At 36.9% G+C, this 72,089-nt stretch overlaps 1 protein-coding gene and 1 pseudogene across 1 annotated transcript; both read left to right on the forward strand.

The window, feature by feature from the left end:
• Positions 1 to 2,096: 2,096 nt before the first annotated feature.
• On the forward strand, positions 2,097 to 15,745 carry LOC122418328 (xyloside xylosyltransferase 1-like). The gene is made up of 3 exons (XM_043432474.1): positions 2,097 to 2,180; positions 15,116 to 15,202; positions 15,281 to 15,745. The coding sequence occupies exons 1-3, from the start codon at positions 2,121 to 2,123 to the stop codon at positions 15,743 to 15,745; spliced, it is 612 nt and encodes a 203-aa protein (XP_043288409.1). The 5' UTR covers positions 2,097 to 2,120.
• Positions 15,746 to 15,760: 15 nt separating this feature from the next.
• On the forward strand, positions 15,761 to 17,582 carry LOC122418329 (reticulocalbin-2-like; annotated as a pseudogene).
• The last annotated feature ends 54,507 nt before the right edge of the window (positions 17,583 to 72,089 follow it).

Raw genomic sequence — 72,089 nt, forward strand, 5'->3', positions numbered from 1 at the left:
ACCTCCGGAGGCTACCCATTTGGTTGCTTCGCTTAACAGATGACATTGGTTATGCAGCTAGATGGCACAGTCAAAACCTGTAATCTTAGATCAAGAGAAAATTTAGTGTTTTTGTTGGACACGGATCGAACATTTCAGCTCTCGCTTATGATGCATTTGGCCATGGCATTAACACGTTTCAAGATGACAGGTAAGTTTTAATAAGATAGTAAGATTAATCTTAAATCACTCCGATATTCTAACAACCCATATACTAAACAGAACAGTATTATTCAAACAGAACTTTTATTTAGTTTTTTCATTGTCCTAGCTTGAAAACAAATTACTCTTATTTTAGTAACAGTGGAAAACCACATTTATTATCGCACCGGTGATAGGCTCAAATTTATTCTTATAATAACATTACAATACACTAAAATCCACTTTTTTCAACCCAACTATGGCATCGTATCCATATGTTCAGTTTTTCAGAATTAGCAAATAAAAAATAAGAATTTTTCATTGAAATCAGATTAACCAAAAAAAACTGTATCTATATTGTTTGTATCATTTAAAAATTAGATGGAATTCAAGCCATTGTTATAAATAAGCAGTCATCCTAATATCATTTTGTTATCCAATGAATAATAATAAATTTCCTTATGCTCAAGCTGAAGAGTTTCTCTTTGACCGCCAAAAGCAACAGAGCATTAGTTCTTTTTTCGTGGAACCTGCAGTAGTGAAAAGCAATGAGGCTGCGGCATCAGAAGAACAAGCTCCAAACAAAGCAGAAAGAGCTGCATTGTCCGAGAAAGAAAATTCCTAATTGGATTGGAGATTTCAATGGAAACAGTTAGAAATGTTATTGGAGATTTCGTTCTCGAAGAGGTCCTCGTAGAAAAAGTAATTCAACATAATTTCATCAGCGACATTAAATGGCTAAAAAATATCTGGAAGCTAACACAGGTATATATTGAATTTAATCTTATTTCAGTAACAGTGGAAAACTGCATTTATTATTGTACTGTTTATAGTTTCAACTTTATTCATATTCATATAATACTATACACCACAATTCATCTTTTTCAACCCAATTATGGCGTCTTATCCATATTTTCAGTTCTCTTAAAATATTTTCAGAATTAGCAAAAAATAAAAAATAATTTTTCATTGAATATTTCTCAATATCAGGTTAACCAAAAGAAATTGTTTCGTTATTGTTTGTGTCATTCAATGATTTAAATAAAAATTAGATGGAATTCAAGCCATAGTTATAAATAATCATTCATTCTATATAATTTTGTTATCCAATTAACAATAATGAATTTCCTTATGCTCAAGCTGAAGAGTTTCTCTTTGACCGCCATAAGCAACAGAACATTAGTTCTATTTTCGTGGAACCTGCAGTAGTGAAAAGCAATGAGTCTGTGGAATCAAAAGAACAAGCTCCAAACAAAGCAGAAAGAGCTGCATTGTCCGAGAAAGGAAATTCCCAATTGAAGGTTTGCATGGAAACTGTTAGAAATTTTCTTGGAGATTCTATCCTCGAAGAGGTCCTCGTAGAAAAAGTAATTCAACATAATTTCATCAGCGACATTGATGGCTAAAAAATATTTGGACGCTAACACAGGTATATATTGAATTTAATCTTATTTCAGTAACAGTGGAAAACTACATTTGTTATCGCACCGGTGATAGTTTCAAATTTATTCTTATTCATATTATCATACACTAAAATCCACCTTTTTCAACACAACTATGGCATCGTATCCATATGTTCAGTTTTTCAGAATTAGCAAATAAAAAATAAGGATTTTTCATTGAAATCAGATTAATCAAAAAAAACTGTATCTATATTGTTTGTATCATTTAAAAATTAGATGGAATTCAAGCCATAGTTATAATTAAGCATTCATCCTAATATCATTTTGTTATCTCATTAATAATAATGAATTTCCTTACGCTCAAGCTGAAGAGTTTCTCTTTGACCGCCATAAGCAACAGAACATTAGTTCTATTTTCGTGGAACCTGCAGTAGTGAAAAACAATGAGGCTGCGGCATCAAAAGAACATGCTCCAAACAAAGTAGAAAGAGCTGCATTGTCCGAGAATGAAAATTCCCAATTGGATTGGAGATTTCAATGGAAACAGTTAGAAATGTTATGGGAGATTTCGTCCTCGAAGAGATCCTCGTAGAAAAAGTAATTCAACATTATTTCAGTAGTGAGGCTACATTGAATGACGTTTTAAACGAAACTCCTTCCTAAGGTACCACTGGTGCATACATTTTTTAAAACTTATTGTTAAAGGGATTAAATGTCATCTAGAGTCGCGGCAGCGACTCTGAGACAAGTACATTTATAACAACAACATGACATGACGAGTTGCTGCCAGAGACTCTTTACCGGAGCGATAGCGTTTCCAATTGTTTTCGAAAATTTTCAAAATTTGTTTCTTTAATAATTAATTAACTATAGTATTCCAGAGAATATTATAAGTTAACGTATTTTTTATTTTTTTTTTCTTTCGATCGCGACCTCTTCGAACTCTGTAGCTTAACGCGTTGAAGAGATATTAATTATTTATTTTTTAATAGCATCAAAAAATGGGTCGGATTTTCGCACACATTTTTGATGTTTATTTGTTTTTTTTTAGTGACAAATCTGGTGCCATAATACATTTTATATACCTATATATTTTTTTTCTGGTGCCATAATACAAGTATATACTTATATATATTTCGTGATATGACGTATGGTGTGTTGTTAAATGAATGAGGTTATAAAGATCGCGTTTGACAGTTCTCTGTAGTACAAGTATATATCTATATATTTCCGTGATGTAAAAGAAAGATCCCGAATGTAACAGTTTTCACCGACTATTCACCGACTATTTAAAAGCAGGACAATGTTTAGTGAAAATGGTGAAAAAAGTAAAGATGAAAAAAAGCGAAATAGAGGTCGAAATCCAAGATTGTGTTTTCAACAGTTAAAGTTTCATACGCAGAAGACTGCCAGTCAGAAGACCGAAATAAAATTTTGATTCCTTCCGGATAGAGATTTCTTGAGTTGGTCCGTATTCTAAATTTTTGGATCAACAAAAATTCTTGGATTCGCAAAGAAAATGAAGAAAGATAGAGTGCGGATGAGTATACTTGCAGGCTCCGGTGACAATGCTTTTATAATAATTTTTCAATATAATAATAATTTTCTGATTACAGAATCTTTTATCTCCAGTGCTAATGAAATGTGGAAGCGGTCTGTTGCTGTTCCTTTTCATTTTTGGTTATGAAGACTGTCGCAATGGTCCAAGTCCACGGGTTCCTAAAGTGTCAGAATTTGTTACGGACCAGCAAAAATTTTGTTGTCTGAGATAAAGGTATCAAAATTTGATCCTCAATCAGAATTTAAACCACAAGTTAATAGTAGAGATGAAGATGAAATTGCAATCAACAGCGTTAAAGTTTCATACTAGAAGACTGCCAGTCAGAAGACCGAGATAAAATTTTGGTTCCTTCCGGATAGAGATTTCTTGAGTTGGTCCGTATTCTAAATTTTTGGATCAACAAAAATTCTTGGATTCGCAAAGAAAATGAAGAAAGATAGAGTGCGGATGAGTATACTTGCAGGCTCCGGTGACAATGCTTTTATAATAATTTTTCAATATAATAGTAATTTTCTGATTACAGAATCTTTTATCTCCAGTGCTAATGAAATGTGGAAGCGGTCTGTTGCTGTTCCTTTTCATTTTTGGTTATGAAGACTGTCGCAATGGTCCAAGTCCACGGGTTCCTAAAGTGTCAGAATTTGTTACGGACCAGCAAAAATTTTGTTGTCTGAGATAAAGGTATCAAAATTTGATCCTCAATCAGAATTTAAACCACAAGTTAATAGTAGAGATGAAGATGAAATTGCAATCAACAGCGTTAAAGTTTCATACTAGAAGACTGCCAGTCAGAAGACCGAGATAAAATTTTGGTTCCTTTCGGATAGAGATTTCTTGAGGTTTGGATCAACGTTGATCTGCAAAGAAAATGAAGAAAGATCAAGTGCGGGTGAGTATACTTGCAGGCTCCGGTGACAATGCTTTTGAGTAAGTAGAATAATTTTTCAATATAATAGTAATTTTCTGATTACAGAATCTTTTATCTCCAGTGCTAATGAAATGTGGAAGCGGTCTGTTGCTGTTCCTTTTCATTTTTGGTTTTGAAGATTGTCGCAATGGTCCAAGCGTACAGGTTCCTAAAGTGTCAGAACTTGTTACGAACCAGCAAATCTGAGATAAAGGTATCAAAATTTGATCCTCAATCAGAATATAAACCACAAGCCCTATAAACTCGTTCAGTTTAATAGTATAGATGAAGATGAAATTGCAATAAATTTTTTTTTTTATTACAGTAGGAGCGGTGTTTCCTGATAAAACTCTTTTGATTCAAATGGACACGGTGTGATTTTTCCATGTCCTCAGTTTGGTTGGTCAACACGGTTTTACAGTCTCAAGCGTTCCATGAAAATATATGGCTCAAAGTCTTGATTGTCCAGATTTCGTGATCTCAAGTGATTGATATGGAGGTATTCCTTGAGCCAAGGGCTTAAAATGAGTGGATACTGGGAATGAGATTCTTGGGTCAGACTCGTTGGGAATATGTTAGAACTTTTCAGTTCTGGAAGGTGCGATACTACAGAGAATGAAATTTCGATTCAGGTATATTTATATGCATTTTTTTGTAGTTTTCTATCAAATTGAATGAGAAACGAAGTCATCATTATGTGATTAATTGTATTCTATTTCAGTTAAAAAAAAAAATATTTCTGGATTTTCGCTGTGAGAATTCCGTCCAAACTGCTTGGTCATTTTTCGTGTTGCTCTTGCCAAGACACAACCATTGATTCAAGTGTTTCTCAAGGTAAGTCAGTATCCAAATTTAACGCTACGAATTAGTCGGAGATGGAAATTATTGCAATCATGGTTTGAAACACTTATATATATATATATATTTACGTTTTTTGCAGTTTTCCTCGTTGTTGCTGATAAAAAGTTACGGACTTGTGGCTTGGTTCATCGTGTTTTTCAGAAACGAGTTTGCTTAATGTATTTTGGTAAAAAATATGGTCCATTTTAAAATTTGCTCTGACTCGTTAATTCAGGAGTCAATGGGGTTGGAGAAGAAATTTATGAGGGCGTTGATGGAATTCTTGATAATTTAGAAAATGGCGCTGAATTTGTAACCGCATAACAGACTATTCGAAAGTATTGATGATTTTTAATCGAACAAAGTAAAATTTAAGTTGGAAATAAAATATGCGCGCGCATGTTTGTTTGGCTGTATAGTACTTAAAACAACTTTAATGTATAATAAAATGATTTTTCAAAAAACTAATTCTGCGTAAGTTGGATTTTCAATATCGCGTTATCTGGAATTTTTATTAGCCGTAATCGGTCTTTCTCGTGTTACTACCTTAGACGGACTACATTTAATCAATTTCGATCCCCATTCTGTAGAAGCAGATGAGTTAGCTATAAGGGAATACAATCGTCTCAGACAGAAGTTTCGTACACATCTTGTCCTCATAAAGTTTGCCAAATAATGGGCTTCCAAAATTCCAGATTTTGTTTGGGCTATATCCAAAAATGTTATGGAGTGTCAATCAGCGGCAAGTGAATGGAAAAATATGAGCTCCTGGTCTATTAACGGATTAACTAATACGGATGGTGTTTCGTGTTATGCTAATTCTATTATACAATGTATTTTCAATTGCAAACCTCTTAGGGAAGAATTTTTCAGAACTTCGGAGGAGAAAGAAGATCCTATACCTCTTTTACTTCGGTCTTATGTGGAAAGAAATAAATCAGTGAGTTCATGCGTTGTAAGAGAATATGTAGGAGAATCGTTTATTAAAAAAAACAGCACGACGTTTCTGAATTTTTCATGGGAATCTGCAAAAAATCTGATTTACTTCGAAATGCTGTAGAACATAAATTGATTATTAAAGTTCGATGTAAAGCTTGTCAATATACGACCACAGATGAACAAGCAAATAATATACTAGTTGTGAGCTTTCCGCGTGTTAAAAAAGCTTTTACTTTACAGGAATTAATCGAACATAGTTTGTCTCAGGGGAATCCGATTGAAGGTCATCAGTGCAATGCTTGTGGCGGAATGGGAACACTCTTAACAAAAACTTCGCTATCAACTGTTCAAGGCGTTTTGATTCTTCAACTTTTAATATTATCTATAGATGAAAAAACTATGAAACCTTCAAAGATTGATTTTAGTATTAAAGGTATTCCATCCGCTGTAGTTACTGTTTGCGGGGAAAAATATAAAGTCAATAGTGCTATTTTCCATCATGATCGAACAGTATTTGAAGGGCATTATACGAACATGTTAAGATCTGGTACGTCATGGGTTTTTGCTGATGATGCTAAAGTCGAAAAAAGAAGTTGGCCGAGAAACGCCAAGAATAGTTATGTGTATTTCTTGGAACGAACAAAAAAATGAATTAACGATAATAGTTGTGTCGTAACATGTCCTGTGAATTTTTTTCAAGTTCACAGTGCACAAAAAGTAGTCAAATCAAACCGTGAAAACAGCATGAGTGCTGTAAAAAAATTGGAGACAAGTACATTTATGTTTTATGTAACCTCGACTGATGAGTGAAACCCGACGTGTTACTCGTGTAGTCCAAGAAATAAATGCTCGATGATTTATAAGAAGTTGTTCGATCTATTCTCTGGAAACTTGCTTCAATAATGAGCATTCATTACTAAAGGTTATAAAAAAAAACTATTTCAAACGTAATGAATAAAAAAAATGAATCTGTTAAATCTTGGTAATGTATGAAAAATATTTGGTTCAAAGGAACAAAAGGTTGTCAAATAAATGCAAAAGGGACGAGTACATCGGATGACGAATAAACAAAATTTTTAACATAATGGTATGTAAAAAAAATTACGAAACCAACTGTGTTTGAATAAAACAATTAAGAAAAGCTTTCACAAATCATGAAAAAACATTATATTAAAAAAAAATAAAAATCTGGAATTATTTTGTAAAGGAAAAAAAAATCAAATAGAACGTGAAAAATTCATTCTTACGGAAAGTATCCGGAACTTGAGAAAGTTCTAAAACTTGCTTCAAATAAGCAATTCATTACCAAAGGTTATAAAAAAACCATTTCGAACGTAATGAATAAAAAAAATGAATCTGCTAAATCCTGGTAATGTATGAAAAACGTTTGGTGTTCAAATGAACAAAACGTTGTCAAATAAATGCAAGTGACGAGTACATCGGATGGCGAATGAAAAAAATTAAAAACATAATGGTATGTAAAAAAAATTATGAAACCAACTGTAAATAATTTCAACAACACAATTAATAGAAGCTTTCACAAATCGTGAAAAAATATTATATTTAGAAGAAATACAAATCCGTAATTATATTGTAAAGGAAAAAAAAATTTAAATAGAACGTGAGAAATTCATTCCTACGGGAAGCATCCGGAACTTGAAAAAGTTCTAGTGAATCAAAAAGTTACCAAAAAATCGCATCAAAGGTAAAAGTCATTTGTTACTCTATGGTGACAGATACTTAGAAGAAAATCGATTCTTCTCAGACTTTCAGGATCCCTTGGTATTCACAATATTCGATGTCGATTTCGTGTCGGTACAAATTATGTTTAAATATGTGCTAAAAGTACTTGTCCGGCCCATCACTTTTCATTCAAATTGCTCATTCAAATAAAAATCAGGGCTCTTTTAGATCTGATGGATCATATGTATGCCTACAGAGGGAATTGAGAAAATTATCTCCAAGAGATTTTAACTTAATTGCATTCAATTTTTCTGTAATATACAAGAGATATTATTGTGTATTGATGAAAAAATACCCTTCGGACGATAAAAATTGTCAAGCTTCCAAATTAACTCTCCAGTTTATATTGAAATGACGGCAATTTTTACTTCACATTTCCTTCTTCAACCGAATTTTATTTGTTATAGCAACTAACCTATTCAATTACTGAAGATATTCTACTGATAATAAATCACATTTTAATAAATTTTCGAGAGGATTCGTCTGTATAATCTCGTTTTTTTTTTATTATGACATACACAATTGCACTTTGTTAAAATCAACATAAAAACATGAGTGAATTTTTGCGAAGAAATAGTTGCCGCCGAGCATATATGAGATGATGTTCGAATTCAGGTGGACGTGTAACGGCAGCGTTAATACTAGTTCCATAAAAATAATACAGTAATTAAGGTCTAGTTTGATTCTTAATTGAATGAGCAATTTGAATGAAAAGTGATGGGCCGGACAAGTACTTTTAGCACATATTTAAACATAATTTGTACCGACACGAAATCGACATCGAATATTGTGAATACCAAGGGATCCTGAAAGTCTGAGAAGAATCGATTTTCTTCTAAGTATCTGTCACCATAGAGTAACAAATGACTTTTACCTTTGATGCGATTTTTTGGTAACTTTTTGATTCACTAGAACTTTTTCAAGTTCCGGATGCTTCCCGTAGGAATGAATTTCTCACGTTCTATTTAAATTTTTTTTTCCTTTACAATATAATTACGGATTTGTATTTCTTCTAAATATAATATTTTTTCACGATTTGTGAAAGCTTCTCTTAATTGTGTTGTTGAAATTATTTACAGTTGGTTTCATAATTTTTTTTACATACCATTATGTTTTTAATTTTTTTCATTCGCCATCCGATGTACTCGTCACTTGCATTTATTTGACAACGTTTTGTTCATTTGAACACCAAACGTTTTTCATACATTACCAGGATTTAGCAGATTCATTTTTTTTATTCATTACGTTCGAAATGGTTTTTTTATAACCTTTGGTAATGAATTGCTTATTTGAAGCAAGTTTTAGAACTTTCTCAAGTTCCGGATACTTTCCGTAAGAATGAATTTTTCACGTTCTATTTGATTTTTTTTTCCTTTACAAAATAATTCCAGATTTTTATTTTTTTTTAATAGAATGTTTTTTCATGATTTGTGAAAGCTTTTCTTAATTGTTTTATTCAAACACGGTTTCGTAATTTTTTTTACATACCATTATGTTAAAAATTTTGTTTATTCGTCATCCGATGTACTCGTCCCTTTTGCATTTATTTGACAACCTTTTGTTCCTTTGAACCAAATATTTTTCATACATTACCAAGATTTAACAGATTCATTTTTTTTATTCATTACGTTTGAAATAGTTTTTTTTTATAACCTTTAGTAATGAATTGCTCATTATTGAAGCAAGTTTCCAGAGAATAGATCGAACAACTTCTTATAAATCATCGAGCATTTATTTCTTGGACTACACGAGTAACACGTCGGGTTTCACTCATCAGTCGAGGTTACATAAAACATAAATGTACTTGTCTCCAATTTTTTTACAGCACTCATGCTGTTTTCACGGTTTTTTGTTCTTTCTATCCATAACTTTGATTTTTTTTTGTTCAGAGTCGGACCATGGTTATAATAAAGAATATCTGGAAGCTTTAGCAGGTATATATTGTACCCGCGTCAAATAATTCCAAGACGTACGGTTCCTTGACGGATTCAATGACGAGTTACGCAAAAACGATAAGTTCAAAAACACCATTCGTATCGAAGCGTGACGAGACTGAAAGAGTATTTGGTACATTCTCGGATTTAACGGCTCATCTCTTGCAAAAATCAGATAATTCGAATGGGCTCGTGAGGATGAGTTTGTTCAGTAAAGGATTGCCATCACTAAAAACAAATTCCGTTATTCCGAAGTGGTCACGAGGTCGAGAAAACAGAAAATTTCATCCAACACCATCAACTTTCCGACTCGCGAATTCTCTCGAACCTCTAACAATGCCGGAAACAAGCGATACACCGATCGAAGAAAACGAGAAAGAAAATTTGAGCTCGGAACTTGAAAAAATGAGTGTTGATAGGAGCCTGATTGCAAATAATTGGACGATTGATTTGACGACTGCTTTGCGATCTAGCGAATTTAAATCAAACCAAAAATTTATAAAGAACAAAGAAAAAATATCAAAACATCGATCGGTACTCGAGAATTCCATTGCTTCAATTTCACCCACGATTGATCACCAACAATCAAGAGACTCGGTAGAGTCTCGGGACAAGTACATTGACAGCTCTGTCGTCTGCTGGCCTGAGGCTCTCGCCGAGACTATATTTTCTCTGAATAAAACGATTCGCCGTGGTGGGGGTAAAATTGGCATGCGATTTTCTTTAATTACGAAACTCATGAGTTCTGTACGGCTTTGAAAATTGAACTTTCAGCTAATTAAGAAGTTCTCTGTCGAATGAGCCCAAAATCAGCATGATCGGTGTCGTAATTGCTGAGAAAAAACTTTGCACGGGCTTAAGATTATGCAAAAGTTACTAACACATTCGGGATTCGACGTATCTGTATACGCGTACTCTGACCGCTACAAGCATAGGCTCCTTGGCCCCCATGATCACCAATTCCCGGTGAGAATATTCTTGTTCCAACCAGTGAGCAATGAAAAAAATCCTGGGCCAATTACATCAAAGTTTGAAATGGCATGCGCAAGCATATAGCATGTGCATTTCAGTTCTGACTACGAATGTACAATATATATGACGTCAACTTCAGAACGTAGCACACGGCGCAGCACAACTGGTAACAGCAGTCATAAATCAATCAATATACATATATATATGGGTACAAACCATGTGTCAGTTTTTGATCGTAAGAATGGAGTTTCGACATTGCGAAGTGCGTGCGGGATCAATAAAAAAATAATTTTCGTCATCTAAAGAAGTGCATATTACTATTTATTTAGTTATTTGTGATATATTAAACCGGTATCAAAGCGGCCGCGTAAATGTAGTCTGTGATGTGTGTGTGAAAAAGAATATAAAAAATGCGTGATGCATATATGTCAACGAAACTTTTCAAGATTTCATTATTTCGTTCGATTGGAAATAATTGTTAACTGATATAATCCTTCAATTAAACCAGAGTACGAAAAATATTGTCCAGTGCGAATATATCGTCAGTGGCGTGGTTATATGTCAAGGTTATATATACGAATAATTAGAACTAAAATACTCGCAACTGTAAGAATATTAGTAACTTCAATTGAATAAATGTTTTCTAATTTATATCTTGTGTTGTCATTATTTTTAAACATCCCCATAATTTGCTTGATATTCAGTTTGGCTCTGCCCTCTCCGATCCTTGTTTTCAACCCATCAGTTTGCAGCGGATCGATTCATATTATTAATTCGTTCGCTAATATGTGACCTATGATTTTCTACTCCTTCTTCATGATGATTGTGGTAACATGATTCGAGAGGTTTCTAACCATAATCTTGAATTGCACATTTTGTAAATCAGATTTTCAAAAAAATTTCTGGTCTTGGTATACTGGGTAGTTATTCTTTTCCCATTAGGTCTGTCGAGTGATAAATTTGGAAACTAACTACAAATATGGAATTATTTTAAAAAAAATTCATTCCGATAAGTCTACAGTTGCTCAGTTTTGGATGTGATCAAATATAATGCCTACCAACATCCCCAGAAACTTACAGAATTTCTGAATGCAATGTGCGCTATGTCATTTTAATGGGACATCATGACTTTTGACAACTTTTCATTATAATGCTGTAGATTCGGATCATTGAAATACAGCGAAAATCTGCAAACTATACAATTTATATACTGCGCCATTCATTTTACATTTTGACTCTAACCGTAACATATATATGAAGTAAAAAATTGATTATAAAAGTCTTCAGTTGCTCATTTATGGATAGATTTGAAATTGCTGTCTTCGAAGCTCATTGCGCAGATACATTGAACCGCAGCAGATACCTGCGAACTCTGAAATTTCTGTGGATAGATATATATGCTACGGATCATCCCTTATCTTTGATTATGGTAATATGTAATGGAACTTGGTTCAGCAAGTTTTAAGGTGTTTCTTTTCAAATAGTATTGAAAATGTATTACTGTGGTATGGAGCGAAAACCTTCAAACTTTCATATTTTTGTGGCGCAGCATGTGTGCCAATACTGCGGTATGGAGCGAATACCTGCAAACTTTCATATGTTTGTGTCGCAGCATGTGTGCCCATCATTTAAATTTTTTACTCCAACCGTAACATATAATCTCAAAAATTCATCCCAAAAGTCTTCAGCTTTACTAATTAACTTAATTTTCCTTTTTCTAAATTCTATGCTGAATTTCTGAATTTCTAAATTTATTTCTAAATTATCCTGAAATTAAATTGTTTACCTCCACAACCAATGCAGGTACCTTAAACGTCTTTGAATTCCGTTGCTCTGTTGAATTAAGTACGCTCAGTTTTTTTTGCTTCTTTGAGTTCTAACATAATAAATGTTTCCAGGTGCCTTTTTTCGGCAACTATCAAACTGTAGATAATTGGATCGCAGCGGCCACTTGCAAACATTGGAAATATATTTCGTCGGGGGTACGTTTTGGAAGACACGAAAATGTCTAGATTCAGAATGCAAAAGCGACATTTAAAAATGGCCAATTCTGTTGGATTTGTTGAGTCTTGAATTTGATCTATCTTTCCTCTTTTCCTTTCTTTTTTCTAACGTTATAAGCTGAAAATCACATCTCGGGCCGCAACACGCATTGCTCCATGCTCTTGAGTTCCCAATGGACAAAACATATTAGAAGACAAGGAGAAAAATCACCAAAGTCCAAGAACAAACCTCTATCGAAATAGTTCCAATACAATTTTGACGAAAAATAGGTCTATTTTCGTGGAAACCAAAGTTACAAGCCGAAAAACATATCTCGGCCTCCAACCTGCTTTCCATCGTGCTCTTGGGTTCCTAATTGACAAAACATATTAGAGTTAAAGGAAAAAGATTGCCAAAGTCCAAGAACAGACCTGTGAAGAAATATTTGCAGTACATTTTTGACGAAAAATAGGTCTTTTTTTTGTGGAAACTAACGATATAAGCTGAAAATCATATCGCAGCCTCCAACCCGCTTTCGACCGTGCTCTTTGATTCCTAATTGATAAAACACATTAGAGTACATGGAAAAAAATCCTCAAAGTCCAAGGACAGACCTGTGACGAAATATTTTCAGTACTATTTTGACGAAAAATAGGTCTTTTTTCGTGAAAACCAACGTTATAAGCCGAAAATCATAAATAATTCGTAGAAATTTAAACTAAAATCCTATAGTCAACTGAACATAAATAAGGAACTTTAGAGAAAAAATACGTGATATCAAACCATAAACTTCCCCTAGGAAAAAAAAGGTTGGGACAAGTACATTGATGGTCCCTCGTTTGCTAATAAATCCATCTATAAAAAAACTTTAAAAAAAATTTTCTTTAAAAATTGTCAAAAAAATTATTTAAAAAAAAAAAAATACAGTACAATTCGAAAAAAAATTCACAAATCTAGAAAAAACATTATGTTTAAAAAAAATATATTCTGTATCTATTTTTTAAAGTTCAAAAAAATCAAATAACAAGTAAAAAATAAAAAACTGAAAAATCGCGTTTGAAATCATTATGCAAACCGATGCCTCATTCTTCTTATTTGATTCGAACAGCTAAATCAATTGAAAAAAATTCCATCTAATTTACGTGCAGCATTAAAATTTATTATATCAATTCGAGGCCAAGTATTTTCTAATGAATTGAAAAAAGTTACCACTTGAGTTACGTACAGCACTAAAATTTATGATATCAATCAGTGGACAAGTATTTTATTAGTAACTCCAAATTTTGACATTATTAAAATGTTCTAAGAAGCTTTTAAATCCAAAAAAAAATCACATGAAAGCTAGTCATTCGTTACTCTATGGTGGCAAAGACTTATAAGAAAATCGATTTTTCTCAGACTTTCAGGATCCTTTGGTATTATTCACAAAATTCAACGTCGATTGGATCGATACAAATTATGTTTAAATATGTGTTAAAAGTACTTGTCCGGCCCATCACTTTCCGTTTAAATTGTTTATCCAAATAAAAATCAGGGCTTGTCTAGAACTGATGGTTCACAAGTCACAAGTATTCATGCAGAGGGAATTGAGAGAATTATCTTTACGTAATTTTTACTTAGTTGCACTAATTTAATAAAAAACGGAAACAAATTATTCCGCAATATACAAGGGATTTTATTCTGCATCGATAAATGAAACAAATTGTACATAATATATATGTTCATGCTTCCAAAATAACTCTCCAGTTTATATTCAATGATGTCAATTCTTACTTCCTACTTATTCTTCCAGCGAACGAATTCCATACGGACTAAGAACTAACCTCTACTATTATTAAAAGCATTAAACTAATAATGAATCGCATTTCAACAAATTTTTAACCAGATTCTGCCGTATAATTTCATTTTTTTATGATTGATTTTTTATTGAATGAATAGTGATGGGCCGGACAAGTACTTTTAACACATATTTAAACATAATTTGTATCGATCCAATCGACGTTGAATTTTGTGAATAATACCAAAGGATCCTGAAAGTCTGAGAAAAATCGATTTTCTTATAAGTCTTTGCCACCATAGAGTAACGAATGACTAGCTTTCATGTGATTTTTTTTGGATTTAAAAGCTTCTTAGAACATTTTAATAATGTCAAAATTTGGAGTTACTAATAAAATACTTGTCCACTGATTGATATCATAAATTTTAGTGCTGTACGTAACTCAAGTGGTAACTTTTTTCAATTCATTAGAAAATACTTGGCCTCGAATTGATATAATAAATTTTAATGCTGCACGTAAATTAGATGGAATTTTTTTCAATTGATTTAGCTGTTCGAATCAAATAAGAAGGATGAGGCATCGGTTTGCATAATGATTTCAAACGCGATTTATCGGTTTTTTATTTTTTACTTGTTATTTGATTTTTTTGAACTTTAAAAAATAGATACAGAATATTTTTTTTTTAAACATAATGTTTTTTCTAGATTTGTGAATTTTTTTTCGAATTGTACTGTATTTTTTTTTTATAAAATAATTTTTTTGACAATTTTTAAAGAAAATTTTTTTTATTATAATGTATGGTGCATGTTTACTAAAGGCACAATCAATTCTCCAATGAGACGGAAGTTTCGTATATTTACTGATTCTGTTTTAAGACTGGATTCGAAACCGATAACGAAAGTCGATCCATCGCTGAAGTTGTCATTCAAGGAGTTATGCCCTCAACACAAAAATTCATGAAGGTAACCAAGGACCGTTAACTGAAGTTTCCTTTACACCGATTATAACTGCATAATGTAAATGTTCTCAATTCACTGCAGGTGCACGATGTACACAAATTAGCGAAACAACTGGAATACATTGTACTGGCGATGTCGCCACATTTTAGTAGTAAGCCAGGAACTTATTATTCTGATGCTTTGTTCTTTTTGTCACTGGGATTGCATCAAATTGCTCCGGAAAAACAAAAATTAGTAGTAATGCTGGACGCAGATACAAAATTCAGGAGCGACGTCAGAGATCTCTTTGAGGAATTCAAACATTTTGGTCCACAAGCGCTCTTTGGATTAGCACCGGAAGTAACACCTGTATATCGACATGTTCTTTGCTCATACAGAAATCAAAATCCAAAAACCATTTTTGGAGAGCCTATTTCTCTGGTTGGTTATCCAGGCTACAATAGCGGAGTGGTGCTTTTTCAATTGGAGAAATCAAGAAAGTCCCCTGAGTGGGATCAAATAATCAGTGAAGATATGGTTAATCACACGACTGTGAAAGAAATATAGTTTCAAGGTAAGTTGATGAGTAAAAACTTGTAGATATTTAACTTGATGAAAATGATCTTAAATTTAATTTTTACAATCACGTTCACTAACACTAAGTCTCAGCACAAGAAATCATTCTTCTGACGCATTTCTATAGAATTCAGGAAAATCGTTTATTTGGAAATTGAAATATAAATATATTATTTATTTATTCTTATAAATTGATTAAAAGTTGAAACTAATGTAATTGTGGTAGTGTCTTGAAAAAAAAAAAAATAACAAAGTGGTATTACTTGTCATGCAGATGGAAGAGTGAGGTAATATTATTCTAGTTTTCAACCACATTGATATTCAGTCTATTCAATTTTGCTGAATTCACAGGGCCACTTGTGCGATCAAGACTTTTACACCCTTCTCGGAATGGAGCGAGTTTATTGAAGAATTCAAGCGGAGCTTCATTTATTCGTTCGCATTATCACAAAGTCGACAGTAGTAAATGAGAGAACCGAGGACGGTGCGTTTAGCCCTAGGGACAGCGAACACTACGTTGACGGAGAGCATCATCAAGAATTCGATCACGAAGCTATTCTCGGTAAGCTTTTGTGATCTCGCAGTAACAAAAAATTCATCAATGACGGTCACAAAATTTCAACAACCTCAGGTAGTGTCAAGGAGGCGAAAGAATTCGACAAACTTCCGATCGAGGAATCTAAAAAAGATTGGAAATATTACTCAAAAAAATGGATTTAAATCGGGATAACTACATTGAAAGAAATGAACTGAAAGCATGGATTTTACGGTCTTTCAGGTAATTTTTTTTTAAATGCATCTCATTCACCGTAACATAGGAAATATTTCAGGGAGTTAGCTCAAAGAATATTCAAGGTACTACTAATTTTGTTGTATATTAAATGAGCAAATGATTTTTCCTGATATTTCAGGAATGAGAAATTCTATAATTTTTACTGATAAACGTATTTTTGGCTTTCATTCATAAAAATAATTCATGGTAATAGTAGCTTCGTAAAGGATTCTTAAATTTTTATGATTGTCATCGATTGTTACAACTCGCAACCGTATGCTTTCAACAGAGGAATCCCAGGATCGTTTGGAAGATGCAGACACAGATGAGGATGGTAAAGTTAGCTGGGAGGAAATAGTTCAAGATAATTACGGTTCAGATGCAGAGGATCTTGTTGCGGAGGACAGATTCATCGCCGATGACGAAGCCACATTCAATCTGGCCGATCTTAACAACGACGGACTTTTGAACAAAGAAGAGTTCAAAGCTTACACTCATCCCGAAGAGACTCCAAGAACGTATCCTCTTCTATTGCAACAAGCTCTTGAAGAAAAAGATACGGACAAGGATGGAAGCATAAGCTTCCAGGTGTTTTTAGGAAATAGAGCTAAAAATGAGGATAAAGAATGGTTCATTGTTGAAAAGGACAAATTCGATCATGAGCATAACAAAAATGAGGATGGCAAGCTCGACTTCTCGGAAGTGCTGGCTTGGCTCGTGCCCAGTAACGAGTAAGTCTGATTCACCCCTAAGTCAGATTTTTTTCAATCACTCAATGTGAAAATACAAAATTGTCAAATTTTTTATAACTACCAGAAAAATGTTGAGTTTATATTCGTATTAGTCTGAAAGCACATTTAATATCATAGTAAATTTTCTCCAGTGATTTGGCAACCGATGAAGTGGATCATTTGTTTGCGGCCTCGGACGACGATCACGACAACAGATTATCGTTCGAAAAAGTACTTGAGCATCATGACACGTTCGGTGGGAAGTGAGGCGACCGATTACGGCGATTATCTGCAGAGCATTGATCGTTTCACAGACGAGCTTTGAAACTCGGTTATTCAACAGATCATTAAAAAAATTACAAAATAGCGTAATGTACTGCGAAGAAGATGTCTCAGATCTTTTTTTTATATTTTTAAACGGTTGTCTATTGGCATTTCTTTATTATCTTTTCTTAATCTTATACGTTAGCTAATGTTTTAATTTCACAAAACAAAAAAAACATCGAGCTTTATTTGACATGACAAATTCATCGGTAAAATCATAATTTCATTATTTTCACAAATTTAATGACACTGACGGACATCTTCTGGGAATGAAGCGATATTGATACGATTTCTTGTAGATAATTTTCTTCTCATTTTTTCGATTTACTAGCTGTTCTCAAGTCCAAAAAATTAGAAATCATTTTTCCAATAACTTTGCTCTAAGCAATATTTATTTATTATATGATCCAATGAAAAAAAAACAATAACTACTTATTTAAATAATCGTATGATTTCTGAACGTAATTGGGTTTTCGATCGTTTACGAGTCAACTGTGATTTTCTAAAAGCACAAAAGATTTAACGTCTTCTAGCCGAAAAAAGTGCAACGGACGAAAAAGAGCCTTATTTATAGGAAAGAAAGAACCCTAAAATTAGAACTAATTTATTGAATGTATACAATAATATTGTAAAGTAATCAGTATTTTTTGGATACCGTGGTTTCAGTTTTAGGCAGTTTTCTTATCGGTGTATTGCGAGTAATATTTGAATTTCCCGTCTATAATTTCAAATAAAAAATACATTTTGATCAAAATAATATTCGCTTGTGTTATAAGTAAGAGAGCTATGGGGATTCTGGACCAAGTGGCGGCGAGGGCCCTCCACTTGATCCAGAATCCCCATAGCTCTCTTACTATAGCGTGTTCCCCCCCCCCCCCCCCCCCGCAACCGAGGGTCCCCGTGCCATGAGTTGACCTGCCTATAGGTTCGGAAAGAGGGAAGGGAGGTGAGAAAAGAGAGGGATAGCTAGAAAGATGGTAAGTGTAAGAGAGAGAGAGAGAGAGATGGATAGATCAGTATGAATAAATAGAAAATGTATTTTATGTATAGCATGTTCTATGCAACAGAGTCCCCCCCTCCTGCAAAATCATACAACTCAGCAGAGATCTGGCTATAGACTTAGAGGGTAAAGTATTGGGGTGAGAGAGAAAAAGAAAGATGGTTAAATCGAGAATAATGAGGAGAGTGATAGAGAAGGATTGTCAAAAACTGAGGAAAGATGGTAATGAAAAAGAATGATTCATTGTATCAATCAATTTTTATATTATAATGACAAAATACATCTAGAATTAATTTTAACGCTTAATTTTTAAAACTATGAGTTTTTTCTTCTTAATGGTGATTGTCTGTTTTCTGAAACAGATTAAAAGAAAAAGAAACTTTGAGTCACAAAATTTCTCAAAAACAATGAGAATATGTGGAAAAGATCATACTTACTTTTCGTTACAACTGATTGCAGTCCGGACAAATCTCTTGTGTTATGAGTTGAAAGAGTCGGGTCCCGCAGTCTTCGCAATATCCAAGGGAAAGCGCGTCATAAGAACCACGCTCATGTTTACGGGTGATTGAAAGGATGGAAAAGCGATCTCCACCAATTTCCAAGATACAGACACCACACAGTTTTTCTCCACGTTCGGCCTTATAATATACGGAGATTGCGCAAATTTCAGATGTGCGGTCAAGAGCATTTTTTTGCTCCTCACTGAACACACGCTTAATTTTTTTTGATTCACAGTTTTCACTCATTTTTCTTTTTTTTTTTTTTTTACTGTTTTTCAAGAATATTTTTTTCACCCTCACAAATTTATTGTTAAATGCTTATAACAAGCAAAAACTATTCACATGGAATTGTTTCAGGTAGTCCGATGATTATACCCTTGCTCGACTCGCTCGGGAAAATGTCTGAAGACTAATGAGTGGAGTTTAAAATTTTGATGAAGCTCAGTATTTCCCTCATCTCTCCCCCCTCCCATCCTCAGATAATTTTTTGCTAGGTGCTATGGCTGAAAAAAGTGTTTTTTCCCACACAATTTTTGGGGGGAAAAATCCACGCCGCAAAGGGTGTCTTAGCAGACGTCATGGAGGTCCAAACCATTTTCGTCAACATATACCTGTATAGCATACTGACGATACCGGATGTTTCTGATGAAAGGGAACATGGTCAATATATTCGAGTTTATTATCTTGAAGAGCTCCAACGACATTTCCAAATATTTTCAAAACTCATCAGCATCATCTCGACCGATAAGGGAGGCTCAATCTTGTAGCACCTCCCCCGCTCCCCCTCTCCTTCACAATTACTTTAACTTTTCTTCTTCTCTATTGGTGAGAAAAATCACTTTTTCCCCACATAGAGATAAATCAGAAGGTTTTTATTCTGAGGGCTCATCGAGAAGTATCATAGTTTTAGTCAGGTAGTTGTCCTGCTTGTACTTCAATAAAATTTTAGTGCTTCGCACCCATGGCTTTTGCGGGAGAAGAGAAGAACTTGTGTGAGCAAGCTGCATCGCTTCGTTCAATAGAAGAATATACTGCTTGGGAAAAGAAATGTGATGATTTGATTGATTTACTGAAAGCGGAATCTCAGGTGAAACGTATACGATTGAGACTTGGTTATTATCAATATGTGGCGGCTCAAATTATGCGTTTGGAAGGTTTAAAACATGTGACGAGTCAACGTTTTAGCCACATTGGTGCGGGCAATTATAATGGATTAATCTGGCGAGAGACGGAGAGTGCATTCGCAAATCGCTTGATAACCGGTGCTGTGATCAATCAAAAACACATTGATCCAAGACTCTTCCTCTCGGACGCAGGTGAAATTGTTATTGAAAAAGTGCAAAACTTCATTGCTGAACATGATTTTGTGAAAGTGAATACGCTATTCAACGGTGATTTCTCGACAGGGGAAAAACAAATGTATAAAAGCATAAATACGCGCAATGTAGAACTTTTCAAAACATCTGATTTGAGTGAGTGGTATGCTCAACATATTGTTGAGCCTACATTGACTTTGCTTGATGAATTTCAAGAACGTGACAGTGGGTGGTCTTTAACTCGCATATTAAATCTAACAGTTAATATTAATAAATATAAACCTTTGAGTGCGGGATGCCACATTAGATTGCCACGACATATAGCCTCGAAGAAGGCAATTGTCAATGTAAAATCTCAAGACAATGCATGTTTTGCTTGGGCCGTGGTGGCCGCTCTCTATCCAGCAGAGAGTCACAGCGACCGAACAGCGTCATACCCCCACTACTCCACAGTGTTGAATTTAGCCGGGATTTCTTTCCCCGTAGCCGTGAACCGCGTGAAAAAATTTGAAAAACTTAACGATCTCTCGATAAACGTATATGGAATGAAAAAGGATACGGTGGCACCAATTCATGTAACATCTAATAAGAAGGATAGGCATGTGAACTTGCTGTATATTGAAGATCAACATCCTGGCAACATTGGACACTATGCGATGATAAAGAATCTAGCTCGTCTGGTGGGCTCGAGTTTAAGCAAACATCGGTCGTGCAAATACATCTGTGATCGGTAAGTTGTGAAAAGGAGTGGAGATAAATTTTAATCATAGATCTTGAAAAACATATAATCAATAATTTTTCAATTTTACAGCTGTCTACACTATTTCCCATCGATTGAGAAACTACACTCGCATGAAATAGATTGCGGTCAATTGAATGAATGCGCTGTGAAACTGCCCAACGAACTTGACAAATGGTTAAGTTTCACAAACACCAACCGAAAAGAGCGACATCCATTTGTCGTTTATGCAGATCTGGAGTGCATCCTCATGAAGACTGAAGATGAAGAGAAGAAAAAACAACACCATCGGGCATTCAGCGCTGGATATTATGTAAGCTGTTCATACGATGAAAAATTGTCGGGTTATTATTCTCATCGCGGTAGTAATTGTATAGAATGGCTTGTAAAGGAGTTGAGAGACTTGGCATTGAAAGTGGAGAAAATTTTATTGCGCACGATCCCCATGAATGAGTTAACACCGGCTGAATGGAAAAAATTTCGTGAGGATAGGAATTGCCATATTTGTGAGAAAGCGTTCGAAAAACAAGAGCAACGTGTGCGTGATCATTGCCATCTAACGGGGCAATTCAGAGGTCCAGCACACTCTAATTGTAATTTAAATTATCAAAATTCCTTCGTCATTCCTATAGTATTTCACAATTTGTCAGGGTACGATGCTCATTTTATCATCATAGAAGTGGCCACTGCATTCGCGGGGAAAGTTGACGTTCTCCCTCTGACAAAAGAAAAATACATTTCATTTACAAAGACCGTGCAGACATCGAAAGACACACGGAAGAATATAAAACTGCGCTTCATTGATTCTTTCAAATTTCTAAGCACAAGTCTAGACAAACTAGCATCACTATTAACCATAGATAAACTCAAAATTTTAAAATCTCAATTTCAAAGTTTATCCGCAGATGATTTCATGCTCTTGACTCGAAAAGGAGTATTTCCATATGAGTATATTGATAGTATGGAAAAATTAGATGAGACCTGTCTTCCAGCTCAAGGTGCATTTTATAGTTCATTGACTGACGAGACAATCGATGATTCAGAGTATGCACACGCGAAAAATGTGTGGGAGAGATTTTCACTTCGAACGCTCGGTGAATACAGCGATTTGTATCTAAAGACGGATATTCTTCTATTAGCTGATATATTTGAAAATTTTCGTGATACATGCCTACAAAGATATACTCTCGATCCAGCACATTATTACACGCTTCCCGGATTCTCCTGGGATGCAATGATGAAAAAAACGGGGATTAAATTCGAGTTACTCACGGACATTGACATGGTGCTATTCATTGAGAGGGGTATACGAGGAGGTTTGAGTCAATGCTCTTGCAGGTATGCGAAAGCAAATAATAAGTACATGAAATCGTTCAATCCATCGGAACCCTCATCATATCTAATGTATTATGATGTGAATAACTTGTATGGATGGGCAATGACGGAATGTTTGCCTCATTCTAAGATTCAGTGGGTTTCTGATATTACAAATTTTAACATTAAATCGATCGCTGCAGATTCACCAATCGGCTACATCCTCGAAGTTGATTTAGAATACCCTGAGAATTTACATGATACACACGTCGACTTACCGTTTTGTCCAACACATGATAAACCTCCGGGTAAGAAGCAGGAAAAGTTGCTTGCAACGGTCCATGAAAAAAAGCGTTATGTAATTCACTATCGTGCTTTACAACAGTGTCTAGATCATGGATTGAAAATTACAAAAATCCATCGAATATTGCAATTCGAGCAATCCCCCTGGCTTCAATCATACATTGAATTGAATACGTATTTTCGAACTCAAGCGAAGAACGAATTTGAAAAAACAATGTTCAAATTGATGAACAATGCGGTGTTTGGCAAAACACTGGAAGACGTACGCACGCATGTACAAGTGAAAATTCTAACGCAATGGGATGGTCGATATGGTGCAGAGGCAATGATTGCAAAGCCAAATTTTCATAGTCGCAGCATATTCGCGGAAAATCTCATCGCAGTGGAATTGCGTAATCTCGAGGTGAAATTCAACAAGCCTATATATGTTGGAATGTCGATTTTGGACATTTCAAAGACATGCTTGTATGAATTTCATCATGATTTTATGGTTCCATTATATCATGACAAGTGTAAAGTTTTGTATACAGACACTGATAGTCTTATATATCACATTCACTGTGAAGATGTATATGAGGATATGAAGCGAAATATTGAAAAATTTGACTCGAGCGACTATCCAAGTGATAATGTATATGAAATCCCGTTGGTCAATAAAAAGGTCCCAGGTCTCATGAAAGATGAGAACAATGGGGCTATTATGACTGAATTCGTGGGCCTTAGATCTAAAATGTATGCAACACGCGTGGAGGGTAAAAAAGAAACGAAAAAGGTGAAGGGAGTGAAGAGTAATGTTGTCGCTAGAACAATAACCTTTGACGATTATATGAAATGCTTAGAGCATGATATTGAAATAACTCGTAGTCAGTCTTGTATAAGATCATTTTTACATCAGGTATATACAATTTCAGAGACAAAAACTGCTCTGAGTCCTCACGACGATAAACGATATATCATTCCAGGAAGTGTACAAACTCTACCATGGGGACATTATCGAGTGCCATTGTAAATAATAGCTTAAGGAAAGTCATGAAAGCGAGAGAGTGAGAGAGAGAGAGAGCGAGAGTGTAGTGATATCTAATGTACATTTCCTGTATATTTTTCACACATAATAAAAATAGTTTTATCAAACCATTGATGTTTCCTCTTTTTTCTATCAATTAGCAGTTTTTCCAGACCCAGAGCATGTTAACACATGATGTTATTTCAGGATAAATTTCCCATGGTATTTTTTCATATAAAATATCAAAACGTTTTCCTTTGACAGACCATCGATACCTGCTCACGTTTCCAACCTGGGGAACGGTTAAGCTTTCAACGCATTCGAAGAGTGGGCCAGAGAGAGAAAGATTAAAATGACTGAGGCACCTGCTCAGGCTAGGATGATGCCTAAGGTTCAAAATCTGCGTTGTTTAACGTTTGCCTTTTTCCGCATCTCCCCACATACCCTTCTTCTCGCAGTTCTCTTCCTTACCTTTCTACAATTTTTTTTACTCATTAGGAGGATACACTACCCATTTTTTCCCACTCTTATCCCCCAATTCACATTGTTTTTTGGGGAAAAAAATTTTTCAGGGAGAGAAAATTTTGGAAAGAAAAACTTCCCTCATTCAACCGTAGTACTCACCACAGTACGTTTCGCAATCTTTTCAAATCATCCATCTCAAAAAAGTATTCATCATGTATTATGAAAACTTCAATACTGACAAGTTGGTCGGACCATATCATTATGTACGCATTTCCAGCGTGCTCAATCCGAGCCAAGTGTGTGTTCATATATTCGGTGAAGACAACAGTTTAGTGCATCGAGTGTTGGAAGCAGTCAACGATATACCCCTTGATCATGCAGAGGTTCATCCCATTCTCGAGGAAGAGGTGTACCCGGGGAAGGCTCTTCTCTATCGTGAGGAGGAAATAACACATTATCGGGCCACGGTCATCCGCCGAGCGGGAGTGGATAATGTGATTGTTTGGCTCGGTGATTATGGCTTCGAAATCATGGTGAAAATCAATGAACTTTTCACACCACCAAGATGGACATTCGAAGTGCCATATCAGGCGGTAGTGTGTGGGATCCGTGGCATTGGACCGATTGGTGTGGACTATGAACCATTACACATCGAGAGTGTTGATGCAGCGATTAAAGGTGTCGGCTGGACTCTTGAAATATCACAAGAGGAAACCAACACCGATGCAGTGTGGGGACGGCTCATAAAAAATTCGGAGGACCCGGACGAACGCATCGACTATGTCGATCTCGTTTACAGCCTCTCAGCTGGTCGAAAATCCAACGACACGACACCATTCGAGTTTGCTGCTGCAGGATCGTGGTTCTGCAGCGTATATGAGCAAACTAACAAATTTGCTAACTTCGCGAATGGTGAGGATGATGATGATGATGATGGAACTCATCCAGTTGGTGATGCAGATGACCAGATATCATTGTTTGATGACGATGATGATATGTGGTTAAATTTCGACTTGGAAGAAGAGGAGATGGACGTGATGGCAGCGGGCGAGGAGGAGGAGGAGGAGGACGATAACTTGAGGGCACCACCAATGCATCCCGAGGAAATCCGATTCCTTCAACAATGGGGTGTGTTGGAAATACCAATGTTGGAGGAGGAGGAGGAGGAAGAGGCTAGTGACTCCGACAATTCCATCGACTTATGTTGAAGAAAAAAAGTGTGTGTGTGTGTGTGTGTGTGTGTGTGTGTATTATATTGTTGATAACCTTTCATATATTTTGTCAAAATATATTTTTCATGAAATATTTTTTCTTAATAAAAATAATAAAATCTAATATCCAAAAAACATAATAAGCCTGTCTCCGAGTCATTTTTTTATTTACTACTCCAATATATCTCCCTCCCAGTTAGTAATTTCAAGTCAACGTGAAAACGAGTGAGGTAGAACGCGAGAGAGAGAGAAGAATAAGAAAATTACCTGCACCATCCGAGGGAAAGGACTGTGTAAAGGGAGTGAGCGAGAGAGGGGAGAGATACATAGAAAAGGAAAAACTACGGGGCACTTTTCCTTTTTTTTTCATTTCATTTTATTGCACCAGCATCAATCCATGAATTCTGGCTATCGTCGAAACCGAGCCATTTTACAAATATCTTATTGCCACGCCTCTTAACTACTTTTTCTATGAGATAAATATCAGGATATTTCACCTTTAAAAGTTCATGCTCGTAAAAACCACCGGCAATGACCTCGTCTTGGTAATCTTTTAAATGGTAAGTTATTGGGTTAGTTCTTCTTACACGGGAGACGGTAAATATTTCAGTTGTCCAATTTGGCGTATAACCTTTATCGAAAACATTTTTAAACTTACTTATACGCACTTTATCACCTATTTTAAATTTTGCTCGTTTTTTCACCACCTCTATTCGGTTATAAACGCTATGTAAAAGTCGTTCTTCATTCGCGATGTTAACATCTTTCGGCTTCATTTTTGTCGTACTATGAATAGTATTATTATAATTCTTAATTAAAGTACTAAGAATATCTAACCATTTCCAATTGCCGCGAAGACTAAATTGTAGCCACATTTTATTTTTGAGTGTGCGATTGAAGCGTTCGCAAATCGAAGCTTTTAAATTGCTAAATGTTGAATATAAATTTATATTATATTTTTTCATTAAATTCTTAAAGTCCATATTGTAAAACTCTTTGCCACGGTCGACATGAAGATTTTTCGGTACACGTCCTTTGCGGAAAATTGATTCCATAACGGCGGTGACATCTTTCCCACTCTTACTCTTCAACGGTGCGGCCCAGGCGAATTTGGAGAAAATATCGATGACGGTAAGTAAAAATTTATACTTGGAGTTGTATTGTGCGTATGCGGTCATATCCACAAGATCAGCTTGCCAAGTCTCATCCAGGCCGCGTATATCCACTCGTTGACGTGGATAATTTCGTCGAGCTGGCTTATGCAGCTCCTCCACCACGGCACGCTTCTTATCACTCATTTTCTCTCGTCAGTCGCAACACGTCTTACCACATTTTCATGATTGAGTATTGTTGGCTTTTTCTTCGATCGTTTCACTTCAGTTTGATTGTAAAATTTTGAAGTCACTTTTAAGCTTTGCAACTGCACTTTCCAAATTTTGCATCTCCTTTAACAGGATGGGGAGATCATCTTTTATTTGCTTCGCGATCGCATTTTCCAAATTTTTCATCTCCTTGCGTAGAGTGGTGAGATCATCTTTTACACGCTTCTCTAGAGCAGCCACATTCGATTCGCACCTTTGCGTCGTTATATGAGTCACACCATGAGTTATAGAATGAATGTGTTTACTTAATACACCGAGTGTTACAACATCTCTGGCATTTATTGGGTCGCCAACGTTTCCCAATCGTTTTCGTTCCAAATTAAAATGACCGTCTGGGGTTTTATTGAATCCAACACCTGGTTTACCCGGAGGACCTGCACCACGTCTACTCAGCTTTCGTCCAAACACATCGACTGTCATGTTGGGAATGCGGATGAAAGCAAGTCCTCACATGTTAATAAATGATTTCAGCTTCGCGCAATTCTTCAATAATTGAAATAATTTCATTCGAATGCGATGAGTTTCCGGCTGCTTGCGATGCGAGTAATAAGCGAAGACGATCCACTAGTTCATTCGGATCGTCCCAATGCACGTAGTCGATAGAGGTATGCTTGCGTGCCACATATTGGATATGTATGCAGCATATTGGATATATAATTTTTGAATTTATTACTTTTATCATGGCGTACTGCACCATTACGTTTATAAAATTTTCTATGAGCATTCGTTGAAATAATAATTTTTTGATATTTCTCCAAGTCATTTGGTGTTAAATATTTGAGCTCAGGCTCTTTTTTAAACAATAATTCGATCAAACCAATACTTTTTGGATACTTTTCCGCTCCAACTGATATATGATCGAGTTCAAAATGAATTGGTGAATTGCCAATCATCAATTTATTCTGAGCGAGATTTCGTACACCATACAAGCAGTCTAATTTCGTCTTGTTATTTCCACGTAGTAAACTCAAATATTCATTTATCAACTCATCAACATCTTTAGATGATTCATCATCATCATCATCATCATCATCATCATTATCATCATTATCATCATCATTATTATTATTAGTTGAGGGCACATTCTCATCGACAATTACATCATGCCATTCATCATCATCATCATCATCATATTTTGGAGAAATGTTGTGTAACATGTTGTCTTGTATTTTTTCAAAGATTTGAGGCTCCTCTTCACCCCTCTTCTCCACCTTAACATTCACACGTTCCTTCTTAATTTTATCTTTTGGGTTTTTTGTATATGACACTAGCTCTTCTAACGGCTCAACAATCGGTTTAAACACATCATGCATTTTCTGCTGAACACTGTCTCGTCCACTTTTTAACATTCGATGTTTCCGTCTGATTGCATCACTTGCCTTGGCAAGTTCACTCAATACAGCCTTCTCCTTTAAAAGTTCTTTGCTCTTCATGTTGACATGAGCAAGTCAGACTTCAGACTGTTCTATAAACACTAAAGAACAATCATTTATTATCATCATTATCATCCTCAGTGAGGAAGAAATCAAATCCTCTTCTATATCTTCCAGCATTCATTTCACTATCCTTGTCAATCGTGATGAATCCATACTTTTCCGACTTCCAACACTTTATACACATGTTTTTGAAGCATGCATAAGTCATATCGGTATTCACATGATCATTATACACATGTTTGAGGTTCATGTCGTCTTGCTTGAACAGCACAACAAAATTTGCATTATCTCTCACAAGATGTTTCGGGATACGCGTGTACGTTTGACATAGATAAAAACTGTCTACAATCTCATGTCTCCCCATGGAAAAAAATGCTCGCACATTATCCTGCTTTTCACATGCTATATCGTCAAAGATAAATATTGAGTTTGGTCGAGCATCATTTGGTGCAATGACTTGTTCATGCTCGTTGAAAGGAAAAAATTTCACCCCATCCACGGGTTGAAGCATTTGCTCAAGCAATCTATATTTTGGCTGCTTCAACGATTTGGAGTAGAGATAAATGTTTTCAAATCTCAGACCATTTGGATGTATTAGTAGCGTGAGTAATGCATTAGTCTTTCCACAATTCGATGGTCCACAAAATATGGCGCGAATACTGTCGGGTAGTAGATTTCCATGACGCTTCTTCACACCCGCACCCGCTCCAACGACAAATTCATCGAAATTTATGATGGGGAGTTGACCACCACCACCACCACCACCACCACCACCACCACCACCACCACCACCTGAAACTTGTTTCTTGGGCACCATCTCATACGCGACTAATTGAAAACCCTATAAATACACCATTATAACATCTGCAATGATCAGTTAAGAACGACCTGTCCAACGGTGATGATCATACATCATAAGTCGGGTAAATGTTTAATCAACGATCTCATCAACAATCTTCCCATAGAATTACATTTACCGGGCTATCAATATTGTGGACCTGGCACAAAGTTGGTCAAACGTCTTGCGCGTGGTGATCCTGGAATAAACCCGCTGGATACAGCTTGCAAAGAGCACGATATTGCATACTCGAAAAATCGACATAATTTAGAAGCGAGGCATTTGGCCGACAAAGTTTTGTCTGAACAAGCGTGGCAACGAGTCATCGCAAAAGACGCTAGTATCGGTGAGAGAGCAAGCGCTTTGGCAGTAACGAACATTATGAAGGCGAAAAGAAAACTCGGTATGGGCATGGAGTCGTTGAATAAGAAGAAGAAGAAGACGAGAAAAACTGCGGCAAAAAGTGTTTGCTTGAAGAAGGTCATTAGTGCAGCACGAAAAACTATGATTCGAAGTGATGATCCTCGTAAAGTGGTCTTGTCCGCACTAAAAGGGGCTCGTGCCAGCGTGAAAGGTGTCAAAGTACGCACACCTCGAGTGTTACCTGTTCCCCCGAAAACCGGGGGTCTGCTACCCTTTCTCATTCCAATCTTTGCCGGCCTCAGCGCTGCAGGTGCTTTGTCTGGTGGTGCGGCCGCAATAACAAATGCTGTGAATAATGCTCAATCGGCTAAAGAACAATTGGAAGAAAACAAACGTCATAATCGAACCATCGAGGCGATTGCTTTGGGCAAAGGTTTAGTAATGAAACCATTTAAGCAGGGTTTGGGCCTTCATATTTCACCAAAAAAAAACGCATAATCACGCTACCACATCGGCCACTCACCAATCATGATCTACTAAAGTATGTGAGAATCATGAAAATTTCAAATTTTCGAGGAGTTTACATGCGAGATACTCTACCTGCGAGTGGACCACTGAAACACGAATCTGCCATTGTGAATTTGGATGAAAATGTTGGTCCTGGCACGCATTGGGTTGCTTTCAAAAAAACTGGTGGGAAAATCATGTATTTTGACAGTTTTGGAAATCTCCCACCTCCACCCGAACTCATGAAATACTTCAATGTTGGTAGCGTGAAATATAATTATAAAAAATATCAAGAATATAATACCGTAATATGCGGTCATTTATGTTTAAAATTTTTGTGTGGTCAGTTGAATCGTCGAGGCAAATACACACTATATAAATGAGGAATACAAGTCTAATAGTTTAGTTCTAATTTGTAAGCATCATGGATGATAGCTTAACAATCACCATATCTGGATCGTCATCTGTTCTCGAGGCGCAATTCTTTCCACCTATCGTGCTATCACCCGACAAAAATTATACTCTCGGCCTCGTTGAGCTACTCACATTCAATTCAATTCCCAATATCGACATTGGCTCGAATGAGTTTCATGTTGGACCACATACATTGATCATACCAACGGGTAGTTATGAAATAGAGGACATTGAAAATTACTTAAAATCTGAACTAACTCGTAAAAACATAAAACATAAAAATCAAACCGAATAATAATACACTACGCAGTGAACTGGAGTGTGATCAACCTATACATTTTCCATCTAAAAACTCGATTGGACCCCTGCTGGGCTTTGCATCGCGCTCATTGGAAGCCAATAAAAGACATGTGTCTGATCTGCCAGTATCCATTCTCAAAGTGAACGCCATACGAGTCGAGTGCAATATAACCACTGGTGCTTACATTAACGGACAAAAAGTGCATACAATTCATGAATTTTTCCCATCTGTACCGCCAGGCTATAAAATCATTGAAGTACCATCAAGCGTCATATATCTACCTATTACAACTCGTTCAATCGACAATATACAACTTCGTATTGTTGATCAAGACGGTGATTTGGTAAATTTTCGCGGAGAAATCATCACCGTACGACTGCACATAAAATCTCGATGGGCATAGTTTACAATAGAGTGGACAATATTAATAAGCCACCGGCATGGAATTGCAGAATCAGTCATCGATCATCGCTCAAAGCGCTAACACCGCAAAATCGTCTACTCTTGAAGAATTTGGGTCTCAGAGTTCGTGGGCTACGCGTGTGAAGAATTATCTACTTTGTGCATTGTGCATCTGTTGTGTGAAATGGAAGCGGAAATTGTAAACATTCAAACACCCGTAATGTTCGATGAATCCATTATACATTATGAGGTTCATGCTCATCAACCATATGCGTCATCAACATACAACAATAGTGATGAAATACGTATTTCAATCCAACATCAAGATTTATCAATTCTACCGAGCAAAAGTTCTATTCACATTTGTGGAAAATTGACAAAGCCAGATGGAGCAGTGTTAACTTCAACAAATTTCGTTAACAACGGCATTTGTCATTTATTCGAGGAGGTGCGTTATGAACTTAATGCAGTTGAAATCGATCGTAATAAGAATGTGGGTATTACATCCCTCATAAAAGGATACACCTCGCTTTCGTCGGCGAGGAGTACAATGCTTGAAAACAGCGGTTGGCTTGATGTTGCGGAGATGAAACAAATTGCAGATGCGGCGGGCAACTTTGACATATGCATACCGCTGAGTATGCTGCTGGGCTTTGCTGAAGATTATCGAAAAATGGTTGTGAATGCAAAGCATGAATTGATTTTAACGAGATCACGTTCCAATGATAATGCAGTAATTCAAACGACTGCGCAGGATTATAAAATTACTCTACAAAAAATCGAATGGCTTGTTCCGTATGTTACCATAGCAGACCAGAAAAAAATTCAGCTTTTAAAATTCATCGCTAAAGACCCGCCAATTCCAATGAGCTTTCGCACCTGGGAATTGTATGAATATCCGATGCTACCTGCTACAACGAAACATGTATGGTCTGTTAAGACATCGACACAGCTGGAGAAACCTCGATATGTAATCTTGGCATTTCAAACAGGTCGGAAGAATAATAAACGGCAGAATGCAAGTAATTTTGATCATTGCAACGTGAGCGATGTGAAATTATACCTCAATTCACAATGTTATCCTTATGGCAATATGAATCTAAATATAGCACAAAATCAGTATGCATTGCTCTATGACATGTATACAAATTTTCAATCGATGTACTATAATAAGGAGGCTGAGCCGTGGCTGACGAAAGCAAATTTTTTGACATATGCTCCTCTCATAGTCATTGACTGCTCAAAGCAAAATGATTCTCTCAAGTCTGGACCTGTCGATGTACGACTCGAATTTGAAATGAAGGAAAATGTACCAGCGTCAACGTGTGCATACTGCCTCATACTGCATGATCGTATCGTCGAATACACTCCCTTGAGTGGTGGGGTAAAAAAATTAGTATAAGATCATTGTTACGAGTTGACTAAACATCAGTCGCGATGGACTTTATCGTGGATCTACAAGGTTTCAAGGGGCCCACCAACGACTTTATCCTCAAAGAAATATCAATTGTTCGTGCTAACGACAAAAATGCTGAACCTCTTACATTATTCTTCGAATCGCCATATGCATGGCATACTCTACCAGCTAAATATAAGACAATGAACAAATGGTTGGAACGAAACGATCATGGAATATCATGGGACTATGGAAATCTACCATATGATACAACAAAAGTTATAATTCAAACCACCTTACAACGAGCCCGAGTAATATATGTGAAAGGATGTGAAAAATCTTTGTGGCTGAAAAGTTTGTTGGATCTATCAACGGAGATTATCGATTTAGAGACTCTGGACTGTCCATCGCTGCAGAAGTTGCCAAAAGTTCACGTCAATTGTCCCCACCACCACCACCACCACCACCACCGCCGAAATGAAAATTCAAAATATAACTGTGCGAATGAAAATGTGAAATCTCTAAGGAGTTGGTTATATGTATATCTAACATTATGTGAACGTGGGATTCTTCAATGAAAAATAAAACATTTTTTTCCGATGATAATATGTGACTTTTCTTCGTTTTTATTATCAACTCCCTTCTCATCAGCGTAGCATACAATATTATGTTTATTAAGATTATTCACAACGATGATACACTTCTTCTCCTGTTTTCACTCTGAAGATTTTGCAATATGTTTAAACTCAATTTTACTCCACTTGTCGGCAAATGTTTCCATATAGAGTTCCCTTGAACGAGCTGCCTCCAACAATTGATTGAATCCCTCCACATCCTGGTCAAAAGCCTCGGCAAGTCGTCCAGGTAGAAAGACTGAGAACTCGCCTCCGATGTCAGCGACGTATCGTTTGCCAAATTTGGTTTTCACCGATCGAATATTGTGGATTGGATAATCTGTTTTAACTTCAAGCTCGATCAACTTCTTCCACGGTAGATTCTCCAATGTGGCAACTTTGTTCAGAGATTTGAAGTCCATTTTCTTTTTTTTTTCGAAGAGTTAAAAAGATTGTGAGCGAGAGTGAGATTAACGTCCAACTCGGAGCTGATGTACAGGCTGAATGACGAAGCTCTCGATTCCCTTTTTCATTTTCAAAATCATCCTTTTCCGCTCCCCCTCCACCTTCTCGATGCGCAGGTTCAAACATATCACCAAACTTCCACCTCCACATCTCGCACCCATCGTTATCATAATACGGCTCGGGAAAACAGGTTTTTTTTCCACTTTCTTGGATTTTCTTCTTTGTCTCCATTTATATACTTTTCCCTACAAAGATATTGACTTGAGCTCAGTTAGACTCTTCACTCTCTTCTCTACATTTTCTACAATTTCGACGTAGAGGTGCAGGACCATCTATATGATTGCCCACCGAATTGGTATTCCAATGTTCATAGCATCGACGAAAAAATTTAATTTCACTGTCAGATTTGTAATATTCCGGCAAACGCTCCCACAATATGTCGGTAAAGTCGCTGAAATATTTCTTAAACATTGTTGGCGATATTATTTGAAGTTCTTCAGACGATATTTCACTAGGATCTCGAATGCGATAAACCACATATATATTCATAAGTTCTTCCATCATGTAACACTTTTCACAATTGCGACGTATAGGCCATGGAGCATCAATATGAGTTCGTACCCATGGAGGATTAAAATGATCTTGACACCAATGATATGACTGCACCTCACTATCATTTTGCAAATGTTCAGGCAATCGATCCCACAGAACGGGAATATATTTATTATAATATTTTACAAGCAAAGCCTTGGGAATCCATTCAAGTTCATTTTTTGTCAGTAACCACGGCTCTTTTGACGGATGGACTGCATACATACTTGCACATCTATCCATTTTGAAATCTACTTTGGAAATGATTATTCTATGAAAAAAAACGATACATAAAATGCATTTTCTATTCATTCATACTGATCTATCCATCCCTCTCTTACACTTACCATCTTTCTAACTATCCCTCTCTTTTTCACACCTCCCTTCCCCCTCCCGCCGAACCTACAGACAGGTCAACTGAACGCACGGGGACCCTCGGTTGCGGGGGGGGAACACGCTATAGTAAGAGAGCTATGGGGATTCTGGATCAAGTGGAGGGGCCGAGGGGGGGAGCGGCGCGGGGTCCCCCCGCACCGCTTCCCCCCTCGCCTCCACTTGGTCCAGAATCCCCATAGCTCTCTTACTGTTATATAATAATAACTCACTTTTTATTCGAGCAAAACGATCAAAAAAGTATCAATTATTACAGATATATGGATGAAAATGTGAATTGAAGACATCTCTAAATATATTTTCTTGCAAAAAGGCATTGAACAATTTTTGGAATTGCATATTTGAATTGTTTTCCTGGAACGATAAACAATATCTAGTTTATGAATGTTTTCTATCAATGTTTTGTGATGATTATCCTGCAAAACTATTTGTAATTCTCATTCATATTTATCACAGCGTTTTTATGTGTCTAAATATTATGGTTTTCATAAATTGGAATGCTTAATTTCTCTTCTGCTCTTGAGCTAAAAGTGTACACAAAACAGCAACAAGCAAAAGGATCAACGAATAATCTTGCGTTTTTCGTTTCCAGATGATTCTATGACGATCGTCATAATGGTTCAAGTTCACCTACTATTTCATTATCCAGACGGATCGTCGATATTCTCGTGATTGGAACACTCACCATTCTATTCTGATTGTGTATTTTTCTCAGCATCGCTAATGTTTTCACCAAATCTGTGATCCGAAGATTAGTACTTCACGTTTAACCCGTTAAATAATTTTTAAGTAAATTTTCGTACGAGAAATCCATGTACTACGTGAAATAGTATTTACAGGAAGCAATGAGCGTGATTCATTCGAAATTATTATAATTGTGACCTTCCGTAAAACATTTTTTTCTTAAATTTTACTTTGCAAATAGCAAATAAATAATTTTTGTTTAAAACAATTTTAGGAAAAATAACACGCTAAAGTAATCAGAAAAACATGTTTTTGCAAGCCAAAATCTACACGCAAATATAATTTTTAAGTCAGAGTTGAATTTTGATATGGAAAGAAATTTGAATAGAGGAATTTACAAATTATAAATCACTTGAAAAGCATTTATTTTAACACTAGTTCGATTTAGTTTACCGTACTTATGGATAATCAATTTCTTTCATGATCTCGTTGAGTCGAATAGCACCTTCAAGCGGAATTTCGATATTCATTTTTCCGACATAACTCATTATTTTAGCTGGCTCGAATCCAGCAGTGTTATGGTCGGATCAAAATAGTTAAGGAAAATTCTAAAGGTTTAACAAAATACAAAATATTATGGATTCATTGAAATTTTTAGTTTGCGTTGAAAATCTCAGATCATTCAACAGGAGAGATGTAGCGAGTCGTACTCGAACGCGTTCAATACCACGAATGCTTCCAAACTTTCAATTCATTCTGACAAATACAAAGTAAATGTTGCCTCTTATTGTGCACCACTAAAAGTTCGGGTTAAAGATTAGGAGACTTCTTTGGAAAACAAAGATACTGATATGAAGTTACGAAAAATGAAGTCGAACATCGAGAAGCTTGTCCGTCCCAAGAATTTTGTTTTTTCAGTTCCCAATTCGAAGATGAATCGTTAAAAATAGAGAAACGTCATCGCGAAAAGTTATTTGAAATATGGTAAAATACCAGCGAGATGTTCATTTTCTATAAAAGTTGTCAAGGCTTTATTTGTAATAATAAAATATAAAATGTTATATAATCATACAATGCATTTATTAATTAAATTAAAACGAATATTCATTTCTGCATAATTTCATTAATTTAACAGCTGAAGACATCTCATTGTTCATCAGTTGAACATCATTTATTTGTCCCGTAATGCCGCGGTCAATTTGGTTTCATTGTGAATTCACTTATCACAATCTTGGCTCATTTTTCACGTCAACACGTCAACTGCATAAATGTTGTGCCGTTAACTTTTTTTTATAAACGTCGTGTACCTGCAATAACCAGGAAAAATCGTTTTTATAGCCCTTTCGAAATTTCAGCTCTCGGAGTATTTATGGATTCATTTGCGATTCTCGCAATTTTTCGACGTGAGGAAACTTATTGCAAATGGGTGCACACTTGACAACTTGAAAACTTTGGAGTGAGAAAATCTGTCAGATTTGAAATAATCTTTTTCAGTTATTATCCTTCATGAAATGTGAAATCACACGAGAATTTTATAGTTTTCATTGTTTAGTAAAGTTCTGAAACGACAAATTCAAACCCAATGATCACGAAAGTTTCAACTAGGTTAAACATTCTATGAAAATTTGTCTGTATTTTACCATCGTTGGTGGTTAATTTATAAGGATTTTCATAATATGTTTAAGGAATATCTTTGATTGAGCCTTACTTTGTTATGTGCAATAAAAGCGCAGTTGTGAGAGATCTGACTCTGCCTGAAAGATTCTCCGGTGTAGAACTGTGCAGAGCTGGCCTCGCGTTCTGATACTTTTTTCCAGGAGAAAACCTTGTGAGCGTCAATTTTTTGCTATCCTTGACAAATCTTAAGGTTAATGAAGTTAGAGAGATTGGGACAACTGAACGAAGAAGAAAGTAGTGGCATAGCAAGCAAAAGTACAACCAAACTCAACTTTGCAAGAGATTGAATACATTTCACTGGAGTGATCTGGTTGCATATAGAGTGGCAGAATCAGTTTTTCTATGTTTATGTCACAAAAATAATGACGAACATAGAAAAAAGACTCAGAACCAGGAAAAAAATTCTATAGAAATAATAAACGAAAAATTGCAAAGTTCAAAAAAATTCAACAAAAATAAAAAATAATCGAAAAAAATTCTGTAAAGAAAAATAAAAAATTTTCAAAAAATTCATAAATATTGGACAAATGGAAAAATGTACTATCCAAGTTACATGCAGTATAAAAATGTATGATATCAATTGGAGGCCAAGTTTTTATTGATAATTTGGAATATTTATCCAACAAATCGGAAACTTTAATTGAAATTTATGATAATTATTTTCAAGAAAAAAGTTAATGAAAAAAAGTCATAACGGAAGTTACGTGCAGTACTAAAATGTATTATATCAATTCGAGGTCAAGTATTTATCAGTTATTCGAAATATAATCTCCGGCGACAAATGAGCGTTGAGAATCCTTGTCGGGCTCACAACGTTTTATCAAAATTACTAAAAAATGAATGAAAATAAAATCATTAAAAATTCACATGAAAATCATTCGTTACTTCAATAAGGTACACACTTTAAAGAATCGATTCCCCTCCGACTTTCAGGATCTCCTGGTATTATTCACAACATTCAACTTCGATTGGATCGGTACAAATTATGTTCAAATACGTCTTAAACGTACTTGTCCGGCCCATCACTTTTTATTCAAATTGCTCATTCGAAAACAAATCAGGACTGTTCTATAATGACAAATATAATAAAATCGATAGAAATAAAAATAATATCTCCAAGTAATTTGAACTTGATTGTTCGCAAGTTCGTATAGCAATATCCACTTCTCATTTTCTTCAGTGAACACATACCATTCGGTAAGAACCAATGAAAATGAGAAATAATTAGGCACATTACTAGAAATTTTCGAACCTACTCAGCCATGAAATGTTTTTTTTTTCTATAGTCACGTACACATTTTGATAAATATCACTAGTCGAGTACGACACGTGGATTCCTGTAATTTGGAGGAAAATGATTTTGTTGTGAATTATGACTCCATACAATATAAATAGATTAATCAACTTCATCTTTCATTTTCGTTTCATTTTGACAAGAGTGATTCGAAGGAAAATTATTTTCTCGGGAATTACTGTTCCTTAATATTAACACATGCATTAACTTCGTTTTTGATTTGTTTTCGAATGAGCAATTTGAATAAAAAGTGATGGGCCGGACAAGTACGTTTAAGACGTATTTGAACATAATTTGTACCGATCCAATCGAAGTTGAATGTTGTGAATAATACCAGGAGATCCTGAAAGTCGGAGGGGAATCGATTCTTTAAAGTGTGTACCTTATTGAAGTAACGAATGATTTTCATGTGAATTTTTAATGATTTTATTTTCATTCATTTTTTAGTAATTTTGATAAAACGTTGTGAGCCCGACAAGGATTCTCAACGCTCATTTGTCGCCGGAGATTATATTTCGAATAACTGATAAATACTTGACCTCGAATTGATATAATACATTTTAGTACTGCACGTAACTTCCGTTATGACTTTTTTTCATTAACTTTTTTCTTGAAAATAATTATCATAAATTTCAATTAAAGTTTCCGATTTGTTGGATAAATATTCCAAATTATCAATAAAAACTTGGCCTCCAATTGATATCATACATTTTTATACTGCATGTAACTTGGATAGTACATTTTTCCATTTGTCCAATATTTATGAATTTTTTGAAAATTTTTTATCAAGAGACGCGGTAGCGGCTCGACGCCAAGTATTAAAAGGAAAAACTGCAGCGCAAAAGAAAAGCCAGCGCGAGCCCTGCCGCTACTCTTATATACGCGAATATGCCGGTTTTATGACGTCACAGAATTTTCAAATGGCTCTCACAAATAAACCATTTCATAAAAGAACTTGAAAATTTGTGACGATTTTTTTTCGATTTTTCTCTTTCCATTGGTCTTTGTTGCAAGTAAATCCGTCCAGTAGATCCTGAGATATGTAACGTTAGTGATTTAAAATCCATCATTTCGGGATTTTCATTTTCTTAGAGACAGAGGGGCGTAAGTTACGCTTGTTTACATTTGGACTTACGTCCTTTGCACGATTTCTTACTTTTGTCACACTCTACGTCACGCACTACGCTGAACGCGGCTACCCCCTCTCCTTCTGCGTCGTCGAGCGAGAGAGACAGAGAATGGGCGCACAGCGGGGGCAATACCAGCTCCTGGTTTGCGCATAAAATATGTATATAATTATATAATATATATTTTATTTATTAATATTAATTAATAATAAAATATTATTATAATAAATATTTTATTATAATTAATATATAATATAATATATATATTATATTATACAATATATAATATAAAATGATAATAATATAATAAAATAAAAAAATTGAATAATACGAATAACATTAAATAATAAATAATAAAAATAAAAAAAATATAAAATTCTGGTCGACGCCGCTGGATTTTTCGAGGATGTCTAGGGCGATAGCTCATGGGTTTTGGAGGACTAGGTTTAAGTACATTCTATCGCGATTTTCGATTTCTAGGTGGACGACCCCATAGTTTTTTATGTCCAGATATATTCCTCCATGGCTTTCGTCGTCTAGGTATGTTTTTTCATGGTTTTCGAGGTTTGGGTCGACGGCTCCTTAGTTTTCGATGTCCAGGTATGTTTCTCCATGGTTTTCGTGGTCTCGAATAATTCCTCTATGGGTTTCGATGTCTAGGTATATTCCTCTATGGTTTCTGATGTGCAGGTGTATATCTCCATAGTTTTTAATGTCCAGGTGTATTTCTCCATAGTTCTTGATGTCTAAGGTATATTTCTCCATGGTTTTCGTGGTCTAAGTATGTCTCTTCATGGTTTTCGCGGTCGAGGTCGACGGTTCCACAGTATTCGATGTCTAGGTATGTTTCTCCACGATTTTCGTGGTCTAGGATAATTTCTCCATGGGTTTTGATGTCTAGGTATATTCCTTCATGGTTTTCAATGTCTAGACGTGTTCCTTCATGGTTTTCGTGGTCCAGGTATATTTCTCCATGGTTTCCGATGTATGGATATGTTTCTCCATGGTTTTCGTGGTCTAAGTATGTTTCTTCATGGTGTTCGTAGTCGAGGTCGACAGCTCCACAGGTTTTGATGTCCAGGTATGTTTCTCTCGGGTTTTCGTGGTCGAGGATAATTCCTCCATGGGTTTCTTCGATGTCTAGGTATATTTCTCTATGGTTTTCGTGGTCTGGATATGTTTCTTCATGGTTTTCGCCGTCGAGGTCGACGGCTCCACAGTTTTCGATGTCCAAGTATGCTTCTCCATGGTTTTCGTGGCCTAGGATAATTCCTCCATGGGTTTTGATGTCTAGGTATATTCCTTCAGGGTTTTCGATGTCTGGATATGTACCTTCATGGTTTTCGTGGTCCAGGTATATTCCTCCGTGGTTTTCGATGTATGGATATGTTTCTCCATGGTTTTCGTGGTCTAGGTATGTTTCTTCATGGTTTCCGCAGTCGAGGTCGACGGCTCCACAGTTTTCGATGTCCAGGTATGTTTCTCTCGGGTTTTCGTGGTCGAGGATAATTCCTCCATGGGTTTCGATGTCTAGGTATATTCCTCTATGGTTTTCGTGGTCTGGATATGTTTCTTCATGGTTTTCGCAGTCGAGGTCGACGGCTCCACAGTTTTCGAAGTCCAGGTATGTTTCTCTCGGGTTTTCGTGGTCTAGGATAATTCCTCCATGGGTTCCGATGTCTAGGTATATTCCTCCATGGTTTTCAATGTCTAGGCATGTTTCTTCATGGTTTTCGTGGTCTAGGATAATTCCTCCATGGTTTTCAATGTCTAGGCATGTTTCTTCATGGTTTTCGTGGTCTAGGATAATTCCTCCATGGTTTTCAATGTCTAGGCATGTTTCTTCATGGTTTTCGTGGTCTAGGATAATTCCTCCATGGGATTTGATGTCTAGGTATATTCCTTCATAGTTTTCGATGTCTGGATATGTTCCTACATGGTTTTCGTGGTCCAGGTATATTCCTCCATGGTTTTCGATGTATAGACATGTTTCTCTATGGTTTTCGTGGTCTACGTAGATTCTTCCATGGTTTTCGTGGTCTAGGTATGTTTTTTCATGGTTTTCGCAGTCGAGGTCGACGGCTCCACAGTTTTCAATGATGAAGTATGAAGGACCACGAAAACCATGTTCCTTCATGGTTTTCGTGGTCCAGGTATATTCCTCCATGTTTTTCGTCGTTCAGGTATATTCCTCCATGGTTTTCAATGTCTAGGCATGTTTCATCATGGTTTTCGTGGTTCAGATATATTCCTCCATGGTTTTCGATGTCTGGGTATGTTTCTCCATGGTTTTCGTGGTCTAAGTTGATGGTTCCACAGTTTTCGATTGCTAGGTCTGAGTTTCCATAGTTTTTGTTCTCTAGGTATATTTCTTCATCATTTCCGTGATCTAGGTCGATGACTCCATACTTTTCGATGTCTAGGTATGTGTCTACATATTTTTCAATGTCTAGGTATATTCCTCCATGGTTTTGGATGTCCAGGTATATTTCTTCATAGTTTTAAATGTCTACGTATGTTCCTTCATGGTTTTCGTGGTCCAGGTATATTCCGTCATGGCTTTTGATGCTAGGTCAACAATTCCATAGTTTTCGATGTTTGGTTATGGTTCTCCATTTTTTTCGATGTCTACGTCGACAGCTCCATGGTTTTCGATGGCTAGGTATATTTCTCCATGGCTTTCGTCGTCCTGGTATGTTTTTTCATGCTTTTCGAGGTCTAGATCAACGGCTCCGTAGTTTTCAATGTCCAGGTATGTTTTCCCATTGTTTTCGTGGACTAGGTTGACGACTTCATAGTTTTCACTATCCCGGTCGATAGCTCCATAGTTTCCGACGTTAAGGTGAATTTGTCTATGGTTCCCGATATGAAAGTCAACGGCTCCATAGTTTCCGATAGTGTGGTGAGTTTTTCTAAGGTTTTCGATATCTAGGTCGTCGGCTCTATAGTTTTCGATGTCTAGTTTGGCGACTATAGGGTTTTCGATGTCTAGGTGGATGCCTTCGTATTGTTCAATATATATTCGACAATTTTATATTTCCCGATATTTAGGTAAACGGTGCAATGGTTTACGATATATTTCGTCATAGTTATCGATATCTAGATCGGGTGGGGATCAAATGTTGGAATGACTAAAATTTCGAACAGCTAAAATCTCGAGTTTATAAACTTCGAATGATAATATGGAGACAGATAGATTCGACTACAGCTTTGAATGCCGAAAATAAATAAAGCAGAAACTGCAACATTCGAAGCACGTTTACATCGAAAATAGAATGTAATAATCGCCCATAGGACGATGACTAAAATATCGATTTTTCGAAAATTCGACTATCACTCTTTCGATTCATAAATTACTATAGTCAGCGATACTGTGAAAATTCACAATTTTGAAAATATAATAACGAAAGACCAAATATTACTGAGGTTGAAATACTGAAACACCAAAAAGTCAAATGTTCAAAATAGCGAAACGTTAGAAAGTCGATCGATCATAATAAAGAAATACAGCGGAGCTCCAAATACACGCGTCTCACTCACTCACTTACTCAGACCGGTGATCTCCAATTTTTAAACATCGCCATTTTGACTTTCCCTTTTCGAACTATCGCTATTCCACATATCGAAGTTTTATAGGCTCGAAAAATTCACTTTCGATTTTTTGCTACTCTATATTCTGGTCTGTCTGTAAAACAATTACTCTCCATATTGAATTCGAAAATATGAACTTTTGACATTCGTACGGTCTGTAAAAATTGCATTCGAAATGCAAACTATTGAAATATATATTTTCGAATAAATGCGAATTCAAAGAAAAAATATTCGATTAAAGACGTAATCTGCTAAATAGTCGATCGGGAATAAGAATTTCGAATTACTTATTTTTCTCCAATCTTACATGACGAATTTATTAATTTCGAAATATCGACCATTCTACAATTCGGTTATTCGAAATTTCGAACCCCACCCATCTAGATCTGCGATTTAATAGTTTACATTGACGAGGCAGGTTCAGACGTTACAGAAGATCATGAAAAAATGTCACTGGACACCAATAACCATAAAGCTGTGGTCTTAGACATTGAATACCATGGAAACATCTCCTTGGACATTGCAAACCATTGACAGTATCCATGTCAACATGGAATCCATGAATGAGAAGAAGATAGTTTCAAAAATCATTTTTCCAAGTAAACAAGTGGAGGTTTCAAAAAAAGGAATAGAAAATGAAAATATCATCCCATTGCATAGGAATTTCCCAATCTTTCATTGGAAAATTCGAGTTGCTGAATGGATAATCAAAATCGTCACCATTATTGCTTGTAAAAGGTTTCAACTCACATGAACATAACCGCACAGTTTTCGTCCGTCTACATAGAAAAATTAGCTGTGTTGATTGCTTTTGTCATATAGTGAAAATCACTCACCTTGAAATAAATCGTTTCAAAAATTTTCGTTTAAGACGAGGAATGTATTTTTTTTCTTAAGTAAATATTGTTACCGCGGTAAAATCCAAGTAAAATCAGAAAAAAAAATAATTGACAAAGTAAGAAAAGAACGCCAATTATTAAAAGGTGGCGACCGTAGTTTCCAATAATTTACTATATTTGCATTTTCAATAAAAAACTTCAAAATATAAAAAAAAAATGAGATCGTTTTCTGAAGTTGACAAATATAGTGAATGAAATACGATTCCCATATAGTTGTCACGTCTCGCAAAAAGAAGTGAAATCAGTAAATATTAAAACTTCAAAAAGTAAAAAAGGCACGCCAAGTATTAAAAGGTCGTGACCGTCGTTTTAAATGATTTTCTATATTCGCATTGTCAATAAATAAATTTTAAAAAATGTTTAACTGTGAAAAAATATGAGATCTATTGTAACATATACAGTGAATGAATTACGTTTCCTGTAGGAATTCTGAATTTTGGAAATAAAAAAAAAATGAGATCATTTTCCAACGTAGCCAAGTACAGTGAATGAATTAAGGTTCTTGTGGAATTCATTCGTGTACACTTTTAGCCCTAATCCCTCACTTATTCAGAAAAATTTTCCAGCAAACGTCACAGAGCAACAAAGGTTTCTCGAATAATTCTGCAATTATTAAGAGATTATCATCTGTTTTTATGCTAGCTCGGGTTATAAACTTAAAACAGTTTACGCGTACAAGTGCATGCATTGTATCTATACGATGAACTGCACAAATTCATTTTCAACATTACACACAAGCTTGGCGTGCATGGTTTTCAATCGGAAGCTCGGCGAAGGAATGCCTCATCCGTCCATATATTTGAAGAAAACTTGATGATCCTCTCATGTAATTGTTTTTTAATTTGCCATCCCTTTTCCATCCAACTATTTTATTGAGTAGTTCGACGTGAGATCCCGCGCTGTGTACACAAAGAAAAATATCTATTCTTGACTAGTTTGACTGATAAATTCATTACTCCAAATGTTTCGTATTCAACGCGTTTTCTTTTCTGAAATCAATGTTTACACAGCTTACTTCTTTGTTCATCCATTTCAATACTTGTGTAATTCATCCAATCATCTGCCCATTTGGTAAAAAAAAGAGTGTACGGACAAACGAGTGAAAGTGACGCGTGGATAAATTAAAATGCGTATGGGCATGAAAGAATGGCCGTATCTATCCGTACAAGATAAAGGCATATAAAGGGATTGATTGATTTCATTTCTTTATCCGTTCGTTTAATTATTCAATTTTATCCACAAATTTGACCTATCTGTATTGTTTACCAAATCATTATATAACAGGGCCCCTCGTATTTTATTGGGGGATCGTTTTTTTTCACACTCGTTCATACAATTCTAATTAATTATTGTTTTTATAGTAAATTTGAACAATTGTCTCTTCCCGAGCTTCCGATTGAAAACCATGCACGCCAAGCTTGTGTGTAATGTTGAAAATGAATTTGTGCAGTTCATCGTATAGATACAATGCATGCACTTGTACGCGTAAACTGTTTTAAGTTTATAACCCGAGCTAGCATAAAAACAGATGATAATCTCTTAATAATTGCAGAATTATTCGAGAAACCTTTGTTGCTCTGTGACGTTTGCTGGAAAATTTTTCTGAATAAGTGAGGGATTAGGGCTAAAAGTGTACACGAATGAATTCCACAAGAACCTTAATTCATTCACTGTACTTGGCTACGTTGGAAAATGATCTCATTTTTTTTTTATTTCCAATTTCTTTACAGAATTTTTTTCGATTATTTTTTATTTTTGTTGAATTTTTTTGAATTTTTCAATTTTTCGTTTATTATTTCTATAGAATTTTTTTCCTGGTTCTGAGTCTTTTTTCTATGTCATCCAGAAACAAGAGACCATCAATGTACTTGTCCCAACCTTTTTTTCCCTAGGGGAAGTTTACGGTTTGATATCACGCCTTTTTTCTCAAAAGTTCCTCATTTATGTTATGACGGTTATAGGATTTTAGTATAAATTTCTATGAATTATTTGCTTAGTATATTTTTATAGATTCCATTCTCATACGAACAATTTTTATGGGATAATCTTTTTCATGAAATTATCAGCAAATAAGGGACCATAAATGTACTTTTCCCAATCTTATTTTCCCTCGGTATGATGTTTGGCTTATAAAGTTGGTTTCCACCATAAAAGACCAATTTTTCGTAAAAATTGTAGTGAAGATATTTCGTCACAAGACTGCCCTTGAACTTTGGCGATTTTTTTCCTTATACTCTAATATGTTATGCCTATTAGGAACTCAACAGCATAGAGGAATCCGGGATGATAGGCCCGAGAAATGAATTTCGGTTTATAATGTTGGTTTCCACGTAAAAGACCAATTTTTCTTCAAAATTGTACTGAAAATATTTCGGCACTGGTTTGGTCTTGGACTTTGGTGATTTTTCTCCTTGTCTTCTAATATGTTTTGTCTATTGGGAACCCAAGAGCATGAAGAAATGCGTGTTGTGGGCCGTAATATGATTTTCGGCTTATAACGTTGGTTTCCACGAAATAAGATCTATTTTTCGTCAAAATTGTACTGGAAATATTTCGTCACCGGTCTGTCCTTGGCCTTTGCCGATTTTTTCCAAGTCTTCATACCAAGAAACAACTGACGTAAAGATTTCCTTAATAGAACAGATTTCATTTATCCCTTTTCTTCAAAATTCAAATGAAAGATAGATCAAATTCAAGACACGAAAAATCCAACAGATTTGCCCACTTTGAATGTCGCTTTTGCATTCTGAATCTAGAGATTTCATTTCATCCAAAACGTGCCCCCAATGAAATATATTTCCAAAGTTTGCAAGTGGCCGCTGAGATCCAATTATCCACAGTTTGATAGTTGCTGAAAAAAAGTACCTGAAAACTTCTAACATTTATTATGCCAGAACTCAAAGCAGCAAAAAAAACTAAGCGAACTTAATTCAACAGAGCAACAGAATTCAAAGACGTTTAAGGTACCTGCATTGGTTTTGGAGGAAAACCATTTCAGGACAATTCAGAAATGAATTTAGAAATTCGAAAACTCACAATGGAGTAGAAAAAGGAAAATTGAAGTATTTAGAAAAGCGGAAGACTTTTGTGATAAATTTTCTAGATTACATGATACGGTTGGAGTAAATGATTTGAATGATTGGCACACATGCTGCAACACAGAAATATCAAAGTTTGGAAGTATTCGCTGTGTATCAGTCATACAAACTTCAATACTATTTGAAAAGGAACACTTAAAACCTTGCCGAACCAAGTTCCATTACATATTACCATAATCAAAGATAAGGGGTGATCCGTCGCATATATATTTACCCACAGAAATTTCAGAGTCAATGTATCTGCGCGATGAGCTTCGAAGACAGCAATTTCAAATCTATCCATAAATGAGCAACTGAAGACTTTTATAATCAATTTTTTACTTCATATATATGTTACAGTTAGAGTCAAAATGTAAAATGAATGGCACAGTATTTAAATTGTATAGTTTGCAGATTTTTGCAGTATGTCAATGATCCGAATTTACAGCATTATAATGAAAAGTTGTCAAAAGTCATGATGTTACATTAAAATGACATAGCGCACATTGCATTCAGCAATTCTGTAAGTTTCTGGGGATGTTGGTTGGCATTATATTTGATCGCATCCAAAACTGAGCAACAGTAGACTTATTCGAATGAATTTTTTTTATAATAATTCCATATTTGTAGTTTGCAAAGTGGAAATACTCAACATACATGTCATTCCATAAGTTTTGTTATCAAAATTTGTGTTTGCATACAGCATTCCCAAGATACGACTTTTCATATCATCAGCAAAATAAGCATCCAAAGACTTTTTGGAAGAAGTTTCAAAATTTATTACTCGACAGACCAGGTGGAAAAAGTATAACAACACTTATATCAACACCAGAAACTGTTTTAAGAATCTGATATATAAAATGTGCGATTGATGATCATAGTCGGAAACCACTTGAATCATGTTACCACAATCAGCATGAAGAAATAGTAGAAAATTATAGGACACATATTAGGCAACCATTTAATACTATGTATCGATCCGCTGCAAATCGATGGAGTCAAAACAAGGATCGGAAAGAGCAGAGCCAAACTCAATAGGAAGCAAAATGTGGGAATATTCAAAAATACCGATGACACAAGAAATAAATTAGAAAACATTTATTCGATTGGAGTTTCTTACATTATATATATACTAACAGTTCCGTGTGTTCTTGTTTTATTAATTATCAACCATAATATTTCAGATCGCAAAAAGAAAATTTGACGTTATAGGTTGACGAACATTTTTTCTTACAACTTCCAGACCTATTTTGATAAACTGATTTGCCTTATTTATATTATTCACTAACTATGCGAACGTTTGCTACATTTGTCCCACACTTCGTAACGTCAAACCCCGGCCGGTTCGTTACCACACAGCTATCAAAGGGAACTCGTATATATGACCTACATTATTACACATGATATGTAATCACGCAACTGATGATATATTTACACTGGACAATATTCTGCGAACTCTGGTTTAATTGAAAGATTATCTCAGTTGACACTTATTTCCAATCGAACGAAATAATGAAATCTTGAAAAGTTTCGTTGACATATATATGAATCGCGCATTTTTTTATATGTTTTATTTGCACACACAGATCACAGTCTACATTTACGCGGCCGCTTTTATACCGGTTTAGTATACCACAAGTTTTAACAAAATATACATTAACCAATTTTCACTAACCATTTTCATTTATTAATTAGAGTCCGCACACAACAGCACATTGGGGATCATAACCTCACCTGTCAAAATGACGTTCAGTATGAAAACAAGTCTCGGGTGGTTTCGGATGTGCGTATCGATGTATTGATATCTTATAACCTATATTCACAAATGATATAAATGATAAACTTATTTTCAGTCAAACGAATTAATGAAATCTTAAAAAGTTTCGTCGACATGCACCGCGTATTTTTTTATTTTATTCTTTTTCACACACCAGACTACATTTACGCGACTGCTTTTATACCGGTTTAGTTTAGCATTCCACAGGTTTTAGTACTATGCACTTGGTTAGATGACGAAAGTTTTTTTTATATATTCCACACGCATTCCATAATGACAAAACTCCGTTTGTTTATACGATGATCGAAAACTGACACATGGTTTATATATATATATAATATTTACGGAGTCTGAGCGCGGTCGGGGTAAGACTCAAAAGTTAGAAGGCCTAAAATGGCGAACAGACATTCTGTATAACGCATATATAGATATACAGAATGCCTGTTCGCTATTTTAGGCCTTCTAACACTTGAGCCTCACCCGCGGTCGGCCTAGCAGCTGGAGGAGCCGACATCGTTGAGCCAATCAGAATGCGTAGAGGCAACAACTCTACTACCACTAACTACGTCAAAACGCGTATACGTATACGTCGAACTCGTGATGTGTCAGTAACTTTTGCATAATCTTGAGCCCGTGCAAAGTTTTTTCTCAGCAATTACGCCACCGATCGTGTTGATTTTGGGCGCAATCGAAAGAGAATTTCTTAATTAGCTGAAAGTTCAATTTTCAAAGCCTCAGATGACTCATAACTTCGGTAATTCAAAAAAATCACTTGCCAATTTTACCCCCACCACGGCGAATCGTTTTATTCAGAGAAAGTATACTCGGCAAGAGCCTCGGGCCAGCAGACGACAGGGCTGTCAATGTACTTGTCCCGAGACTCTACCGAGTCTCTTGATAGCGTTGTCGAAAGTCCTTGACCATGGTGTGACGAACGTACGAAATTGAACGAGATTACAGTCGAAGGTGGACAGATATTCATAGATTCGCGAATTTTTGTTATCTTTTTTGGCTCAACTCAAGTTTCAATGAACAAAAAAGTAACGAGCCATTTTTTTTAGATAACAAAAGCGGCGTTAGAACGAGGATCAAGTATCACGCAATCTTATCAGTGGACTACCATTCCTGCGCTCATAAAATTTTTGAAACTCATTATAAATGAATTGTCGGCTGATACAGAAGCGATCAGCGCGAACGATGAAAACGAGGTTCGTATTTTTGTATTTTTATCTTTTGTAACATGTTAAATTGGCCGAGTTCCATATTATTTAAAAAATATTTTTCAAACGAAGCAGGATAACGGAGGAACTTAAACTATCCACAAATTTTGAACATTCTATGGGGAGAAAATTGCTCAACGAAAAGAAAAAAAATCGTAATATCAGTTGAAAAATCAATGAATATTTTTTCCTTTTTAGTTACGTGAAATAGGGAGGAAATTTCAAAATCGGTTAATTCGGCTATGAAAAACAGCTTCCTGAAGAGTAATGAAAGTGATTTGATGCGTTGAAATGATCCAGCCAGCGAGATTTGCACGGAATATTACCGTGCATGACCTTTTAACTTGTGCAGATCTTCTGTGTCAATGGCGTCGTTTGAAATACATTGAAACACGAGAATTGAACATAAAATATGCGGAAAATCTTTTGCTCCAGGCTCAGATTGCTGAGGCTAAGGCAAAAATTTCGTGGAAAAGTTGCCACACGCGCTTGTTCAACGAAACACCCAAAACGATCCAGGCTTTTACGATTCTCTGCGAAAATCTCGATTCCCGCATTTTCGAGCTTCAAGATATTCAGAAAAAAAAATCGTTAAATTTCCTATTTATTTCCAGCAACGAATATGACACAAACTTCTGAAAAAATATACAGAGATTTGTAAGGTCATTAAAAAAAGGAACAGTTGAAATACCTTTAAGAACATGGATCTTCTACTATTTATTTTTTTATAATTAATAGTTCGTCAATTTTCCATACACCCAGTTCAGCATTTATAAAATCTTATTCGTTTAGTCTCTATTTCTTTAAAATTGTAAAAGAATGTTTTTCTTATTATTGCCTATTTTTTCACATGAACGAAACACATACGTCTTACTAAGAAAATACAGTTTACATACGAATATTTGCGAGTATCCATCGATATTCTTATATTGTCCTATCCAATATATTTATTATGATTTTTCGAACTATTTGATGGTTAAATGAATGAAGAAATAGTATTGTCGTTCATGAAATCGTTGATTACAGCAGATCAAGATCCATTGATCAGGAATAATTATGGGAAAAACCAATGGTATTAAGAGTGTCAGAAATATATATATATTTTTTTTTATGAACTGAAATAATTCATAGAAGATGAAACGAAAATGAAATTGGAAGAAATCAATAAAAAATATTAACACGAATTAAATACAGTAGTTGATGAAAGAGAATTGTTGAAAAAAGAAAACAGTTTGGTCATGTAAATTTGCAACAATTCATTGATGACTTTCAGATATTGTTATTTCAAGTTTTTCACATTTTATCAACGATTCATTTCGTTCCGGTCTATTTGATGAAAACGTTTAGAAAAATTGGTCTCTGTCGTAATCACTGTCCTTTTCGTTGGAATTTTTGGTTATCGATGGTACACACTTCCTATTGAAAATCATGCCGCGTTCTAGAAGAAAAGATTCGACGTCGGAAGCGTAAGAGTCCGTTCCAAGACTATCCGTAACTTGTACAAAATTTCCTATGACCACCTATTCTTATAAACTGAGAGCGCAGGTACATCCCCTTTTTTGAAATAATTCCTGAGACCAGCCACAGAACCTGGAATAAAAATAGAGCATTAGTGTTCAATTAATTTTCAGTCCACAAATTTTATGTTATTATGAAAGGAGGGGAACAAATTTTTGAAGAATTACTATTGAACATCTCAATAAGAAAAGAAGTTTTTTTTGTACACTCCAGAAAACTGAGAAAGGAGAGCAGAAAGTCTGTACTATTATAAATAGTGATTCAGATTGGAAGGATTTTTCAATTTACCATGTATCTTGCAAAATTTCACCTGAGGATATTCCTTGACAAGTGTGATAAGAAATCCATTCATGGCTTCGCATCCAGAAATATTGTATTCGTAAATGTGAAAACCAGGAAAAAAATTCTATAGAAATAATAAACGAAAAATTGAAAACTTCAAAAAAATTCAACAAAAATAAAAAACAATCGAAAAAATTCTGTAAAGAAAAATAAAAAATTTTCAAAAAAATTCATAAATATTGGACAAATTGAAAAATAAACTATCCAAGTTACATGCAGTATAAAAATGTATGATATCAATTGGAGACCAAGTTTTTATTGATAATTTGAAATATTTATCGAACAAATCGCAAACTTTAATTGAAATTCATGATAATTATTTTCAAGAAAAAAGTTAATGAAAAAAAAGCCATAACGGAAGTTACGTGCAGTACTAAAATGAATTATATCAATTCGAGGTCAAGTATTTATCAGTTATTCGAAATATAATCTCCGGCGACAAATGAGCGTTGAGAATCCTTGTCGGGCTCACAACGTTTTATTAAAATTACTAAAAAATTAATGGAAATAAAATCATTAAAAATTCACATGAAAGTCATTCGTTACTTCAACAAGATACACACTGTAAAGAATCGATTCCCCTCCGACTTTCAGGATCCCCTGGTATTATTCACAACATTCAACTTCGATTGGATCGGTACAAATTATGTTCAAATACGTCTTAAACGTACTTGTCCGGCCCATCACTTTTTATTCAAATTGCTCATTCGAAAACAAATTAGGGCTGTTCTATAATGACAAATATAATAAAATGGATAGAAATAAAAATAATATCTCCAAGTAATTTGAACTTGATTGTTCGCAAGTTCGTATAGCATGTGACCACAATTTTTGTCAAACAAAACTTAATGTCACAAAAGTCGTTCTCTCTCTTTCTCGATTTATTTTACCGGAGAAAAACTCCGTGGGCGCCAGTCGCAACGCGACTCGACAAAGAGAGAAAAAGACGGTTGACCGGCTTTACTCAACGGGAAGGGCGGGGTAGTCGGAAAATAAATGGCTAAATTATCAGTGAGAAATATGTAATCAATCTTATTGTTCCTTTTTGAAAAATTTACAGAAAAATAATTCCAACAATTAGCTTCTACTTCGATGAGGATTTATCGGGAGATTTACGCAATAACAACGAGAGAAAGAGTCGCGAAGTCACACTGCGATCTTCACACACGCACCCGACCGGGATCCTACACTCGCTATAAAAAAAAACTATACCGAGCTCGTTGATTCTGTCGCGGTTCTACTCGCGGTCAGAATCTCAAAGATTTTAGTTTTCTTTCGAGAGGAAAATGAAATCACCGGGCTCCCGCTATTCGGTAACTCGGCCGAGCTATAATCCACGGCGCACGATCGAAATCCCGATCCACTCTCTCTCTCCCTCACACACAATTATACTAACTCGCGACTCCTTCCCACGTTTTCTCGAACAATCGTTATAATACGACGACACAAAAATTTAGAGATTTCGCGATGGCCACGCAACTTTTTCACGACTTTACTTAAGAAGAAATTGCCTCGCGAGATCGACACGCGAACAACTACCGGCTGAATTTCCACGTGGTAGAGTCACCGCCGTGACCGCGTTTTCTCGAGTCTTTATTCCGGGACTAAATACGAATTATTCTTCCCGTTTTATACAAGAGCGAATCTAATTAAGAATAATAATTCCCGGGAGGAGTTACTTTATTTTCCTTGCAAGAATCCACCGAACAAAACGGACAATGGAAGACAAAACTCACGTTTCTGTCTATTCTCTAGGAATCACGTCCAGCCCGCTCGATACTTCACGAAAATCTGTCGAAGTCCGGCCTCGTTCCGTAGCGCGCTATCACCCCTCCTCTCCCTCTTCGCTCACTGAGTGACAGGTGCGTCACTCGAAATTTTCGACGTTAGGCGTTAGACGGGGCCCCGAATTTTCGCGGGATTGAATATTTTAATTTTTGATGTTAGCTATAACCCCTGGCCTATATTTTACATTTATTGTCGCGAATACTAACGGGAAAGAGGAGTATTACAACGTCGGATCCTGGATTCTCGATGTTAGATCCTGAAACTTCAAAAGGGTTCGACGTCCCTCCAGACAGGACTCCCCTGGTTTCGGCACTGCTACGTCGATGACTCCTTCCGAATTTCAAATTCTCGATCTTCTCGAATTTTCGAAGCTATGTCCGAGCGTGTATCGTGGAATTGTGTGTGTGAGTGTGTTGTACGGGACGTAACGGTATTCTTGCGTACGAGCCCTGCTCGAAGTACGCCGACGTTTTGAATGTTTTGTCCCTTGGATTATGATTTTCCAAAAATTCTATCTTCCCTGCCCATTTCCTCCGGATAGCTCGCATGGAAACAAATAAAATAAGTCGCTTAGCGACAATTAAATATTCTGTAAAAGTCTCGATTTTATAAAGGCTTTGCGAAGTCGTTGTGTGGCCAAAGTATCGAGCGTTAGAGACGGGAGGAGATTTTTCCCCGAGCCTTCGATTTAGCTTTTCTTTCCTTGACAGTGTTGACAAAAAAAAACTGTCACAACTCCCCCTTTCCAGACATTGACCGTCCCGGTCAATGAACTCTCACAATTCCCCCCGGGAATTGACAACTAAAATAACTCCATGTCACGGCCACAACTCTACTGCGCAAAGCCTTTATAACTCTTAGTATTTTGAAACGGACGTTTTCTTTCTTACTCGACTGGACCGACATTACGACCACAAGACAGTACAGACAAAACTGACGAACCAATGATTGGAGTTTCGGGGAAAAACGGAGAAGGAAGACGATTTTTTTTTTTTCCAGTGTATCTTTTAATTCACAACGTACTATAATACGGGAGAGTCTAAATAAAAGAAAATAATATAATTAATGATAACATAATATCTCTCGGGAAGTCAACCGGCAATCTTAGACAGGTAGTGAGTACGGTCAATATAGTCCCTTAAATGCTAATCTGAAGAATGTAAACTAATTTTGAAGTATCGAATTAAGTAATCGGGAAAGTTAATGTCGCCTGGGGGCAAGAGGGCCTCCTTCCGCTAGCCACATCTGTCGACAATCAGGGCAAGTACGCATGGTGACCTTGCGTCTACCACAGCCGTAACAGTACACTTGGTTGCCTTTCGGTTTTGGACACTGGGGACGATGATGACCCAACTCTCCACAATTCCAACAACCGTCTGGATCCCGGCGTTCCCCAACTCCCATCCAATTCAGCAGTGAAGCACGGGCTTGCTCTGTTGTTTCGGGAACCTCCATCTCTGAATTTTCTCCGGGCGCATTTTTCTCTGGCTTCAAAGAGACTGGGCTTGTAGCGACAGATTGCTCCACATCCGCTTCGGACTGTAGTACATCACTCAGAGAATCAGGTTCTAAGTTCGCTTGTCGTGCCAATTCGATCTCCATAAGGAGAGTGCTCTCTCGACTATCCTCCATTTGGATAATCCGATTCCAGGCTTCACCCAGAATTCTCGACACATTCTCGAGACGTTCGTCGTGCTGTTCGGATTGGGCCCGCTGTGTCCACTCTTGATATTCGTGTAGTATTTCTTTGGCCAATTCACGGGACCGGCTGACTCCTTTGTCCCCCGAACACTTCTTCATTACTCTCCCCAGGATGTATCCCAGCAGAGTGGCAATTTTCCTCGCTTCGCTCATTCTCAGTATCTAAATCATTCGGATAACCGGGATCATAATACCTTTTTAGATCGGCAATCGCTACTTTCGGGACTTTAGTACCATCGTCAGCTATTAACTCGACAACCACTGGCGAAATGACCCTACTAACCCGATAAGGGCCCTGATAACGTGGAGCAAGTTTAGCTGCAATATGTTGGGAAGAAGAGGACAAAATACGTTGCCTTCTCAATACTAGATCGCCTACTTTGAACGTAATGATATGACGGTGTTTATTATATTGCTTTGCCTCCCTTTGATATGCTTCCTCTAAGGCATACTGGATCCGTTCTCGTAGTTCTGTCAACTTTTTCATGTGTTCTGACCATTCTTCGACGGGACAGGGAAGAATCTCTTCTAACTCCCCAACTTCCGTTCGACGATAGAAACTATGTGGTTTCGGAATTCGTCCAGTATTTAAATAATCGGGACTACAGCCAAGAACTGAGTGATATGCGGTATTATACGCGTATCTAAAGTCCGGGAGATTTACATCCCATGCACGGTGGTCATTCCCCAGGAATGAGACAATCATGGTTTTAAGGACACGATTGACCCTTTCCACAGGATTGGCTTGTGGATGGTATGGGGGTGTTGTGGTATGAAGAATACCTTTATCTTGTATCCAAGTCTCTAATGTATTATTCACGAATTCCGTTCCGTTATCTGTCAGGATAACGTCAGGTGTTCCGTGTCGACATACAACAAGATCGTTGAGCTTCTCCTGTATCGCCTTTCCTGTGGCTTTACGTAAGGCACAACATTCGATATATTTGGTAAAAAGGTCTTGGATTACTAATACATACACAAAGCCTGTCTTACTCGGTGGAAATGGTCCCATTATATCGGTAGCAACTACTCCCCAAGGTTTCTCAACCACCCTCCTACCTAACAATCCGTTCGGTGGAGCTTGTACGACCTTTGTACGTTGGCACGTATCGCACCTCCTCACATACCGAGCTACATCTTTAAAGAGACCAGGCCAATAATATGAAATGGCTATTCGTTGGAAGGTTTTGTCAATTCCTAAATGGCCAGCTTGTGGCACATCGTGACACTCATATAAAACTCGCGCCCGTTCCTGTTTCGGGACAACTAATTTCCACTCTATCTCACTGTCTTCGGGAATCAATCGAGTTATCCGCCGTCGTACGTATAATTTGTCATCTACTATCTTCCAATCGGGAAAACGCGCAGGATTAGCCCTCACCTCTAACCACCATCTCGAATACCAACTATCAGCCACGAAAGGTAGTTGAGGGCCAATTTCTTGGGGACCATTCATATCTAATATTGGTAAAATCATTTCGGGAAATTCGTCCTCTAAGGTGTCAGCAGGAATATCCAATTTCTCAGACTCATACATACGAGATAGAGCATCGGGAACGTGATGTAATGCCCCTTTCCTGTGTTTTACTTCAAAATTATACTGCATCATCTGCAGAGCCCATCGCGCGAGTCTACCTTGAGGATCCTTCAAAGACTTTAACCACGTCAAGCTACCATGATCCGTAATTACCGTAAAAGGATAACCTTCGAGATAACCTCTGAACTTTCGAATCGACCACAAAATAGCCAAGCACTCCTGTTCGGTAACAGTGTAGTTACGCTCTGCATCCGATAATGTGCGACTAGCATAAGCAATCGGGTGTTCCACACCGTCTTCGGACTGTGTCAGAACTGCGCCAATTCCAAACGAGCTTGCGTCTGTCTGGAGAGTAAAAGGCAACGAGAAGTCGGGACGAGCTAATGTCGGTGGTTCAACTAAAGCGTGTTTGAGACGATCCATTGCCTCCTGTTGTTCTGCTTCCCACTTCCACGAATTTTTCTTTTTCAATAACCGAGTGAGGGGTTCGGCAACAGTTGCGAATGCCGGTATGAAACGTCGATACCATGACGTCATTCCGAGGAACCTCCGGAGCTGAGATACGTTAACCGGGGCAGGATACCCATGAATCGGCTCGGTTTTAGCCGGGTCGATCTGTAACCCTCTCCGATTAACCAGAAATCCCAAATACTTCACCTCAGAGCAACAAAACTCACATTTTTCGGGATTGATCAAAAGACCAGCTTCCCGGATCCGATTCAAAACTCTCTTTAACCACGGAAGATGTTCCTCGAAAGTTTCCGTTAAGACTATAATATCATCGAGATACGCAAACGAGTGTGGCTCCATTTCAGGACCAATCAATTTGTCCAAAAGACGTTGGAAAGTTGCGGGAGCATTAGTGAGACCGTAAGGCATTCTTTTAAATTGAAACAGACCACGACCGGGAACAGTAAAGGCTGTGATTTCTCGGGACGACTCTTCAAGTGGAATTTGATGGAAAGCTTGACTCAGATCGATAGTAGAAATATACCTAGCAGATCTCAATTTGTCCAGAATGTCGTCCATATGTGGAAGAGGATAAGCATCCTTTTTCGTCACGCTATTAACACGCCGAAAATCGAGACAGAACCGATACGTGTTATTCGGTTTCTTCACCATAACAATAGGAGTGCTCCAATCGCTTTTTGATTCCTCTATGACATCCGCCGCGAGCATACGATCTACTTCCTCATAAATCGCATCTCTAACGATCGGAGTCACCGGATAATAACGCTGTTTAATAGGAGTATTATCTCCTACGTCAATCTTATGTTCGATTAAGGATGTTTTACCAACGGCTTCCGACATCAATGGGATCTCTACTGACAAAAATTCGTTTAATTGGCCCGCTTCATCAACGGTCAGATCTAAAAGAGCAGAACAAATATCCAACCTATCCGATACCTCCACAGATTCGAACCGGTATTCAATTTCAGCACATCCGGAAAAATGCCAAACACGTCGATAATGATCTATAACTAACCCAAGATTATTTAGTGAATCTAAGCCCAATAGGAATGGGACAGGAAGGCTCGGAAACACCCTCGCCACAATTTCACAGCTCCGACCCTCAATTGATATTGGGAAAACTACTTCTTCGTTACAAGAGATCTGTTCGCCATTAGCTATCGTACTCAGCCGCTCCGGGACCTCAGTGCGAACGAAACCCAATCTCGCAAGTAACAAAACTCCCTCCGGACCAACATAGGTGTATGTCGATCCACTATCGACCATCGCCGGAATCTTATGGTTCCTAATTTCTGCTTGAACTACTAGGATCAATTGAGTATGACTATCTATTGACGAACTACAAAAGTCTTGAATAGTTCTTCGATTTGAGAAGTTGAAGAAGAGTGGGGCCAGTTGTGAACGTACGGGAGTCGTATCGGCCCTTAATCTTGACCCCGTTTCGCGTTTCCCGGACAATTGTGTTCCTTGCGTGTGGTTACGCCTGGTTTTCCACAACGGTAGCAATGAAGAGATCGAGGTTCGGTACAACTATTAGCTAAATGTCCCGGTTTCTGACAATTCCAGCATATCAAATCTTTCTTTCCCGATGTATTTACATCTTGTGTATTACTAGCAGGTTGCGGTCGGGAGGTTTGCATCCCTGTAGTTGCCGAATTTTGAGCGTCCTGTGTCATGGACGGTGTTGGTGAGCGGAAAGACGGAAAATGTTGGCGGGTTTGCCCTCCCGATTTCGGAACAACGGAAAAGTTAACTGACTTCTTCCTGGACTCCGAAGGCGGAGGTTTATAGGCCAAATCGGGAAATACGAATTTCTCGGGAGGAATAGGAGCTATATCCTCGGTGTCATAACTACGCTCCAATTCTACTACTGTTTCTTCTAACTCATCCATTGTAGACAGATTTTTTCTACGTATTAGAATTCTCAATCGCGACTGGAGATTATGATGTGCGTAGCTTACTCGTTCTTGTTCTCCCATTGGTGGTTCAACGCGGTCAAACATCGTTCTCATACAGGTTAAATAATTCGCGACCGGCTCGAATTCTCCTTGACGCCGACGCGTAATCTGATCCCGCAACGTGAACTGAAAATTCGGATCTCCGAACCGAGTACGTAAAGCAGTGACACAATCAGCCCACGATCCCCATAATTGTCTCTTGTTCCGGAACCAATGAATCGCAAATCCCCCCAGAAATGTTGGGAGGCAATTCAATAAATCCCGATCAGAAACTGCGACCATCGCGCGACGCTCTTCAATTTGAACCAGGAAAGTCTCTATATCCTCTCCTGCCAAACCCGAAAATTTTAAATTCCATTTCCTTATTGTATCATACGCAGGGCGGGATGTAATCGATAAATCAGGTGGAAGTTCGGTCGTCACCGGCGTAGATCTGTGTACGATGTGATCTTCATTAATTACAGGAACCGCCTCCGACCACTCCGCCTCAGTACGATTCAAACGACGTGGTATCGCTCCATTTTGAGAACACCCACTGGACATAATTGTACTCGTAGCTTGGGTGGTGTGTAGGAAGGTCGATGTGGCATTCACATATTGGTTAACCGGGAAATTATTTATTGATAACGGGACCGACGTGACGCTAGGCCCTGTTGTTTCTATTCCCGAATCCGTAACTCTACTATTCCCGTTATCTGCTGGTATGGAAATTGCAACAAAATCATTTATCGGACGCGATTCGACACACGTTACAGGGGGGTACACGAAACTAACTCGATAGTGAGAGGTTGTGTGAGGTGCTTCTGTGCTACGATCTATTCTGTTTGAAACTGTAGAACGAACTCGAGGATCGAAGGCAAGATCTAATGCGTTTCGAGCATGCCATTCGGTAAAACCAGTCTCATCATATTCAGGACTAAACGGTCGCCGAATAAGATAACGTAACCGAGCCAACATCTCTTGCCTATTCCCTTCTGTGGAAGCGTGTCGTCTCGCAAGTTCAGTACGGATATTCTCATCCGAAAGTTCGTCCAACGAACGCACAGAATAAATTCCTTCACGTTGAGCCATTTCAAATTCCCAAATTTTCCAATAGACCAAATTAAATAATTTTTTCCAAAAAGTAAACTGAGTCACTATTTTATTCACCAGTGGTTGTGCGAGTAGGGCGTGAAATCAAACAGGACTATAAGCCGAAATAATCAGGGTCATAACAATTACAATGAAATAAAATCAAGGAAATTTCAATAACCAACAATCATACAATTGACGGGCCTCAGGCTGCAATTTCTCGCGCCACGGATAATCCCGATTATTTACCAAACGCAATATTCTACTAATTTTAACTTATCCAACTGTTTAATATTCCTAATTTATCTTAATTCCGGAAAAAGATTATTAACCTAAAAGCGCTTTAACCAAATTAACGTCCCAATGACGTATTTTCCAAAGTTCCAAATTCCAATGTAAAATAACGATTGTCCGTTATAATATTTTAAATTACAACCAAATCCCGTTCTCTTTTTCTCCTTTCAAAATATCAATTTTAAAGAATTGGTAGCCAAAACACTATATTTAGTGACTCGATCAAATTATTTCCGACAATATGAATTCGTAATAAATTAATGTTGCAAAAGGTTAACGTAAAAAAAAAAAAAAAAAAAATAAATGAGATTCACAAAAAAAAAAAAAAAAAAATTTATTAAACAGCCTAGATAGAGAACGAATCCGTTCATCACGGTAAAAATGTGAAAATATAACTTACTAAGAAATTTAATATCGAATTTTATCGAAAGCTATTGACTAAACAAAAATTTTAATCGGGAAAATCAAATTTAACCTAAGGTTTTAGAACCTCACGAACTGCCATAGTTAAATAGCGAAATTTAAAGAAATAACAACTATAGTTCCGATATAAAATGTTAGAGAGCGGTTATATTATTGATAACAACAATAATGAATGATGAGTTGCTAAATGTTCAAAAACTTACCAATCTATCAAAAGATTATCTCCTCTTATAAATTCTATGAAGCTTTTTCTCTATTATCTCTCTTCGCTCAACTTCTACCTCTACCGCTGCTGATCCTCGAGATATTTTTCCTCTTATAAATTCGGGATATTATTTGGTCGTTTGGTGAAATCCGGGAATCTATATTTCTATTGCTTCAGTGACCTGGAGCGTCCGACGGGCGAGAAAAATGAAAGATTAGTGTCCAATATAACGTAAAAAGAAAATAAATTTCAAGAAGTTTTCCGTAACGTCTGTCAACGTCGAAAATCAAAACTGAAAAAAACAAAAATGGTCAAAAAAAATAACACTAAACAAAAAGGAACATAAAACACAAAACATAAGGAAAAATCAATTGTCAAAAAGAAATACAAAAACACAAAAAAAAACAACCAAAAATTCTCAATAATTAAATAAACAAATAAATAAATAATTTTCAAATACAAAAATCAGAATAATCAATTTAAATAATCAGTAATTTGAATTATGTATTATCAAGTATATGAAATGATAACGGGGATTTCTCAAAGTTGATTTACGGAACAATATGATCGAATTTTATTTCAAGAATATTATTTCGGTCGAGGCGAGCGCAATGATAAAATTTTGCGGCTCTTATTGTCGTCAAGGCCTCAAAATTTCGTGACAAACACGTGAGCACGTAAACACGGCCGGCGAGCGAGAACGAAAAGAAAGAGAGAAAGAAACATAAACACAAACGCGTGATTCTAACGCGCGTTCCGATGTCGCGAAGCAACTACAGCCGAAAGGAAGGAAAAAAAAACTTTCAAACCACTCGAATCTTCATCGAATATTTTCACTAACTTTTGATCTTAAATATTTCACTGAAACTCTCAACTGAAAATTCTGCCAATATTCCCGTAACGATGTAAAACCTCGCGATGAAATTTTCCCAACTGGCCCCACGTTGGGCGCCAAATTTGTGACCACAATTTTTGTCAAACAAAACTTAATGTCACAAAAGTCGTTCTCTCTCTTTCTCGATTTATTTTACCGGAGAAAAACTCCGTGGGCGCCAGTCGCAACGCGACTCGACAAAGAGAGAAAAAGACGGTTGACCGGCTTTACTCAACGGGAAGGGCGGGGTAGTCGGAAAATAAATGGCTAAATTATCAGTGAGAAATATGTAATCAATCTTATTGTTCCTTTTTGAAAAATTTACAGAAAAATAATTCCAACAATTAGCTTCTACTTCGATGAGGATTTATCGGGAGATTTACGCAATAACAACGAGAGAAAGAGTCGCGAAGTCACACTGCGATCTTCACACACGCACCCGACCGGGATCCTACACTCGCTATAAAAAAAAACTATACCGAGCTCGTTGATTCTGTCGCGGTTCTACTCGCGGTCAGAATCTCAAAGATTTTAGTTTTCTTTCGAGAGGAAAATGAAATCACCGGGCTCCCGCTATTCGGTAACTCGGCCGAGCTATAATCCACGGCGCACGATCGAAATCCCGATCCACTCTCTCTCTCCCTCACACACAATTATACTAACTCGCGACTCCTTCCCACGTTTTCTCGAACAATCGTTATAATACGACGACACAAAAATTTAGAGATTTCGCGATGGCCACGCAACTTTTTCACGACTTTACTTAAGAAGAAATTGCCTCGCGAGATCGACACGCGAACAACTACCGGCTGAATTTCCACGTGGTAGAGTCACCGCCGTGACCGCGTTTTCTCGAGTCTTTATTCCGGGACTAAATACGAATTATTCTTCCCGTTTTATACAAGAGCGAATCTAATTAAGAATAATAATTCCCGGGAGGAGTTACTTTATTTTCCTTGCAAGAATCCACCGAACAAAACGGACAATGGAAGACAAAACTCACGTTTCTGTCTATTCTCTAGGAATCACGTCCAGCCCGCTCGATACTTCACGAAAATCTGTCGAAGTCCGGCCTCGTTCCGTAGCGCGCTATCACCCCTCCTCTCCCTCTTCGCTCACTGAGTGACAGGTGCGTCACTCGAAATTTTCGACGTTAGGCGTTAGACGGGGCCCCGAATTTTCGCGGGATTGAATATTTTAATTTTTGATGTTAGCTATAACCCCTGGCCTATATTTTACATTTATTGTCGCGAATACTAACGGGAAAGAGGAGTATTACAACGTCGGATCCTGGATTCTCGATGTTAGATCCTGAAACTTCAAAAGGGTTCGACGTCCCTCCAGACAGGACTCCCCTGGTTTCGGCACTGCTACGTCGATGACTCCTTCCGAATTTCAAATTCTCGATCTTCTCGAATTTTCGAAGCTATGTCCGAGCGTGTATCGTGGAATTGTGTGTGTGAGTGTGTTGTACGGGACGTAACGGTATTCTTGCGTACGAGCCCTGCTCGAAGTACGCCGACGTTTTGAATGTTTTGTCCCTTGGATTATGATTTTCCAAAAATTCTATCTTCCCTGCCCATTTCCTCCGGATAGCTCGCATGGAAACAAATAAAATAAGTCGCTTAGCGACAATTAAATATTCTGTAAAAGTCTCGATTTTATAAAGGCTTTGCGAAGTCGTTGTGTGGCCAAAGTATCGAGCGTTAGAGACGGGAGGAGATTTTTCCCCGAGCCTTCGATTTAGCTTTTCTTTCCTTGACAGTGTTGACAAAAAAAAACTGTCACAAGCAATATCCACTTCTCATTTTCTTCAGTGAACACATACCATTCGGTAAGAACCAATGAAAATGAGAAATAATCAGGCGCATTACTAGAAATTTTCGAACCTACTCAGCCATGCAATGTTTTTTTTTCTATAGTCACGTACACATTTTGATAAATATCACTAGTCGAGTACGACACGTGGATTCCTGGAATTTGAAGAAAAATGATTTTGTTGTGAATTATGACTCCATATAATATAAATAGATTAATCAACTTCATCTTTCATTTTCGTTTCATTTTGACAAGAGCGATTCGAAGGAAAATTATTTTCTCGGGAATTACTGTTCCTTAATATTAACACATGCATTAATTTCGTTTTTGATTTGTTTTCGAATGAGCAATTTGAATAAAAAGTGATGGGCCGGACAAGTACGTTTAAGACGTATTTGAACATAATTTGTACCGATCCAATCGAAGTTGAATGTTGTGAATAATACCAGGGGATCCTGAAAGTCGGAGGGGAATCGATTCTTTACAGTGTGTATCTTGTTGAAGTAACGAATGACTTTCATGTGAATTTTTAATGATTTTATTTCCATTAATTTTTTAGTAATTTTGATAAAACGTTGTGAGCCCGACAAGGATTCTCAACGCTCATTTGTCGCCGGAGATTATATTTCGAATAACTGATAAATACTTGACCTCGAATTGATATAATTCATTTTAGTACTGCACGTAACTTCCGTTATGACTTTTTTTTCATTAACTTTTTTCTTGAAAATAATTATCATGAATTTCAATTAAAGTTTGCGATTTGTTCAACAAATATTTCAAATTATCAATAAAAACTTGGCCTCCAATTGATATCATACATTTTTATACTGCATGTAACTTGGATAGTTTATTTTTCAATTTGTCCAATATTTATGAATTTTTTTGAAAATTTTTTATTTTTCTTTACAGAATTTTTTCGATTGTTTTTTATTTTTGTTGAATTTTTTTGAAGTTTTCAATTTTTCGTTTATTATTTCTATAGAATTTTTTTCCTGGTTCTGAATCTTTTTTCTATGTCATCCAGAAACAAGAGACCATCAATGTACTTGTCCCAACCTGTTTTTCCCTAGGTATAACTGTGCGAATGAAAATGTGAAATCTCTAAGGAATTGGTTATATGTATATCTAACATTATGTGAACGTGGGGTTCTTCAATGAAAAATAAAACATTTTTTCGATGATAATATGTGACTTTTCTTCGTTTTTATTATGAACTCCCTTCTCGTCAGCGTAGCATACAATATTATGATTATTAAGATTATTCACAACGATGATACACTTCTTCTCCTGTTTTCACTCTGAAGATTTTGCAATATGTTTAAACTCAATTTTACTCCACTTGTCGGCAAATGTTTCCATTCCCTTGAACGAGCTGCCTCCAACAATTGTTTGAATCCCTCCACATCCTGGTCAAAAGCCTCGGCAAGTCGTCCAGGTAGAAAGACTGAGAACTCGCCTCCGATGTCAGCGACGTATCGTTTGCCAAATTTGGTTTTCACCGATCGAATATTGTGGATTGGATAATCTGTTTTAACTTCAAGCTCGATCAACTTCTTCCACGGTAGATTCTGCAATGTGGCAACTTTGTTCAGAGATTTGAAGTCCATTTTCTTTTTTTCGAAGAGTTAAAAAGATTGTGAGCGAGAGTGAGATTAACGTCCAACTCGGAGCTGATGTACAGGCTGAATGACAAAGCTCTCGATTCCCTTTTTCATTTTCAAAATCATCCATTTCCGCTCCCCCTCCACCTTCTCGATGCGCAGGTTCAAACATATCACCAAACTTCCACCTCCACATCTCGTACCCATCGTTATCATAATACGGCTGGGGAAAACAGGTTTTTTTTCCACTTTCTTGGATTTTCTTCTTTGTCTCCATTTATATACTTTTCTCTACAAAGATATTGACTTGAGCTCAGTTAGACTCTTCACTCTCTTCTCTACATTTTCTACAATTTCGACGTAGAGGTGCAGGACCATCTATATGATTGCCCACCGAATTGGTATTCCAATGTTCATAGCATCGACGAAAAAATTTAATTTCACTGTCAGATTTGTAATATTCCGGCAAACGCTCCCACAATATGTCGGTAAAGTCGCTGAAATATTTCTTAAACATTGTTGGCGATATTATTTGAAGTTCTTCAGACGATATTTCACTAGGATCTCGAATGCGATAAACCACATATATATTCATAAGTTCTTCCATCATGTAACACTTTTCACAATTGCGACGTATAGGCCATGGATCATCAATATGAGTTCGTACCCATGGAAGATTAAAATGATCTTGACACCAATGATATGACTGCACCTCACTATCATTTTGCAAATGTTCAGGCAATCGATCCCACAGAACGGGAATATATTTATTATAATATTTTACAAGCAAAGCCTTGGGAATCCATTCAAGTTCATTTTTTGTCAGTAACCACGGCTCTTTTGACGGATGGACTGCATACATACTTGCACATCTATCCATTTTGAAATATACTTTGGAAATGATTATTCTATAAAAAAAACGATACATAAAATGCATTTTCTATTCATTCATACTGATCTATCCATCCCTCTCTTACACTTACCATCTTTCTAACTATCCCTCTCTTTTTTACACCTCCCTTCCCCCTCCCGCCGAACCTACAGACAGGTCAACTGAACGCACGGGGACCCTCGGTTGCGGGGGGAACACGCTATAGTAAGAGAGCTATGGGGACCCCTCCACTTGATCCAGAATCCCCATAGCTCTCTTACTCCCTAACATCGGTTCAAAAAGCGTACTTTTGATAGATTCATGGAGTGGACATTACACACAAGTAGTCAGGCAGGTTACACCGATTGGAAAAAGCATCAAATCAATGATCATACTAAAAGGTACAACCGGAAGGAGTCAACCACTCGATGTATATGGATTCAGAATATGGAAGAATTTTGTTCGACATTTTTCAGACGCTGTTCAGATTCGATAGCGATGCGGAGCGAGCGACGGTGGATGATTCTGGATTCGCTGACAAGCGAGTCGTCTGCCGAAAAACGTTGCGGGGAATCGGGCAAAGTAAGCTGATTCCAAGTGATACGGCTGTAATTTTGTGTTTGTTTCAATTTTCAAGGAGGTGGAACCTCATTTATTCAAATTATTATTTTGATCGTATTGATCGGTTACAATGGGGCGTTCTCGCCAGATTAAAGGGGGAAGAGTAGTAGTGACTCGCCACCGGGAGCCTTGGAGGTTGATTGGGGGCACTGGGCACGGTGGTGTGTGCGGCGATTTCTCCCGCTGTTTGATAGCCTCGATGACTGGAGGCTCCGGCACTGGACCTGGCAGTAGAGGCGCTATTGCAGGAGCTCTGCGTGGAGTGTTGCTGGCCTCCCACTCGCTGTCCGAGCTGATGTCAGCCTGGATGCCTCTATGTACTCGGCTGGCTGGCCGGGTTTGGGTACTGGTCGTGGCGAGTGCCACTGGAGAGTCAGGCAGCGGGGACAGCAACGGGAGGGTTCCTCCAAATGACGGTGATGTCCAGCGTCGGAGCCGATCGTCGTAGAGATGAAGAGTCGCTCTCGGTGGACGGGTGCGCCGGAATGTCAATCCCGAGATCGGAATCAGTTTCCACTCTGGCTGGTTCGTCGGAGCTGGTGACGGCGACGTTTTGCGGCTGGTCGGTTCTCGTGTAACGAGAGGGTAGTCTGCTGGAAGCAAGTATAATGCTCTCCAGAGAGGGTTCGAGTGTGATCCGAATTCGAGTTCGAGCTGTGCCGTTTATATCTCCTTCTGGAGTCAGAAGGGCTGACGCGAATCTGATTCTTGAAGCGCCACCTCGCGGCGGCTGTGTGGACTAGGCGGGAGAGCCCGAGCTGCGGAGCCTCGTAGCGGGAAGGATGGAAACGCAGCGAGAGCGCGCGCGCGCTAGATCGCGCGAGAGCCCGGGAGGTGCTGCCTCGCAGCGTGAGCCTAGAGGCTAACTCGTGGGTCTCTCCTTCTCTCTCGGCAGCACGGAGTGTTACGAACAGACGCTGTCTTGTTACTCGATTATGATCTCAAACTACCTTTAAGAAATAATATAATCAAACTGCAATCTTTATCTCATAATCAGTTATCTTCTCCAAGGTATCAAAATTTGTTTCGATATGCTTGGTACAAAAGGGGTTTACAAGCGATAAAACTGAAGAATTTGTCCACCCTGTCAAATTTTCTTTCGGACAATCATCGAGACCTCAATGTGATGTTCAAGGTTTTGAGAAATTGGCAATAATAAGATGTTCGTGGTGTAAGAAATTACTTTGCTTACAACACTTTTTTGATGAATACCATTACTGCACGGACTATAAAAACTAATAATAATCTGAAAACTATATTAACGGATTATGATGGTAGTTGAATATGTATTTTTTAGTTTAAAGACATTCCAGAAATATATAGACATAGAAAAAAGATTTAGAAGCAGGAAAAAAATTCATATATAATGAAGACATTGAAAAATGTACTATCCAAGTTACATGTAGTATAAAAATGTATGATATCAATTGGAGGCCAAGTTTTTATTGATAATTTGGAATATTTATCGAACAAATTGGAAACTTTAATGAAATTCATGATAATTATTTTCAAGAAAAAAGTTAATGAAACAAAAGTCATAACGGAAGTTACGTGCAGTACTAAAATGTATTATATAAATTCGAGGTCAAGTATTTATCAGTTATTCGAAATATAATCTCCGGCGACAAATGAGCCTTGAGAATCCGTGTCGCGCTCACAACGTTTCATCAAAATTACTAAAAAATTAATGGAAATAAAATCATTAAAAATTCACATGAAAGTCATTCGTTACTTCAACAAGGTACACACTTTAAAGAATCGATTCCCCTCCGACTTTCAGGATCCCCTGGTTATATTCACAACATTCAACTTCGATTGGATCGGTACAAATTATGTTCAAATACGTCTTAAACGTACTTGTCCGGCCCATCACTTTTTATTCAAATTGCTCATTCGAAAACAAATCAAGATCGTTGGGAGTGAATGAATCAAAAGTCGAGTAATCGGCGGTACTTCGTACCTGGCGCCCAATTCACTCTCATGGCCGGAGAGTGGTGCGAGAGGACGAGACGGGTGAGCTGAGAAGGGACGTGATCGTACCCATCGGGGAAAATCATTGTTACAAATGGCGCCCAACGTGGGGCACGAAAAGTAGCAATTTATTAGAGTCTAGAATGTTGTAATGTCGAATTTTGATTCCGTATTTCGTGTTTCACGTTATTCGTTATCAAATAATTTTCGGTAACCATTGCGCCGTAGATCCGTATAGCCCGCGTCGAGAAATTTCGATCTATTTTGGCGTTGCGTTTGTAAACATTTTTTTGCGATAGCGAGACCTCGACGTGCTGGGAGATCTTGAGAGAGGTTAATCTTTTGGTTTCTTTTTCTGACTTCTCCGAATATTGCGTATTATTGTGTTTGGCGGACACTCCCGAGAGCAGAGGCGTTGTTATTGTGGGGTGACCAAATAAAATTTGTTTTTCCCTTTTACCTCTCGTATAACTACGAGATATTTTTCTGACGAAATATTATTTCGATTTCTTTTGTGCGTACTTGGTGTTGGCCTGGTACGTTACCAGCCATATCAATTTCTTGCCTTATTTACATCTTTGTTCTCTCACCGCTGCTGCCTCAGTACCTCTATAGTACCGCTTAACTTGTGCTATGTTTGAATATCGTGTTTCCTAGTCGTAAGAAATTCTGCGTATTTCTTGTGTTTGCGTGCTATATAATTTACTCCTCTAATCCTGTGTGTCAACGTTGAGCAAATTCATCGAACGAGATCGTCAAAGTATTTTGATTTTAACTAGATCGTACCCGGTAAAAACACCTCACGCCAGAGGACATAAGCCCAACGTGTTGAACTCGTATCTCTAAATCGTACGAGGTTGGCAGTTAGTCCCAAGGTGTAAACATTGCCTCACGCTAGAGGGCATAAGCCCAATGTGTTGAGCTCGCTCAGTGTCCAAGCTCAGGAGATTGGCCGTTAGCCCCGAAAACGTAAACAACTCTTCTATTGTTCGAATTCCGAGGAGTTGAAAAACCACCCGTGCGTGAGCCGTACAATACCCGTAGCGATTATCTCAAGACTCGTTCACACCACACAAAAACGATAATCCAGCGCTCGTGTCGAGGACGGGGCATTTCGAAAACCAATTTTTTTTTTGTTTTGACCATCGATGATCCGACGCATTACCCCTACCCACCGCCTACCCGGTCGAAAGGGGGGAGAGTCAGCGATCCGACTCGAGGATAACAGCCATTCTTCGAGTACTCGTGTAAGCAATCGGTACGCTTAGCAGCCACGCGCTCTCGATACTTCGCCTACTCAATTACCGTGTCCACTGTGATCAGTTTTCATAGCTATTCGTTACCTCTCTATTGATTTCGGACTGTATTAATTGTGTTTGCCTCTTTCGCGATTTCCCTTACGGCCGGATTTATTACGACGCGAAATCCGACGGTTCGCGAAGTCATTTCGACCACGAAAATCGAACCCTAGGGAAAAAAAAGGTTGGGACAAGTACATTGATGGTCCCTCGTTTGCTGATAATTCCACCCATAAAAAAATTTAAAAAAAAAATTTTTTTTAATTGTAAAAAAAATTATTTCATAAAAAAAAATACAGAACAATTCGAAAAAAATTTTACAAATCTTGAAAAAACATTATATTAAAGCAAAAACTAATCTGTATCTATTTTTCTAAGTGTCAAAAGAATCAAATAACAAGTAAAAAATAAAAAACCGAAAAATCGGTCTTGAAATCATTTTGGAAACCGATGCCTCATTCTTCTTATTAGATTCGGACAGCTAAATCAACTGAAAAAAATTTCATCTAATTTACGTGCGGCATTAAAATTTATTATATTAATTCGAGGCCAAGTATTTTCTAATGAATTGAAAAAAGTTACCACTTGAATTACGTGCAGCATTAAAATTTATGATATCAATCGGTGGACAAGTATTTTATTAGTAACTCCAAATTTTGACATTATTAAATTCTTCTAAGAAGCTTTTAAATCCAAAAAAATCACATGAAAGCTAGTCATTTCTTACTCTATGGTGGCAGAGACTTATAAGAAAATCGACTCTTCTCAGACTTTCAGGATCCTCTGGTATTATTCACAAAATTCGACGTCGATTGGATCGATACAAATTATGTTTAAATATGTGTTAAAAGTACTTGTCCGGCCCATCACTTTCCAATTAAATTGTTTATCCAAATAAAAGACAGGGCTTGTCTAGAACTGATGGATCACAAGTATTCATGCATGCAGATAGAATTGAGAGAATTATCTTCAAGTAATTTTTACTTAATTGCACTAATTTAATAAAAAACGGAAACAAATTATTCCGCAATATAGAAGGGATATTATTGTGCATCGATAAATGAAAACAATTGTACATAATGTATATGTTCAAGCTTCCTAAATAACTCTGCAGTTTACATTCGATGACGGCAATTTTTACTTCCCACTTATTCTTCCAGCGAACGAGTTCCATTCGGAATAAGAACTAACCAATAATATTATTAAGAACATTAAATTAATAATGAATCGCATTTCAACAAACTTTTAACGAGATTCTGCCGTGCCATTTCGTTTTTTTATGATTGATTCTATATTGAATGAATAGTGATGGGCCGGACAAGTACTTTTAACACATATTTAAACATAATTTGTATCGATCCAATCGACGTCGAATTTTGTGAATAATACAAGAGGATCCGAAAGTCTGAGAAGAGTCGATTTTCTTATAAGTCTCTGCCACCATAGAGTAAGAAATGACTAGCTTTCATGTGATTTTTTTGGATTTAAAAGCTTCTTAGAAGAATTTAATAATGTCAAAATTTGGAGTTACTAATAAAATACTTGTCCACCGATTGATATCATAAATTTTAATGCTGCACGTAATTCAAGTGGTAACTTTTTTCAATTCATTAGAAAATACTTGGCCTCGAATTAATATAATAAATTTTAATGCCGCACGTAAATTAGATGAAATTTTTTTCAGTTGATTTAGCTGTCCGAATCTAATAAGAAGAATGAGGCATCGGTTTCCAAAATGATTTCAAGACCGATTTTTCGGTTTTTTATTTTTTACTTGTTATTTGATTCTTTTGACACTTAGAAAAATAGATACAGATTAGTTTTTGCTTTAATATAATGTTTTT

The sequence above is a fragment of the Venturia canescens genome, chromosome 11, assembly GCF_019457755.1.
Source record: "Venturia canescens isolate UGA chromosome 11, ASM1945775v1, whole genome shotgun sequence".
NCBI lineage: Eukaryota > Metazoa > Arthropoda > Insecta > Hymenoptera > Ichneumonidae > Venturia > Venturia canescens.

Bases quoted from the DNA above. Each gene is read 5' to 3' on its own strand.
- LOC122418328 (XM_043432474.1), top strand. From the start codon at position 2,121: ATGGAAACAGTTAGAAATGTTATGGGAGATTTCGTCCTCGAAGAGATC. The intron at 2,181-15,115 runs GTAATTCAACAT...TTCTGTTTTAAG, and splicing joins AAGAGATCCTCGTAGAAAAA to ACTGGATTCGAAACCGATAA. The intron at 15,203-15,280 runs GTAACCAAGGAC...AATTCACTGCAG, and splicing joins CAACACAAAAATTCATGAAG to GTGCACGATGTACACAAATT.